Source organism: Vicugna pacos, unplaced genomic scaffold, assembly GCF_048564905.1.
Source record: "Vicugna pacos unplaced genomic scaffold, VicPac4 SAC-SAT, whole genome shotgun sequence".
NCBI lineage: Eukaryota > Metazoa > Chordata > Mammalia > Artiodactyla > Camelidae > Vicugna > Vicugna pacos.
Window position 1 is genome coordinate 18,986,094 of NW_027328721.1, and position 60,948 is coordinate 19,047,041.

Below are 60,948 nucleotides of genomic sequence, written 5' to 3' on the forward strand. Positions count from 1 at the left end.
TCCTCCCCTCTACGTCCTTCCAGGCTTCTGCTGAGTCCTGTTTGTTAGCCCAAAGTCAAACAAACAAGGGATGATCTTGTCATCACAGTCCCTTATTGCCAGAGAAACTTCTCTAGGCTAGTCCTGTCTCAAATCAGCAGAGACTGCGATGTTCAAATTGGAGTGTGTATAAAAGTCAGAGCATTGTGAAAAAGATTTGTGGGGTCTCCTCAGTAGGGTCTCATCCTGTAGATCTAAGATGGAGCCTTTAGGCTGTAATGAGGCTTTGGGAGGGGCAGCTAAAAAGCCAATACCTGATGGCAGTTAAGAAAGGATTTTATTCACCTGGTGACCACTCAGTCACCTGTAAACAACTCCACTGAAGCTCCTTGGTGCAGCCGCATCACATGCCCTTCCAACTGCTCTCTTCACTTCATATCATCTGGACCACTGTAACCTCAATGGAATTGGCAGAACTGTCAGGGGCATCACCATAACTGCAGTATGTAATTGTGTCTTGGGAAGGGAAGGAGGGAAAGGGGGCATCCAGAAGTAGCTCTTGTTTGTCTCGGAGTTTTTCAGCTCTCTCATCAAGTTTGTAGATGTTGCTATTAATTGGTTCAGCTGGCCTGGCTCTGCTGGCTTCTGATTCCTTTTGCTGGCTTGATCTGCACTTAGCACGGTTCCCAGCTCATGTATGTAGTCAATACATGTTTATTGAAGGTTCATATGTGCCTGCAGCAGATGTCTTTGGAGACTCTGACTCTGGGTGGGCATTTGGGTCCTAGAGGTATGAAGGCAACCAAGGTGGACGTGGTCCTTGCCCCAGGAGGGTTCACATTCTAATTGTCAAGTCCACTGCAAACTGTAGTTCTATCAAGTGCTACAAAGAAGAACATACAAGCTATTGTGGGAATGAGTAATCTAACTGGGGGATCAAGCTCAGAAAAGTGTTCCTTTGGAGCATTCAAGACCAAAAAGAAATAAAGTGAATCTTTAAGTCAATATTATCATCTGTTTTGGAGTACTTTAAGTCATTCTAATGGAGAGCTTTCCAGGACTGATGGGTTTGTCTTCTAGAGTAGATGTATAATGTATAGGGCTTCTTAGTCTGGCTCCCTGGTTCATTCTTAAAGTAGGCATCTTTTGCCTCTTTTTGCCCAATATCCAGGCATGTGCTAAGTTCCCTGTGATCTTTCAAATATCAGAGCTAATTTTAGGCCCCAGATGTGGCTTCCAGCCAGAGCAGTCATGTGACCAGCTCCTGATGTGCTCCTGGAAGCACAATGACTACTCTCTGGAATGCTGATCAGACTTCTCTGAGCAGTGTGTTTTGTAGACAGATGACCCCATGGATGGATGAATGGTGAACAGCTTGAACATCCTTATGCACTTGTTTTTCAGATATCTCTTCATCACTGTATATAGGGACATCTGCCATTGGGATTCTGTGAAATAAATTAACTTATTATGATTTGACCAGTCTGCACAGATGACCTGGATACTCTGGTTTTCTTTGCTCCTACTATGCAAATAAGTAGTTACTAATACCTATTAAAGTAATCCAAAAAAAGTATGTGCTGTGGACACAGTGACATAATTAAGAATGCTCTCTGATCCACAGGGAGAAAGCTTTTAATGTGCTTATCACTGATACCATTGTAAGCACGTGAATCCAGAAGTGGATGTGGAGTTGCAGAGTGAAACCTCTCTGAGCTAATTTCATATAGAATCTGAAACTCCAGCAGTACTCAAATTTGAGAATGCATAAACATTAGAGTGTCTGTAAGGGATTGATGCCCTCTGGCATCATAAGATGAAATATTAAGAAGCAATGGTTTGTGCTTATCAAAATCTGATGATACCCGTTTACCCTTCTGGAGAGTGGCCTTGGACTGACTTAGAATTCCTGAAGTGACTCAGCGATTGTCCAGGTCAACTCGACATAACTGATTAAAGACCTAAACTGTTCCAGGGACACTGTGCTGGATGCTGGGAGGTGATAAGAATGAACAAAGTAAGGTTTCCACCCTCAATATTCAATTAACCCCAGGGAATTTGTGGTATAGAAATCACAGTGCAGTTGACCAATATCAAGACAGTTTACTGTAATACCCCTTGTAACATAGGACAAGGTGCAGTAGGTGTGGTTAGTGACCAGGGGGTGAATAACACAGTAACGCCAGCCTTGATGGAGTGACCAGAGAGCATCTCATTTTTACATCTTTCCTAAAATTTTCACATCTAATATAACAGAGCAGTTCCAAACTAAATGAAATCTCTCTGGAAATTATTTTATTGGTCTACTGTTCACTTTTTAACATTTAGTGCAGTTGTTGCCTCTCTTGTGTGGCCACCCTGCCTGCCCTCTCACTTTGATTCACACTATGCCCTCTATCTTCCCACGGCTGAGGCGGCTCAAGCCGCAATGAACACTGCCTTCTGAGAATCAGAACTTTGGAGTATTAGAGAACAACTAAAAAAATCAATCAACTAAAAAAAAAATTCTCTGCATAGCCCATTTGGATCCAGTCAGCTATTGCACTCATTCCGTTAAAAACAGGAATGTACTTTTTGCACCAGGGAAAGGTGGGTGGGGGAGGGGAGTAGGAAGCAGGCATCTCAGTCTTAAATAAGCTGTCCTGGCAGGAGTTCTACCAGTGGAGGTTGCTGACACCGTGTCGGTCTGCACTGAAGGCCCATGCTGAAGTGGAATGAGGGTGACTTCTTGCAGGGAAGGAGACAGAGCAGCCTGAACCTGTACTCCTACAAGTGTCAAAACCATTGCTCTGGCTGAACTGTAGCTCTTGACCAACTTATCCCAGAAGGCTGTCAATGGTACTCCTGCAGATGCCCAAACACAGCCATGTCCGGAAGGGAGGAAGGCAGGAGGGGTGATTGAGCTCCTCCGCTGAGAAGTTGATGGAGTTAGAATGTTGGGATGGACAAAGATGGAAGGTTGTTCCAAGTGCTTTTTTGGTGCACTTGGAGAGTTAATAAACGGTTCTGTGATTTGAGCTGGGCCTGCCTGGGACTTCAAATTCCTACTCCCTACATTACATAGCCGGCTAGCATTTGGGGGCTTCTCTGCCTAGAAACCATCATGATCATTCAGTGTCAGGTAGTGTGAATGCTTACATTTTCTGGTTTTAATGAATGAGTATCATAGTTTCTCAAGATGACTTTTCCTGTTTTAGAGTCTGTATTTCATAAAGGGAGTTTGATGTAATGTAAAGGGTGTGGGCTTTGGGGTCAAGTGGACTCCAAAGTGGGATTTGTCTTCAAATCCTGGCTAGGGCCTCTGGTAGTGCTATGACTCTGGGGCAAGTTACTGAAACTCCCTGAGCTTTAGTTTCCTCATCTATCGGGTTGTGAGGAAAATGCTCACCTTGTAGGATATAGTGAGTAGCAGTGATGTATATAAGGCATTTAACATAATATCTGGCCAAGAGTAGGTGCTGAATAAATTACTGAATCATTTATTTCCTTGAATCTGCCAGCAGGGCTTTGGTATAATCTTCTATAGTCATGGTCAGGGCTCAGCTGTCTAAAATGAGTTATGTATGTGGCAAAGAGTACCTTTCTCTTCTTTCCATGATCCTCTGGGTGAGCCTGGGCAGAATGGATTTCAGAAGTTGCTCTCTTTAGAATCTCCCAAATGGGGGGGGCGGGGTAGAGAGTGGGAAGGGATAGACTGGGATTTCAAAATTGTAGAACAGATAAACAAGATTACACTGTATAGCACAGGGAAATATACACAAAATGTTATGATAAATCACAGAGAAAAAAATGTGACAATGAGTGTGTATATGTCCATGAATGATTGAAAAATTGTGCTGAACACTGGAATTTGACACAACACTGTAAAATGATTATGAATCAATAAAAATGTAAAAAAAAAAAAAAAAGAATCTCCCAAACAGGGCTGCATCTGGTTGCCTTAGAGGCAGAAAATCACTCTAAGGTTGTGGTCCTATCTGTGAAATGTCAGTCTCCAAACTGTGCCTGAGGATGGTGAAAAGACTTCCTTCCATAACTGTGCAAGCTGGTCAGATATCTTGGCACCACATGAAGCATGGTTTTATGGGAGCTCACTACTGTACATGTTTTGGCTGTAGAGATGGGAACTCTAGATCTTTTTGTTCAGGATTTTCTATTTTGTTTTTGGAAAAACAGGCAGAAAAGTTATTGGAGTTTGACTGGCAGCAAGTATTAGCACACTGCTTGTCTACCCCTGAGATGCTATTTCCTGTGCGAGATGGCCCCAATTCCGGAGTAAAGGGCACACCCAGTTGCCTGCAAATTATATTGATGCTGAACTCATGCTGGCTGCTTGATTCCTTTCTTCATCTTGTCACCTCGGTATGGATTGGTTACAAAGGGGCCAGATGCTGCAGGGGAGGCAGAGGTGACCACAGGCTCCTCACCTGTGTACGCAGCTTCTGTGGGAGGGCACAAGGGGCATACACCCCAAGTGTGGAAAGAACTACTGTACAAAGTACTGGATGAGAAATGTCTTAGGAGGTGTAACAGCCAAGTGCCATGGAGATTCCAAGGAAGGCAATGCTAAATCCAGGGGTGGAGAGTTGGGACATTTTTGGAGAGGAAAACTCCTTCCTTGTGGTTAGAATATCACGTGTTGGGTAGCAGTAAACCAGGTAAGAGGCAAGTAGGTCTTAAATAAAACCATACTCTGTTATTGAAAAAGCAGCATTGGACTAATATGACTCTTAGTCACTTTAACATATAAGAACAGAAAAGGGAACCACTAGTGAACTAGGACTCCCCAAGACACACACTGCAGACTCTTCCAGGAGACAAAAATGGGATTTCTTTTTAGTGCAAGAGATTATAGCTTATTAATTGAAGCTTAAATACATAAATCTAAATAGACTGAGTGCACAGATTTCTGAAGGCCAGTATCTCTCTGGAGGGTAAGTGAATGTTTTTTTAGAAATGTTACCAGTGTTAACAGTGTCAAGGATCCATAAATCCACCATTCTGTGTTTAGTTCATAACACCTTCAATCCTAAAATAAAGCAAGCCTGGGTGTATGACATATTGATAGGGTCTTAACTGGCTTAAAATAAACAAAATATTTTTTCTTTAAGAAAAGGACTACTTTTTCTTTCTCAAAACATTGATGGCAGAAACATGGAGAGATGTACCAAATTAAAGGGGGACCCACGTCCCCATTTTATCTGAGTTTTATTGTGGGCCTGGAGTGGCCTTTGTATTTCTCCTCAGGGCTTTGAGTTCTTCTGGCAGGGATGGGATTTTATAATTGAAGATTTTTCCATCTGACTTTGGCCCTTCAAGTAAATACTGTATAAGCTTTTCATTTTAAATCATGCTGAGTTTGAAGGGAGTCAAAGCAGATGTGCAGTTCCTGTCTCCACCAGGAGACTCCCCTGCAAGCGATCTCAGCTGCTCCTGGTCTTTATCTGCAGGGGATGAAGATAGACAAAAAAGGGATTTTGTGTCTGTGCCATTCAGTGCCTTTTCATGCTGCCCCAGTTACTCACCGTCCACCAGGAACATCCCCCAAAGGATCAGTGCTTAACGCACCTTTCAGCATAAACCCCGAATGGCCCCAGCTCCACGCCTCCCTGCTTTCTCCTCTCTCCTGTGCTGTCTTTGTGCTCTGTCTCCTCCCCACTCCTCCCCACCATCCTCTCTGAAACCTGAGTTGTTGCTCACTTGCTGCCTGGGACGCCCTTTACCCCACTCTCCATGGTAACTTTCCAATTGTTTTCCACTCCACAGCCCCATAAAACACCCCTTTTCTCTCTTGTAGCCACAATCTTTCCCTCCCCACTGGCTTATCTTTTCCTTCTGCTCATAAACATCTTGTTTTTTTCATGTCTTAACAAAGATTAAAAACAAAGAAACAGCGACAATGAAAAACCTTCCTAGACATGTAATGGTCATTTCTGATTTCTTTGATATCCAGACTTCTGATGAGATGAGGCTGTATTTCTAAGCTGTTACTTATTCCACTAAATGTTGCTTTCCTCTCCAAGCTCTTCAGACAAACTGCTCTTCCGAAGGTTACCCGAGGCTCCCTGAGATCAGATGCATTGCAGTCTCTCCATGCCCATGTGAGCTGACTTTGTACAAACTATGACATTGTCAACCCTTCCTCCAGCCCCCTCATCCTCCATCCTTTAGATCTTCTCCACTGCTGGCTCCTTGTCTCCCATCTGTTCCTCAGAGGCATGTGTTTCCCAGGGTTCTGTGCTGACCTCCTGTTTGCCAGGCTACGTTTTCCCCCAACTTGTCTCATTTAGGCCCAAAGCTTTGGCTGTCATGTCGAAACAGATGACTCCTTAATCTGGCTTTCTAACCCCAATTCCTCTCCTAATTACAAAGTCTTTCCTGAGACTGCTGAAAAAAAATCTGTGGATATGCATCCAGGCTTTTTAAACTCAAAGCACATACGTCCAGTTCATCTCCAGTTTATTTTCCCATCTAACCCTGCCTCTCCCCTGGCAGCCCTCATCTTTGGTAGTAGTGTCCATCTCAAAGACAGGCAGGCTGGGCCCCTTTGACCTGGTTGACATGTTCTCCACCTTCACTCTTGTTGTCTGGTCAATCCAAAGTACCCCCAGTCCAGTAGTGGTGGGGTCAGAGAGTTCTGTGTCACTAAAGAGGGCTGGTGTCTGAGGAATATATTTTGGACATCAGACTGTATGTTTTCCCAGAGAAATGTGCAATGAGCAGAGATTGCGGGCACCACGATCCACAGAGGGGCTGTGGGAAAGGGACTCAGATCAGGTTTGGGAGGTGCCTGGAAGACAGTGATTCTCTGATGCCCTCACATGGACTTCTAGAACAGTCTCAGAAAGGCTCTATCCCCTTTCTTATCGTGGTCATTCATTCACCTGCTTGTGCTTTACTTAGGATGACCTGTAATTCTATTAGAAATCTATTTGGCCCTGAGAAGTGACTTTGCATTTTCATTGGTAAGTAATTTTTTTTAATTAAAATTATCTAGTACAGGCTACTTTCAAGCTGTGTTCAGTGCAGTGTTCTTTCAGTGAATGGAGGTGATTCCCATTCTGTAATTTGTGCCCTTCAGTGTTTAATAAAGCTTGTAATAAAAGATGTTTCTAACATCAGCAACAAAAAGTCCTCAAGTTCTAGGGAAGCTATAATTTTTCTGCCTTGTGATATAGTGAAAAGCATCCAACATCTGCAGGTTAGTGGTCTTCAGGGTATGTTAGAAGAAATGTAAAAGATTGTGGTGATTTTGAGTTCATTTGGGAAGTCTTTAACTGTTGGTGAGTTAAAAAATAGACCAAAGAAACAAATGAAATGCTCAAAAGACTATTTTATCCTCAAACTCTTTGGACATCCTAGGTACTAGATTTCTCACGAGATTTTAAAAGTCTGGTAAGATTTGAAATTTTACAAGGGTACAAATTTGAATTAGATATATGATTGAAAAGTTTTAACTTAAAAACACTAAAAATCTTTGTTTCTATGATTTATAAATTCAAATCGATTTATAAAATAATTCATTTTCAATTTTGTCTTAGTAGAACAACAATGTTTTCCAAACTAAAGAAATTAAATATAGGATGTTGGGAGGTCATAGGATGAATTAAGAATGGGTTAAAATTGAAAATTCTATGACTAACTGAATCAAATCAATGACTACTCTAAATATGGATCATAATTTTATATCTCTATATAAATATGGATGAGAATTTTAAAATAATTTTAACATGTACCATATATAAAATCTGAATGGCAAGTTCTTTCTTTATAAGAACAAATTCAAGTTTTTGTGTTCATGATAGCATGTGGCTAGAAGCTTGGGCTCTGGGAACATACTGCTAGAATTCAAATCCTAGATCTGCTGCTCACTAGCTGTGTGGCCTTTGCAAGTTTCTGATCTTCTCAGCCTCAGTTTACCTATCTTTAAAACAGGGATAATCATAATAGTTACCATCTTTTGAGCATTTAATGTCTATCAGCACTATTTCAAACGTTTTACATATATTATAGCAATTAATTTTCATTAATATTCCTATTTTGTTGATGAAAGACACAAAAACACAGAGAGGTTAAGTAATTTGCTTAAGGTCATGCAGCTAGTTAAGGGTGTAACCAGCACCAGCCCTATCTCACTCCAGTATCCATGCTATGCTCTTAAATGCTTAACTACTAGGCTAAACTCTCTGGAAATACATCTTAGGGAATCTGATTGTTGGATTTATTATTATAATTAAATACAAAGTCCATATAAATGGAATTGTCTCGTTAAGTTAGATGAGCACTTTTGTGTTCAGTTAATGTTAGCAGATGAATTATTATTATCCTCACCATTATCATTAATTGGCTTTTCACTTGGTTGCTGAGATACATTTACCATAAATGGACTCCCAGTGGTCTTTCACATTAACTATCATCATAAGATCTATTCAAAAGTATGCAGCTGTTTCTAAAATAAAAATTTCTGGCATTTCCAACCACAGTGTTTGACAGTAACAGGTATTTTGAGGTATATAGTTTCTAAGCTGTGTCAGCAGAAAGCTGTTCTGGTCAATTTTTTAACATTTGATATCTAGCACGATTTGTTTTTCCATCTTGCAAGGTCCAAAAATGTATTAGGAATGACCAGATCTTGAGAAGCTATGAATTCAGTTTTTAAAATTAATTTGAAGTAGTGTTGATAATAAAAATGTACATAAATGTAATAGTGTATAAAAGTCTTGTGTCCACCGTAAAGACTGACACATTGAAATTTTTATGTCAATGCTGAATCCTTATTCGGCAACAGCAGTGTGTCATTTAATACATCAGGAACATGAAACTCCACAGGGGGGTGAATGTTCCGATACTTTATGTTGCCTCCTCTGCATATCTTTTTCATGTTAGCCCCATGCTGCATAGCAGCCTCCTGTTCAACTTGTCTTAAGAGCCTCAGTTGCTTAAATCAAGATCTCCATTCTCATAAACTTGATTTTGCCTTATCACATGCTTTACTAAGACCTTTGCTTGTGAGATTTTGGTAGACTGAGCTTCCCTGTAATACGAAAAACAGCTTTCAAGTTTGGCTGTTTTCCTCTTTCCAAATCCACAGCTCCATTCTGAAATATGAGTTTCTTCCTTAGAAAAGCTTTCATTTTTCTTCTTTACAGCTGACTTTCTCTTTTCCACTATCACCACACCTGTGTCATATTATCCTGTAAATGCATATTGAGTGCAAATGTATTTTTCTCTTTGAGGGATATAAAGTAACATGTATTCAGAAATATGAATCCATTTCTACAAAGTATATGCAATCAATCATTGCATGAATGAATGAAACTTTGGTACTAATCTGGTACTTTCAAATAGCTTCTTAATAATTTTAGATATTGATAAATTAGTATGCCATTAACTTGTATGTATATGGCTCCCTTTTGTAACAAGGATGTGTTTTAGAATAGTTTTTACCCAAAAGATTTTAAATGCAATTAGAGAATGAAGTAGGTATGAGTGGATAAATAAATAGCTTAGAATAGTTGGCTACTATGAATAAAAATCAGAAGTGAATTCTACAACTGATAAATATGTTTCCTAAAAGCTGTTCATTCTAGGGACTTAAGAATTTGCCTTCCAAAGATGAACCAGCTGTTTCTCACCTCAGTGAGCAACTAGAAGCATATGGTGAAACTTAATAACTTTAGTATATAGCACCTTTCACTCAGGCATCTCCAAAGACTTAATAGATACTAAGCTTCTGCTAGACACCAACTCAATGGCACTTTTCAGAAAACAAGCCATTCTCTCAACCAACTAAAACTGAAGTAAGATTTTGGTGGTGATAGGTCTGCCAAGGTAGTCTTGGCAATTCCTCATTAGCTATTGTCTAGGGAGGAAAGAGGGTGGGAATGAGCTAAATGCTGCACAAACAGGATCTGGAGGACTGCCACAACATCCCTCAATGTTAGGGGCATGTATATCCCATAGTCAGTTCACTATTGGAAAACCAAAATCCTCTGTCTACATCTGGGCTTAAAAAATTGAGTCATAACCCCACACTCCAAATTCCACCTTAGTTTCCCATTTAAACATAATTAGAGCTTTTTCTGTTTTGTTTTGTTTTGTTTCCTCAACTGGCTAAACAGTGCTGCTCCCTGCTATTGAAACCCTTTCTCCCTATTCCTGTTTGCAAGCTATTGTTTAACCACAATTGCTCATTCTCCTCTTGGGAAGTCTACACTGTGCAATTTTTCCACACTTTTTCCATCCTTCTCAGCTACCAAAGACTCAATAGTGCCCATTTCTCAAGGACTTCAGCACCTTCCTTCATTTAATAAATATTTATTGTCTGCCTACCATAACAGGGCCAGAGAAAAGCTGGTAATTTTGTTCCCTGCTCTATTGAAGTGTAGATTGGCAGGCTTGATTGTTCACTCATCCATATCTGTGTTTCTCACGGATTCAGCTGGATATAATTTTCACATGCTCACCCAGCCTATGTACAGGCAAGTGTTCCATGTATCATTAAAAAATGAATTTAATTTATAAATGTTGACAGGTCTTGAGTGTTAATAAGAATTGATTTGGATTTTTGAGTCTGTAACAGGGGCACACATTCGAGAATCTGCTTTTACCTTCTGAAAAGCTATATTAGGTGTCGGCAGCCTTGAGTGAGTAGGCCGTGGGGCCCAGGCCAAAGTTCACAATAGCTTGCACCTGGTAACAGGTAAATGTATGCATGTGCTAGTAGCATGAGTCAGCATTATGAATAATATGCATGTGCAAGTGCATGAGTCAGCGTTATGAACACTACCCATGTGCCACTAGCATTATAAAAGTATAAGTGCGTGCACCTGAGGCATGCATGCCACCTGCTTGTACTGCAATAAAGTGCTGTTTTGCTCCATGTCGGCTCCTTGCGCCTTCTTCCAGCTGGGCAGCTCACCTCCTCAAATCCCTCTCAGCCACCCTCGGCTGACATTAGGTTAATCATTTGTTGCTCTTTCAGTCTTTGGACTTTGAAGGATAGTGTTTCAAAAGAGATTGTTAATCATGTATTCAATAACGTATAGAAATAAACTAGATGTGTGACTACTTTATTAACTACAAAGATCTTCCAGGGTTGTGTGTGCATTTGTGTGTTTGTCACTGAAAGCATGTCAATAAGTGTTTTCCTGCAAACATCAAGGGCTGTCAAGGAAAACCTCAGGGATCAAGAACATGTGCAGGACACCTGACCTAGCCTGAGGATCAGCCCTGGTCCCTGTGGGAGGGAGACTCTAATGGAGATTGGATGGATCTTGATTAGCAGGTCAGATGCAAGCAAGAGTGATTCCGCTGGAAGGAGCAGCACGTCAAAGGGACAGAGGTTGTACTGCAAGAAGGTCAGTGAGAGGTGGCTTCAGAGACCAAGATGGATGGTTTGAGATGAGTCTGAAGAGGTGGGCAGGAGTAGGGTCATCAGGCCTTTAGAGCCACCTTAAGGATTTTGGCCTTTATCATATTGGGTCACCATTTTCCAGTCTCTACCATCTCCCACCATTACTCATCAGAACCTCAACCTCTCTTTTGTTGATTGTTCTCAATCACTGGCCTCATGATTCCTCAGCGTCTCTCACTATTCCTTCACAGCTGGTGTAGATATAGTAGATAGCACAAAAATTGTTAACCTCAGTGCTGGGTGGAGAGTACTAAGGAAGGGACCAACAAGGAAAGGCTCACAGAAAATATAATGTTTGATCATCAGCATTTCTACAGGTAGACATGGGCATTAAAAATCACACCCGGATGCTGCTGTCATTCTGTGCAGACTTAGCATTCAGAGGCTTTAACGCAGGGTGAGGGTGTGATCAGTTTGATCTCTCAGGAAGATACCTCTTAGGGGTAATTTGGAGAAAGGACAGAGCAGGTAGGGACCAGAGACAGCTTCCAGATAGGAATAGGTCTTGATAGTTTAAATCAGACATAAGGAGGACGCAAAACTCAGGAACTAGTTTGGCGAAAAGAGTGCTAGAGGAAAGAGATTTTTAAAGAGAAAGATCTATAGGATTTGAGGACCAAGGAAAGCCAAGATTGACTTACAAGAGTTCTTTCTTTTGGCTAAGAATATGAATAATGAAGGCAATATAAGAAGTGATGATGACAGAGGGTAGGATATATTTGGTGGTGAAAAAGGATAACTGAATGGGGATGAGGAGGAAGAAAGAATGGGGGTGATATTTGAGATAGGTTGGGTTCAGCATCTGTGATTAATAGGAATTTCAGACTATCTTTACTTTCCCAACTTCCATCTCCCCCTCTAATATCTCACCAGTGACTCATGTCAGTTAATTCAAGGACTTCAGTTGGCAAGGCTTCCAGATTCACATTTCTCATTTCAGCCTCTTCTGAGCTCCAGGTATGCATGTCTAGGTTCCTGGCACAAATCTATGCCAGATCTGGTGCTCTTGGGGACCTCAGATTCAACATATTTAATTGGCCCTCCACGGCCCTTTCAAAGACCCCTGTCTCAGTTAAAGTGAGATGATGCTTTGAGGCATTATTTTCAATACCTCCTCTATCATGCCTACATCCAAAATCATTGCCAAGTTCAGGTGATTACATGTCTCAGACTTGCTAAATCTTGTTTCCCTTCTTCCCTATTTACACTACCCTTGTCTTAGTTTGTGCCTTCAATATGACTCAGCTGTCCTCTCCACCACATGTCTCTCCTACTTCCGTTCCATCCTGCACGTGGACGCCCAACTCATTCTCTCAAAGCTCAGATCATCTAATCATGTTTTTTCTAGGCAAGCAATAACAACACCAACCAACTGACCAAAGACAACAACAAAACCACACACACACAACTTTGATAATTCTCCTTTGCCTAACAAAATGTCCATTTTATTTTCAAAGAAGATGTGTTCTTCATGCTTTGTTTCCAGCCTACTTTTTTCCATTTCCTTCCAGCAGGCAGTTTCCTGCACCCAATGCTCCATTCAACGTAATCCACTTGCTGTTTTTCTCCCTAATTAAACTGCTCACCTCTGTAACATATGCAGTGCCTGAAACACTGCTCGGAGCATGGCAGGTACTCAACAGATGCATTTGTATTTGGAAATGAGGTAATGATAACTGTGTCTGAGTGAAGGGAGGATTCCTGTATTTTAGGGGATGGAGCAAAACAGTAACAAAAAAGTTATAAGATTTACTTCCTTTTAAAGATTCATTAACATTTAAAAATAAGTTAAAAAGATACTATTATACATGTGTCCCTCATCAGAGTGAAGGAATGTTTTTACCCTGAAGCTTGGGTTGAAGTAAAGTAGAGCCCTCAGGTTCTAGACTTCTTCTTGGTTTATAAATAGTTTTATAGATTTGTGCACTTTGTTTGTAGGGGTAATATGGGCAGCTGATGGAATGTATCACTCTGGAATTTACTGTTTGTTAGTCTATTCTTTTTTTTTTAATTGAAGTACAGTCAATTATAATGTGTCAAATTCTTGTGTACAGCACAATGTCCCAGTAATTTTTTTCTTCTTCTCCCCTCTTCCTTCTTCTTTCTTCTCCCTCTCCCTGCCTCCTCTCCCCCTCCTCTCACCCCTTCTTTTTCTTCTTCTTCCTATATTATGTAGCAATTCATTCCTTTTCTTTCCTGAGGAAGTTAAAATTGTTTATTAGATTATGCCCAATATGTGCTTTGATCACTTCAGAAATGCCGTAAGTACAATTAAATTTTAAATGTCCCCAAATACACAAGTTAATGATACAGATAAGTGGAGTACTAAATCCCCAAGCCCCATTTTAGGACATTTAGCTTCAACATTTCCCCATACTAAACCTTTTAGGAGTTCTGTTATAAACAGTGGAATGATATGCTTTATGTCTTAAACCCTTCTTTCCTTAGTGTCAGGAAAATATGTAACTATAAAAGAAACTAGAAACAATACCCGCAAGAAAAGCCATCAGTGTTCAAAAACTGGAGATTCAGATACTGATTAAGTTGACTATAAGTACTAGATTATGTAGAAAAGATGTTCGGACTAATTTTCCTAATTTCCATTGAGCAACACCTGTTTAGAATCCAGGAATATTTAGGGGTCTTCATTTCATGGCTGCAAGAGTGACCCAAAAAATAGGGTGATTTGTCTAAAACTCCATGGTTACCCGGTGGCTTTGGTGGGGTATCATGTGGGCGAGCAGTAATTTCTAGCTTACAGTTGGGGTGACCATTTCTACGACATTTCCCGGAATGTGGAGGAAGCTCATCAAAGGTCACGATGTGTATAATAATGCTGCATAATTGAGATTGCCCTGAAGGCCACGTTTGTACTTTCTTCTCTGGGCCGAAGAGCTGGTGATGGGGGCAAGGATGGTAACAATGGCCATTAGAACTCACTCTATCCCTGAACTTTCAGAGAACCACCTTTCATACGTTATATGTTTCAGATTATATTTGAAAACTGAAGCTTGGCTGAATATATAAATAGAAGTCTAGGGAGCTATTGTCTTTCTCTGTCTTCTGAGTGTGGTCAGGTCTTCTCAGTAATCTTACAAACAATAAATAGTTTAATTTTTTTCTTTTTCTAAGAGTCAGTCTGAGGTGTAGATGAACTTCTCATGTGGCTAAAGCTTGTATATCATTGTAATAAGAGACTGTCATTAAAAACTTTCTAGAAACAATTTCTTAATGTATACATGCTGAGGAAAGTAAATTAATCATACATGCCAGCTATTTAATATTGTAATTGGGTGTATTTATAGATGCATCATCGATGTGACACCAACACTTATTGGCAATGGATACATCATTAATGATCATTGATACTCTGAGGATCTTGCTTCAGTCTTATTAATGCTTTATTGTGGAAAGGTGGAAAGTTCATTAGACCGTATGTATATGCATATGGGTATATATAATATATGTATTTTTAGGCTAAGATAAATATTTCTACATTTTCTTTCTTAGCTGTTTTCACAACATAAAATGATGCTCTTTTAGAGCTTTAGAGAGAATAAAGAATGCCATTGGGGAAGAAGTGCATTGTAAGGAGGGAGATGGGGGTCATGTGAGGGAAAGGGGCAGAGGGAGAGTGAGAAGGAGAGGTCAGCGGAGCTGTGTGTGAGAGACCTGAGCATGACCTGAGGGGCACTTGAGGCCCTTGCCTCACCAGTTACCTCTCATCGCTCCTTCAGTATCACTACACAAAGTTCAAAATTAAGTAGAAGCCAAGGTCAGACAGGACTAGCAGGAGGCTGTTTTCTTTCCATTACAGTAAGATCTTCTTTCTTCATTCAGCTCTTTATTGCTTTGTTTTGTCTTTCCACTGCTTGAAGCTGTTGCTGTGTTATCTGTGGAGTAGAAACAGTATCTCTGATTTTAGAACTAGAACCCTGGTCATATACGAATGAGCACAAAGGTGGTGCTATCCATGCTTTCAAGGGCAATTCATCTATTAGGCTAACACCCATGGACTCATCTTTCCAAAGAAGAAAAAGAAAAAAAAAAACACATTGTCTATGATTCTGTAACTTCAGGGTTATTTTACTAACTAGATAAAACCCTTTAAAATTAGACTTTAAATAAATCTTATTTCATTCTGATTAATTTGAAGAAAAAGCACTGGTTTCTACAGAACTTCTTTCTCCAATAGATTATTTGTGTGCAAAATTTAGAAGAACATATTAAGTTATTTAGGAATGTGAGTACTTGGTGGGGGATGGGCAGTGTAGCTTCTATTTTGTTATGCTGTTTAGTTTTAATGCCAAATTGTTTTATGAAAATCACATTGTCATGAATCACTCATGCAGAATCTATTTGGTTGTAGGCCATGTTGGTTTACATTAATATTATTTTCATTATTGAATAAATCAGGATCTTTTCAGAGGTTTAATAATCTGGTTTTTTTTTAATTTTTATTGATTTATAATCATTTTACAATGTTGTGTCAAATTCCAGTGTTCAGCACAATTTTTCAGTCATTCATGGACATATACACATTCATTGTCACATTTTTTTCTCTGTGATTTATCATAACATTTTGTGTATATTTCCCTGTGCTATACAGTGTAATCTTGTTTATCTATTCTACAATTTTGAAATCCCAGTCTATCCCTTCCCATCCTCTACCCCCCTGGTAACCACAAGTCTGTATTCTCTGTCCATGAGTCTATTTCTGTCCTGTATTTATGCTTTGTTTTTGTTTGTTTGTTTGCTTTTGTTTTTAATAGTCTGTTTTAAGGAAGCTTTTTCCCAAACATGCCTCAAAGGCTCATAGGACTGTTTTTTTTCATGTGTGATAAATTTATTTGTGTTGGTTTGCATGGATATAGCAATGATGTGCATGGGGAAATGAGGAGATGTGTTAAAGCAGCCAACTCTGTTAAGCATGGTAATAAATGTTTTCTTAGATATTTTTCCCCCTTAGTTAACATGGATTCTTATGAAAAACTCAGTGTACAGTCATTACCTTAAATTCTGGGTATGCTAATTTCCTGCCATTTTTTCCTCCAAAATCTGTCTGACTGTTAAATTCTCTTCTTCCCAAATTATTCTTATAAAGAGAAGCTTCTTGAATATACAAAGGCAAATATAAGATGTCTTTTCTTTAAAGCATAAGGGTAAAGCAGCCCAAATAAAGAATCTGTAAGAATAGAAAATGAATCTTTTAAAATTAATCTAGGAATAGGAGACAGATCAAATGTTTCCAATTTATCCTGGAACTTGCCATATGGCCTATTTACAATAGAAGATAATTGGGGTCAAACCCAGTGGCCTTGGGGATTCTTTTTACCACCCACCTCACCGAGTGCTGACTTCCCAGTGTCAGGTAGCAGGTGCTATGGGTGGACTCATGGCTTTTAATCATTTTCTATAAGACTCATCAATGTTTTTTTGTTTGTTTTATTTCTTTTCTGTTTTAACTTGCTGTATTTCTTAGCCTAAATGCTATGTTAGTTTTACACAACTGTGACTGGAATAACTATTTCCTAATTTCTTTGACATGCTATTTGAATTTAAATACACCTCACTGGAGAGAAGCTAATGGGGGACTTGACTTTCCCTGAAACTTCTACAAATATTAGAGATATGCATATTCATATAGGTGTGGCTTAGAGGTATATAGTCAGGGTAGATGAATGTATGCTGTGTTTGTGTGAGGGGATAGATGTAATTATATCTCTTCTGATCTTACTGGAAATACTACCAGCTATGAAGACAAGAAGAACTCCCATAGTGATTTGAGGCTGATCAACTAGCCCATTTGCTCGCATGTTTTGCCCTTGAACCAGCCTCAGTGTGTACACTTCTGTTCATATGAATTTAGCTCTGAGAATCCTTGGCTTTGTCATTTTCTAGATAGAGGGCTTTTTTTGTTTGTTTTTCTGAGCTTTGGGGGAATTTATTGAGAGAAGCTTTCATGTACGAAGACAATGCTGAGCTTTTCCCCATCACTGGCAGGTGTCAAAGCAGGTGGCCCCTTGATGCCACTAGTGTGAGGTGTGAAGATTTCAAGTGAATTAGTTTTGAATAAAGAATCTGAAAGAATAGATCTGATATGATCACAAAGTATCTCATGATTTTGTAAGCTAGTTGTTTTTCCTTTACATTTCAAAGCTTATTTATTCCATGCCTAATAATGAACTTACATGCAGTGTGATTTTTATCGAATGTGGATAAAGATGAAACTCAATGGGAAAATTTACCTGATGTCATCCTTTTCTCCTGTGTACATTTTTATTCACTTAACAAGTATGAAATGAATGTCTGCAAGTGAGATTGGAAAACAGGTGGCATGCATGCTGTACTTTCTCCTCTTGAGCTCACAGCAGACATCACTAATCAATCATCTGCTGTCTTGCTTGGTGTAGTCTAGTCATGAATTCACAATCTTTCTCTGTGTACTTCTCCCTAGACAGACACTGCCACTAAAGTGTAAATGGGAAATAAGACATTTGTTATTCCTACTTTATTTACTCAGCTCCGTTCTAGGCATTGCAGGGAAGCATGAGTGTGAGACCTAATTCTTTAAAGAGCTTATAGTCTATTTAAAGAAAAACAAAAACAAATAAAACAATTAGCAGTGTAAGGCTTTAAAATTCAATTTACAATGAATGGTAATTAGAAGAGGGAAATATTTTAATCATCTGTCATATATTTAATCAACACAGCAATAATGTTTTATTTATTCTGATCCAATAGTTTGAAATTTTATCTGTTCATTTCTTCAATTTATCAATAATTCACAGCCTGTGAATAGCTCTTGAAGAACATCTCTGTGTCCTTGAACACAATTTCTTAGATGTTTTGAAGATGATTTTGTTTCCTTTGTTCCTCTGTGTTAGCTTCATTTCAGGATTAACTTGGCTAAAGATCAGAAGATAGCCTAGTCAAAAGTTACAATGTATTAATAAATTACAAGGGCTTCCAATGTTTATGTCCAGAGATGTCTGTGAAGAGCTAATGAAAAGCTGAACTTAAAATAAAATCTCCTTAAATTGGATTAATTTGGAACTTATGATAATCTAGTCAGGGCCTGGGTAGATGGTGACCAGTCTTTTAAGTATTTGAAAGGACTTAGAAAATATTAATGCTGCAAATAAAGTTATAAGACAGTCCTTAATGATGTTAGAGTATTGTTTTTAACAACTTTAGAAGCATCTGCTTTAGTTTTTACAGTATAAGTGCATGTAATCAGAGGTTTGCCTTTTGAATTCTCTTTTGATACAGTAATTATAAAGCCTACTCATTAGTAAACTATGACCTTTTCTAGACATTGTTTCTTGACCTTGTTCAAATTCCATTGTGTACTTAGAAGTAATCATAACACTTCATTAAAGAATTTATAATTCAGAAATTAGGCAAATGTATTGACTTCTCCTTATGTAGTATGAGACACTATCTTGGTGCTGGTGGTCTTCTTTACCTTATTTCCTTTAAAAAAATTATTTCCCCAATCATACTTTACCTAAACTCCAAAAAGAGGCATTGGATCTTAAAGGTCCTGGAAACCAGATGGCTTAAAATTAGATGTCTAGATGGCATTAGGGTCCTAGCTCCACCTCCTTCAGGAGTGAGGGAAGCAGTAGAAAAACTAAGAACTTTGAAGTCCATCAGACCCAAGACCAGGTCTCAGGTTGGCCTTGCTCTCTAGTTGTGCAAATGCAGGAACTAAACTCATTTCTTCATTTATGAAATGAGGATAATTCCTGTCATCAAGGGGCTAGTCAGTCATGATTTAGTATAATAATTTTTGTAGAGAATTTGGCATAGGACCTGTATGTTAGATAATATACTTTTGGTTATAAGAAAAGTAAACCGATTGCAGCTAACTTCACATAAAATCAACTTATTACAGTTTCTCTCTCTCTGTCTCTCTGTCTCTCTCAAATCTAAAGTTATTGCTATGTCTTGGGCAGAGAAATATCAGGGCAGTGTTGGTGTTCTCAGCAGTAGGATTGCATGATTATTTTCTACAAGGGTTTACATTAATAAAGCTCAGGTTTAGCCAGTCTCTGTTTACATTTCTGAGGGAGAGAATCCCATGAGCTCATCTAGGTCAGCTATAGATCAATCAGTTTTGGCTGGGAAGTGTGGAAACACTGATGACATAGCTCCTGGGGCCCCACTCTGTGTAAAGTGTGCCTCCCTCAGAGGGGGAGTCAGGCAGCAAACCATTTACTGTGTTCCACCACATAGCTCCTGATGCTCCTGCTCTTGCTCGTGCATTTGTATTCACACAAGCCCACCCTACTTTCTCCTATTTTCAGATATAAACTGCTATTTGGTTAAAATTAAACTGATTAATCTAACTTCCCTCTGAAATCTTCCATGGAGTCCAAGCGGAACCTAACTGCTCAAAGGAAAGGAAAACAGGGAGGCCAGCCAGAATCATAGATTAAATTTGAGTCTTAGAACTGATTTTCTGGACATTTCCATTCAGTTAGTAATCTAGAGTCTGGCCTCTGTAGTGGTACAGTGGAGATTTCTGAATTCCTTTATCCACCTTTAGCCTATCAACAGTGTGGCCACCTCTGAGTCATAGACTTTCTTCTGTAATGTAGAGGAAAAGCCCAAGAGAGATGGAGGATTTAACTGCAAGTCCACCCTTTCTGGCCACAGGTATTGTGAGGAGACAGACACGTTTAAGGGAAGCTTGGAATGGAACTCAAGTTGCCCAATTTCTCTCTCAGACCAAAGTTCAGAAGAAAGGAGACCATCATATCAGTTGATAGGAATTTGAGGGTAGAGTGGATTTTATCATGTTCATATCTGGGAGTCTAGGAAGAGGTGGCCCTAAGCAGTGGTTCTCAAAGTGTGGTCCCAGTATTACCAGTAATCAGTATCACCTGGGAACTTGGTGGAAATGCAGATTATCATGCCACACTCTAGACCTACTGAATCTGAAACTCTGTGATGAGGCTCGACAGTCTGTGTTTTAACAACCCCTACAGATGTTCTGATGATTGCCTAAGTCTGAGAACTACAACCCCTCTCATCCTTCCCTGCCCCATCTCTGTTGCTTCTATTTAGGGAAGAGGAGACTAGAACCAGAGACAAGTTTGTTCCCCAAAGGCCCTTGAGATTCTGCACGTATAAGATAATTGTGGTCTTCTGACTCTACCGCTGGCATCACAGTACACAGAGGTGCCCTATGGAGGCTCCTTAGGTTTCAACTGTATTCCTCTTACATCTTGTGGGGAAGTAGCAACCATATTTTCCCCATTCTATGAGAAATACTCTAGCAAAACAAAGATCTGTGTCCCCTCACCCCCCAACTCCTGAAACAGCATATGGAAGACTTGCCTACTAATGCAGTGGAATCATTATTTGTCTCTAGGAAGAAAAATTCCTCTTTTGGGCACTAAAGTCTTCAATCGATAAAGTTTAAAATCTTGGCCATGAAGCAGTTACTTTGCAAATGAATCATTAAGTATGTTCATGAGAAGAACCAGCTCCACCTACCCAGACAGCTTCCCAGATTTCTTTTATTCTGACCATTAAAGAAATGACAATATATTTGGGCTATAGGCCTAGAATATATATTGCATCCCTCAAGACAGTATCCCAGAATCATAACTATAGCTGAGTCATAAGATCAGTGTCATCCTTCTAAAAAGTCATCTACCTCTGGATGACACTGAAAATGAGAGGACTACAAATGTCATAGGGTTGAGCCCATTACCACACTATGTAAGAAGTCAAAGCAGTGTGTAAGGGATTCAATAAATCCATGTGCAGAAATGATGGTGGTTTATCAGCCACGCAGCCTACAGCATTGTTATAGCAGCCTAAGACAGTAAATAACAAGTAGTGAACCGAGGGGTACAAGTTGGGGACACCAGGGATGACTGTGGAGGAATTCCTCAACCACAAGGCTTCTTATAAGTAAATGGGGGGTCAAGAGGGTCTGTATTATCAGGTGGGGCATTCTCTGGCTTGGGGACCTAGTACCAGACATCAGCAAGAATGTAGAACTGAATTCTTCTTTGAATAGCAAGAGCCTAGAAAACCGAAATTATTTGTCCAAGGTTACACAAGTGACTACTGTCAGATTGAGAGCTAGTATTCCTCTCAAACTAGCCATTCATTAGTACAGATCCAGCACAGGGAAATATAGCCATTATTTTTTAATGGTTTTAAGGGGATATAATCTATAAAAATATTGAATCACTATGCTGTACACCTGAAATACACATAATATTATAAATCAACTATGTTTCAATTTTAAAAAAATAGGCAGCTGGTTTTCACTGATGACCAACATGTTCACAAAAGTCATTCCAGGGAGCAACACAAAAGCAGTGACATCAGCATATAACAAAATGAAATTCTTTGTGGTATAATTAATTACAGAAATTGTAGTCACACAATGGCTCAAACTTCAGTGATCCCAAAATCTAGTTTTCATAATCCCATCAGCAGTATCACTTTACATTTCCAGTGACCAGCTTAATAGTAAGGAATGATAGTCAGCTATAAAATTACCAAGATTTAGTTGCTTTACAAAAAGCACTAGAAAGCAGTTCCTGGCATGTTACAAAATATCATAATTAAAATATATCTACTTATTACAATAGCAGGATAGTGATGCCATAGCCTAGTTGTTTATTTCCTTTAGTAACAGTCATTTGTAAAATTCAGTAACTTCCAGAAGTTACCTGTCATTAGTACATAATGGAATACCATATATGATTAATGACAAAAGAGAAAATGGGGCATTGACTATATATTTTACTGAAAGACAAGAATTAAAGTCTTCATTTGGGAAAAAAACAATTCAGAAGTGAATCAACATTTTGCTAGCACTCAGTTTAAGTGTTGTTTTGGAGACAATTACTGAAGTTCTACTTATGAGTAAATTACAGTTATAGTCAACATCGAAATGTTGGTTGAATCTGTCTCTATTATTGAAAATATCAACATGAAATTCAAACATCAAAATTCAAAAACCTTTTCACTTGTTTTAATATTAGTAGCTTCATTTGAACAGAGAACGTGTAATCCAACCTCGACAAACTGTCTACCAAGAAACTATGATGAATTTGCAAATTATTTTTCTGAACTATGGACAATATCCAGCATTTGATTTTTTTTTTTAAAGATCACTTGATTTTGGAATTGAATTTGGATTCAGCTTTCCTGGGTTCTTCATGGTGGTGAAAGAATTAATGGGGCACCATATTGTTTTTCATCGTCTCCTGATGGGAGTGTCTTCCAACAACCTTATTGCTCCTATTTTGCCTTCTCCAAGCCACCTAATTTTTATCCATGTCCTTAATTGCTCCCACCATTGCCACCATATGTGTCAGCCCACAAGAAACAATGTATCATTTGCTGCAAGATGATACTCGCTCCAGGTGGTTTCATGGCAAGATGAACAAAGGTGAATGAGAAAGTAACTTATTTTTTAAAAACCAGAATGCCAGTTTACTAATGGACAGTTAGAATTGTAACTGTCACACAGACTAAAATATGCATCAGTAAGAGTTGGGCTGATAGGAATATTCTGGTATGTGTGACAGTTATGATTGTTATTGTAGCTTATGAGTTTGTAAGCATGTAGGCTGGTGTATAAGGAAAGCCAACTTTCATCCAAAGAGTGAGTAAAGGAAAATTTTTAATTTGAACATTAGTAATATCAGGCTGATAAAACCTGGGGCCATATCCACTTCCAAATAGGGTGAGCCTATTATAATTTTAGAATAGAGTCCTACTGTGTACCTGAAAGTTAAGAGATTGTTATTTAATCACATTATGCCAAAAATAATCCAAATTTTACATGTAGGGAACTATAGTAATAATATTTTGGCATATCTAATTATTTGTTCAAGGTTGTAGTTCCTGAAACATAGGGACATTAAAGATTCTAGTTGGGAGAGATATCCAAGCAAGAGAATATGCAAAATGTACAATCTGTTACACAGGGGTAAGTGCTAATGGGAAAAAGACAGCAGGTGAGGGGAATATGCAGGCTGTGAAGGTGTCTGGGAAAGAGATCTGCAGGCCAAGTGAAGAGCAAGTTCAAAGGCCCTTAGGCAGGAGGGGAGGAATCATGTGGGCCAGCAGGTGACAGCGCGGAGCTGGCCTTACCTTGAAAGTAGCATCAAGTGATGGGTCCCTGCCCTCAAGGCACTTACAGCTTCGCAGGAAAGACAGAAGCTAATTAACTAACCACATGTGTGAGAAATTAACTGCAGTTGTGGGAAATGCCACAGTCCCTTCCTGGAGCCCAAAGGAATATCCTCTTGCTAAGTAGTGGAAATCTGTTTAGTCCAAGAGGGTTGCAGAGGTCCGAAAAACTGAAATGATATTTTGCTAGATCAGGAGGGACAGTCCAGCCCACTGTTCATCTTGCTGCCTTTGTGATGAAAGGACTCTAATAGAGATACGCAGTGGGGGACAAGAGCTGGTGCACATTCACCGAAGCTGTGGTAACGGAAGCAAAGCATGGCTATTAGATCCTAGACTCTAAATGCTGGTCCTCTACTTCTGAATGGCTGTGGGTGGGAATGGGGGAAGGTGGTACTTTCGGGGCAAGCCAAACTTCTCTCTAGGAAATACCCCAGCCTTAGAGATGCAAAGGGACTCTGCTCCATGGCACCACTGGCCACGTCAGCCGGACGCGCACATGAGAGCCGGCGCCCAGGCGGGCGGCTCAAGTGTCAGAAGCAGAGTCAGCTATCAGGCCAGGGCTCACGCAGAGGAAAGCCCAGAGCCCCACACGCGTCCAGAGACCGGAAACCCTCGGCCAGCACCTATCTGCTGGGAGGTGCGTCTCAGGGGTCAAAACCGCTTCTCGCTGCACCTGCCCAGCCTCTCTGGCAGCAGGTACTGACCAGGGAACTTCTTACCACCCACGTCTGACCTAAGGCCTCCCCTAATTCCCTCCGGTCACTCTCTGGCTGCAGACTCGCCCCCCCCAGGGCCCTTCTCCCTCCACACCTGGGCTTCCGTCCTGAGGGTCCTCTGGCTCCGCGTGGGGCGAGCTCACTTCCCCCTCCTTCCCCTGCAGGCTGTCCAGGGAGCCCACCCTCCGCCCGCTCCGCGGGGTTGGCAAGGGCCCCGCAGGGGTCTCGGGCTCCCAGCCCACTGCCCGCCCTCCCTGCCACCCGCTAGGCATTGGCCGGGGACGCCCATATCCAAGAAGGGCTTCTGCCGAGAGAGGAGGCCCCTTGCCGAGAGAGACCCTCAATCCGAAGTCACCCGGCCCTCCCCACCCTTCTCGCCGTGCCATGCAACCCCGCCCCCGAGCAGCCCTCCCGATCTCCGTGCGGTAGCCCTCGCCCCTCTCCGGGAAGAACGCAGTGATTCAAACAGCTGTGGCGGCTCTTTGAGCCCAAGGAGCGAGCACGGCAGCCATTGGCGGAGGCCGCTGCCTCCGGCTGTCAATCCTGCGGTCCGGCCCCGCCCCACCGGCGGAGCGTGGCAGGACGCAGGGCCGCGGGGGCTGTCGGGACGGCTCCAAGATGGCCGGGTTCTTGGGGTCCGCACCTGCTGGCGGCCCCGAGCCTCGTTCACTGCCACTGCTGCTGACCGGAGCCGCCAGTCAGCCCGGGGACTCCAGGGGTTGTCCCCGCGGGGCGGAAGGCCGCCATGGCGACCCTTGAAAAGCCGGTGAAAGCCTTGGAGTCCCTCAAGTCCTTCCGGCAACAGCAGCGGCCGCCTCAGCCGCCTCAGGCCTCTCATCCGGAACCGCCGCAGCCGCTGCCTCAGCCGGTACCGCCGCCGCCGCCTCAGCCCCCTCAGCCGGCACCGCCGCCCGCCCGGCCGTGGCCCAGGAGCTGCTGCACAGACGGTGAGTCCCTGCGTACCCCGACCCCACGGCCGCAGGCCCACCCGCGGTCCCCATGCCCCTCCCCCATCCTGCGCGGGTCTGTGTCCCTTCTTCGGCCTCCCCCAAAGGCCCCGAGGCGGTCCGGGCCCCAGGCCACTGCTTTCCCAGCTACGAAACTCGGGAAGGAACAGGGCTGTGTTGTGAGCCTAGGCCACGCTTCACGTTCGGCTTCCTCCGGGCCACTCCCCACCCCTCTCTTCCTGGGTCGAGGTGTGAGATTTTATCTTCCCTTTTCAACTGAAGTTTTGAAAGTGTTTCAGATAATTGTCAAAACGCTATGCATGCAAAACACTAGGTTAACTTAAGGGAGGGAGTAGGAGAGAAGAGGAAAGGAGCGAAGTTCACGGGTCACTTCCTGTGGGGGTGGGTTAGATGGTCACAGTGGTGAGCGGGTAACTGTCACATGGCTCAATATACTTATTATAGTCATTACTCTTACTAACCCCCGACAGCACTGGTATAGAGGAGGTATGACCACGGAACATGTGCTCATTGAGCTTAATTTTACACAAACAGTAAGATTTCCATGGAATCAAAACAGGCAATAAATGCCAGCTGCAGAGGACAGCTTGTGCAGGGTTGGGAAACAGCATGGCATGATCAGAACTTTAGTTTGACTGGCTTGAAATGTAGAGGGAATGGGAAACTTCACACTGATGAATCAGAGAGGATACAGCTGTTTTTATTAAACTAAAATGGTTAAATCAGTCTTGTTGGTCAATGATTAGCCTTAGCTATGTGAATTTGGAGTCTGCAAGTATTTTATAAGTTCTATAAGAGGCTTTTTTTTTTTTGATTTCAGAACTCTTAAGATATTAGAAATTCAACTTTATTTTTATAAGAATTTTAAAAAAGATTTATGTAAGTGCTTATTTAACTCAATTAGAACAGAGTTCCTTTAACTTAGGAGACTTTATTATCTCATGTATTAACACCCTCTAGAGGTACACAATGAAAAGTGTAGGCCTTTCTGATTTATAAACAGACACACAGACACAGGGAAAACAAAGAGCATGTAGCTTCAGTAACAGTTCAAGGGAAAACTCAGAAACAGAAATTTTCCCTGGTCAAAATATCAAAAAAAAGCACCTGGGGCTCATATCCCTTAATTGATTTGAGCTCTAAATGGACAAATACACAATTTTAAAAAAAAAAAATTGCTAAAAACAAGATTCTCTGTCACGTTGAATAATAGAGTATTTTGAAGTTTAAATAAATACCAACAATAGAGCTATGAGGGAGGAAAAATATAAAATACTGACACTTTTTTTAATTTGACTTTAAGGTGCATTCTTAAGTACATAGGAGAGAAATGTCATGATGTGTGCAGCTCACTTGCAAATGGTTCAACAGCATTAACAATGATTGAATTTAGGTGGTGGGCATATGGGAATTTATCATCCTATTAAAAAGTTTTCTGTACTTCTGAGATTTATCATAATAAAACATTGGTAGGAATCTGTTAGACATAATGCTCTATGTGAAGTAATTTGTTTCCTTTGTGAAATTCTAGGAAGATTAAAATGCATGTTCATAACATCAAGAAAATCACAAGCATTTATGATGTAATCAGAACTATCTGAGGAGCTGTGAAACCTGGTGAGTTGGTGAATTTTTTAAAATGTCTTAAAACATTTTGTTTTTACAAAGATTACAGGAGTAAGAGAAGGTGAATTTTAATCAACTCTTGATATTTTTTTCCTGGTTGATGTGATATAATTAAATGTGAAAAAAAAAAGGTAAATTCTAAAAGGAGACTCTGCCTTGGTGGTTTTCTATGGAGGAAACTCAAGCAGGAGAAATTTTAATTTAAAAACATAAATTACTGTTCTTTATGGTACATTCTAAGTTGTCATTGTTTTGAATGCCTTCCTTTCCAGACAGGTGTGTTATTCTGGGAGATCATCAGGACTCCTGGCTATTTGGAGGTATTGACCCAACCAGTGGAGCTGCCGGTTTGAAAGAAGTTGTCTAGAATTTTGGAAAACTGATTAGTAGAGGTAAATAATGTTTCCTTGGCAAGTGATGACAGAAAGTGACTCAGTGAATCTTCCTTTGTTTTTAGGCCGGTGTACCTAACCATGTATGTTAACAATGATTACAGGCTGGAGACTGAGAAGAACTACCATGTTTGCCAGCTGGGATGCAGAAGAATTTGGACTTCTGGGTTCCATAAATGGGCTGAGGTAACTAAGATAGAAAACTTCTTATTTTCTTGGTCAACATGTATCTCAGGGTAATCACAGATGTGTTCCATTACCTGATGTGGTTTTAATTTGTATAAATACTCAAGAAAATTTAAGAAATAGAGTTTGTTTTTGCTTTTACATCAGTTTGGCAAAACAGAACAACCTCTTAATTACTGGGCACAAACCAATTTTTTCATTATTACTAAAATATTTTAGTTTCTATTTGTATTTGTTTTGTGATAAATAAGTAAAATCTGTAAGCTCAGAAAATAGTCAAACCTAGGAAGCTGCTTCTGACAAGTGAATTAGCTTATCAAAAAGTTGATATAAATCCTTGGCATTAATTTTCAAGTTTTTAACAGTTTCCTTGGATTTCTTCTATTTAGGAAAACAACATACTCTTTTAAGATGACTATACTCTGATTATAGTCTCTCCTTTATGGATTCCATACTAAATTGTAACCATAAGTATATTTTACCATTTACAAAAGTGATTGGGGAGTATAATACAATGATTTTGTAAATTGAATTACTCTAATATTTCAAGGATTTATTTTTAATTCAATTATGATTAATTTGCATTTGTCACTGGCTCTTAATGCTTTATTTTAAAGTGTCTCTCATAGGCCCCCTTCTTTCATCTTCTTCCCTTAGGCTCTCTGTCCAGTAACTCTGAGTTCTTATATGTTCAAGGTAGGCTTGTGCATTTTTTTAAAGGCAGGTGCACCAAAAAGCACTTTCCTTTGACCATCCTCTGTTTTGTTCATCATTTATGAAGTCCAAATTTTATAGAATTGATTTAAAGAATGTCATATCTTTCTTGCCATTGTGTCTGGTTTTTAAAATGCTTTCCTTCTGAATCATTTCCTCATACTTTAAAATAATAATATGAATCAAATAAGTATGGGAATAAAATCACAGTTACTTGTATCACATTTGATTCTATTTATATGGCAAAGTCTTATTATTATGTTGGTGTTACGAACATGCATTTCATAATACACTTATTTAGATGAATCAGATCTTACTCATTAAGGTCATTTACTTTTAGAAATATGTAATTTCTTGTGAATACATGTATATAGAAATACATGTGTCTTTCTATAATCTAAGCAGCTTAAAATATAGGTAAAAAAATCCAAGATATAAGATAATACGTCTTGCATTAATTTAAATTCATGTGAGTTAAAAGACGATTTGAATATTGTTTCCCATTTTCTACTAGCTTCTTGATCATATTCAGCAATGCACTTACTTTCTTTACATATAGTTAAGGAATCTTCTTTATTTCTACTGTAACTCTGTCATAATGGAAACTCTCAGCAGAATCAGCTGTCATCTATCCCATGTGCAGAGGCAAGAATCCTCATTTGTGGGATGACCACTCACAGCTTTAAATGTTTTTACTGTAACTGCTCTTATAAGGTAGCAAGCTAGAGAGAGAGAAAGAGAAGGAAAGAGTTCTCTCCACATATTCCCGTCTGTGTGTGATGACGTTAGTCTTCCTCTGCTGTATTTTTCTAGAATGTGTGTGCACGTGTGTGTGAGAGAGAAATGTCTTGTCTTTGCCCTAATAGCCACTCTTCTCTCCCTCTAGTTTTTTCTCTATCCTCTTCTTTTTTTTTCTTTTCTTTCTTCATCAGTATCTTCTTTTTCAAAAAATTCTGGATAAATCAAATTTCCAGCTTTCTCACTTTTAATATGGTAAAGTTACTTGGATCCCCAACATCAAGGGATCTCATACTTTAATGTATGTAAGGATTGCCAAGGACACCTTTTAAAAATACAGATTTCCAGGTCTTACTTTGAGCAGTTCTTATCCAGTAGATACAGGGTGAGGCTGAGCATCTCCAAGCCTTCCCCCTTCATATTATGATGCAGGGGATCAGGGACAGTTTTCCTCTGGGTCTCCCTGCTGTTGCTATGAACAGTGGCTACAGCATCACTAATATTTTCTTTCTTATTTTAATTGCATTAATATTGATAAGCAGTTAATAGCATTTTCTTAAAATTATGGTCAGAGGCATAGGCATTTGATTTATAATGGTATCTGCAGACCACTCTTTTATTGAATTAATTTGTTTTGTTTGTATTTCCACAATTGTAAATGCTGTGAGTTAAGTGACCACTTTGCTTCAACTACAGGAGAATGTGAAAACACTCCAGGAGAGAGGGGTTACATATGTCAATGCAAACTCATCCACAGAAGGTAAATTTTATTTCAGATTGTCATTAAATAGTATACCAGCATTTAAGTCTATCAACTCCAACTCATAAACTAAGATTACCCTCTTTCTATGAGATGCCTCAATAATACCTCCATTTTTCCATTTTACCAGAGAGAAAATTATTATGATTCATAACTAAGCTATTGATCCTGACTTCTTTAGTCTGTGTACCATTTGCCTATCTTGGATTACTACTTAAAACTTTAGTAATTTTCACATTCTTCCTGCCGAGCTATTTTTAAGTTGGGCTAAAATATTTCATACAGAAATACTTCCTGTATGTATTGGAGTGACTCTGACATAAGCACCCACTACAGACTTCCTTTTAACCCTGACATGTGGCATGTGTATCTGTAGGCTTTCATCGTATTACAGTTGTTTCTAGGTAACTGTCACAGGACACATGTTAGTTACTGACATGCTCTAGTCTAATGTCTTGATATTGAATTGAATGAATGAATAAAAAATGAACATTATGGCCTTACTGCTTCCTTTGCCAAAGACCCCTAAGTGCTGCTGCTGTAATGAGCAATGACCCTTACTGTTACTGTGGGAGCTGCAGCCTTAGCAGCAGAGTCCGCCTCTACAGTCTCCTATCCCGAGTGTGTGCTGCAGCCTCTCTGGCTCCTGAAGAGTTATTTCCACCTTTGTGTTTTAGTTTTAGCCAGACTGTCTGTGTGTCTGTCTGTCTGTCTGTCTGTCTATGTATCTATTTACCTATCTAGCTATCTATTCTAAAATTTTATTTATTTGTTTTTACTGAAGTGTATTTGACTTGTAAAATTAGTTTCAGGTGTACAGCAAAGTTATTAGTTATATATATACATATACATTGTTTTTAGATTCTTTTTCATTATAGGTTATCATAAGATACTGAATGTAATTCCCTGTGCTATACAGTAGGTCCTTGTTGTTTATCTGTTTTATATATAATAGTGTATATATGTTAATCCCAAACTCCTAATATATCATATATCTCTCCCCTTCCCCCTTGGGTAACCGTAGTTTCTTTTCTATGTCTGTGAGTCTATTTCTGGTTTGTAAATAAGCTCATTTGTATCATTTTTTTTTTACATTCCACATATAAGTGATATAATTTGATATTTGCCTTTCTTTGTCTGACATACTTCATTTAATATGATTACTCTCTAGGGTCCACCCTGTTATTCTCCAGGAATGATGCCTTCAATTTGAAGTCTGTTATATCTTGTTTATAATTAGAAAATAAAGTTAGAATTAAATAGAGGTTTGAAGTCCATTTGGAGGTATTAAAATACTCTCTTATTTAATTTGCAGGCAATTATACTCTCAGAGTGGACTGTACACCCCTTCTTTTCCAGTTGGTATATAAACTGACAAAAGAGGTATGTAAATTGATCTGTCATAATGTTTTCTGATGAGTAGATAAATCAAAAACTTTTGTTTTCTAAATCACTTATATTTAAACTGGTGACAGACATAGCTGATTTGTATAAATAACAAATCAGAATGAGCTTAATACACTACTTATGTGACATAACTATGAGAACAGTAGTGCTATTCTCTTTGAATAATAGTTCCTAATAATTGTATAGATTTGTTATAACGTACAGGGTCTATTGTTTCATGGGGCAGAGTCTTTTTGATATAACAGAATACTGAGCTGGAATGGGGAAGCCTTGGCTGTGAAGATTGCCTTGGCTATTCATTCATTCATTCATTCATTCATTCATTCAGCAAGTATTTATTGTGTGGTTACTATGTATCAGGTCCTATGAAAGGAACTCTAGCAGCAACAGTGATAAAAGTACAAGGTTACTGAATCCAAATACAGAGAGGCCACAGACCTGTAAATGAGGACTCATGCTTCACTTGAATAGTGGATACTACATACAGTGGAGGACAATTATGGAAGAGAGAAGCTAAGACCCTGGGGTAGCTGGTGAGGGTGGGAAGCATTAGAAGGTGTTTACAGAAGATTTAGTGGTTGGGCTGTAAAATGGAAGGATGTGAAAGTGGAGAGAAGGTTTCTCCTCTGAGGACACAGGACCTAATAAATGTGGATGTGTGAAAGAACATATTTCCTGACCTCTGGGTAATGCAATATAACCTAAATGTAAGGTGTTGGTGAAAAGCTGGTAAGAAATGGGGCCTGACACATAGACCTAAATGTTCATAAATCTGGTGGTGGAGAAATTAAAGAATCCTTAACAAGGTTGTACATTATCATATTTATTCATTAGAAAGATTACTCTGTATCAGTGCAGTGAATAGGTTAAGCTGTAGTAAGTCTAAAAGCAAAATGGAAGTAATTCCACATGCTTATTTAGCAAACAGGAATTTATAACTACTAGTTATGTAAAAAGTACTCTGAAAACTCTATTGCACTCTGAACCTGTAAAAATTATGTAATCCCTCATTGAGTATATGTGTGCTTCATTTAAATAATCCCCCATTATAGAATTTAACTGTAGAAATGTTTCTTTCAAGTAGGTATCACTTAGATGACAGTGGGAAGTAGATGTCACATCTCTAGGTCCTGTTTCCCAGTCTCCCTTCATCTTGCCCTGTCCTTTTCACTGTTCGTGTCTTTAACATCTCATCCTCCCAAGTGAGCATCCTCCCATGCCCATCACAACCCCCACCATACTGGGAAGCTTAGGTCCTTGATCCTTTTATTGAAATGTCCCATAAAAACATCTTATCTAAAAGCACGCTGTAAAGACAGTCCCTGTTGGAGAATCCTTTTCAGGAGATACATTTACACTCTGTCCTACAGAGGAGGCTTCTGCCTTTATAGGAGGGGTAGTAAGAATTTTAGGGCCAAGAAGAAGCTTAGGTCTATCCCCTTTGTACATTTATTCAATAAGTATTAAATGTGTAAGTGGTTACTATAGTGACAGGATGAATCAAACATAGATTCTGCTATTAGGGTGTTAACTGTGTAGCCAGGAGAGACTATGATAAAGAATTTTCAAATCTAAGATAGAGATTAAAATCACCAAAGTGAATACAGATAAAAGTGGTGTGGGAAGCCAGAAAGAAATGTCTCAGTTTATCATTTTACACGTTGGAATTAAACAGCCTGCTTAATGGGAAATTGCAAAAATTTTTCCCATTTCCCATTCTTTTATGTTAATTTGAATTTAATTTTCATGCCACTTTAGATATAATGTATTTGTCTTTCAGAGTTTTTGTTTTAGGTAGTTTTTTTTAACAGTTTAACTGGGAAACTTAAATGTATCTTTAGAAGTTACATTATCAGGATGAAGTAACTGTCCAGAAGAGAAGAGTGAGATTTTATAATCTTGTTTGATTTGATTGTTAGTGGAGGAATCAGACATCATTCATCTGGAGAAATGCTGTTGGTTGCTGAAGGCTCAATCACGAACTGGATGATTTGATTTAGAGACATTTGGCCCATTGGTTTCACCACCAATTCATCCATCTCTGAGTGAAGGTGGGAATCCTTCTATTTTTTACAAATGTTCTTTGCTAAATACGTGAGCCCTGTTCTACCTTTGGAGCCTTGTGTAAGTGGGTTTACCTTTCTGCACCTGAATATTCTCATATATAAACTCAGTTTGACCAAGACAGTCGTTATGAAACTGTGCTCCAGTGTGGTGCCTCAGCGTCTGGTGCAGGGGTCAGGGTGATGGACATTGAATAGGCAAAGCTCTAGCTTGCACACATGACCCCAGCTCTTCCTCAGCTGTGGAGTCTCTACTGTATTTCTTTTATATAGAAGAAGTTTCCACTGCTGTATCCTTCCCCCACCCTTAAAAAATTAGGAAAGTACTGGACTAGACCATCTCTAAGATCCCCACTTAGCTCTGATCTTTTCACTGCTATATATATATTTTTCAAATGAGGTTTACAAAGAGTAGTTGTGGGTGGTAATCACAAAAGCTGTATTTGAAATCTGAAAGCTTGAGTTCTGTTTCTGATTCAGACCTTTTTAAAAAAACCTATTACTTTTAGCAAGTCATTTAACTACTTCTTAACTTCAATTTTCTGCTCTTTGAGGGCACAGAATTAGATTCTTGAAATAGTCTGTATTCTTCAGATTTCTAGTGTGTTTTAGAAATACTTGTTAGGGTAGCTAGAACAGATAGGGCTTCCACTTCCGCAGTGCAGTTGTGTTTTTACCTTTTTAGAATTGGAGATTGAGAAATCACTTCATTTGGAAACAAAATGATTCTATTTATTTTTTATGAAAAGTTTAAAAACCACAGGATTAGATTATAAATTGCCCTTTATTTCTGAAATTTAATATATTTATACAGATTAAGTGGTACAATGAAGACTGCAGTACAGAATTTCTTTCTCTTATAGTGTGTTTTCTTTGCTTCATGAAGAAGCTGTATGAAGCTTGTTAATAACAACACAGTATATCTTTGATAGAGTTCAACTTTTCTTCTATTTTCCTTTTTCTTCTTAGTCTTTCCAAATTAGGATAATTGTGGTCTCTGACTTTTTTCCAGTTAAAATTTTAAAACATTTTTTGTTTTTTAAATACTACAATCATTTTTGTCTTTTGGAACTAATATAAGATAGAGACAGGTAGGCAGACAAAACCAAACACTGAATGGTAGTATTTTCTTCTAGGAAGTTAAATTTTGGTTATAATTATGCCAGGAAAAACAAAAAAAAACTTCCTAAGATAGTGGAAACTACTAATAACTTTTAAAAATTAAGTCAGTTTATGGGAGTCATGCCTCCTTTCATAAGCATGCCATTATTAACGGGAGCTTTGTTGGCTGTGATTTATTGTGTGTTTTCCTATTTTACAGGTTTATTAAATGCCTTTGGTGAAAATCATGACAGCCACATAGATTTTAAGGAGATATTCTGTGGGTTATCAGCCTGTTGCAGAGGACCTCTGGCTGAAAGACAGAAATGTGAGTGTGTTAAACATCACAAAATTTGGAAACTATACAGAGAAAAAATTAGCATTCATTCATGTAAAAAATCATTTGATTAAGGCATGAATTTTCATCACTTTGACAAATAACAATCTCTTCCTGAGGTTTTACTGAGGTCAGTGTGAAGATTCAATCATCTATTCTTTTTTACTATGGAGTAATTTAGGATCTTTGTTATTAATAATGGTTGATTTTCCAGATGAATGTATAATTCATGATAAATGAACTACGTCAGTCATGATGTGTTTGAAAATGTTAAAGCATATAGAAAATACTTTCTGGTAGTCTATATAGAAAATTTGTCTTGCTTAACTTGAATTCCAGCTTATTTTCTATCACTTGTGTGTACTGATATTTTATTAGCAAAATTAAATTTATGATAAAACATTTTTATTAAATACTAAAATTGTCTTTTAAACCTAGCTAAAATGTTATAGTGTAATTTATAAGCATATTACAGTAATAAATCTTAACTGTATTTGGGAAAATGCAGCAGTTTACATTTAATTGGAACCTAATTCATATATATTCACTAGGGTCATTATTTCTACATCTTTCTAAAATAGAATTTCACAAATATTGCATATTTTGGGTATGATACTTAATATTTTGATATTCTTTAGTAATGTTGTACAGTGATGCACTCAGTTAATTTAATAGCATAATTATTACAGGAGTGTATGAAGTAGATAATTATTTAATCTTAAAAATTTAGATTTTTTTTCTTCCCTGATAGTATACAATTACTCTAACCTGGCTTTGTGATAGATTATTTGTTCACATTAAAGTTCTGATATTAAAGAGGCTGAAGTCTTTGTTTCTCAATTGAGGTTAATTATTGCCTTAATTTTTCTTTAATTTATTTATTCCAGTGGACTAGTAGAAGTTAACCAACTAGACTAACTAGTAATTTTGCCGATATTGATGTTAACTAACAAAATGCTGATATTTTGGATTCTTAGCTTGTTGTATATAAACTTCGTTGAAGATTTGAAATTGTTCTTTGGCAAAAATATTGGGTGCACGTTAACTACATTGGAGACCCTCTTTATACAGTCATCCCACATTATCTGCTGAGGATTGGTTCTGAGACCCCCTCAGATACCAAATCCATGGATGCTCAAGTCCTTATGTAAAATGGCACAGTATTTGCATATAACCTATGCACATCCTCCTGTATACTTTAAATCATCTGTAGGTTACTTATAATACTCAATACAATGTAAATGATATGTAAATAGTTGTCAGTACATAGCAAATTCAAGTTTTGCTTTTGAGAAGTTTCTGGGAAAATTTTTTTTTTGGTCTGTGGTTGTAACAGGTACAGAGGGCTAACTGTACCAACTTTTTGTTGATTCTTAAAGTAGATGGACTATTTTCAGCATTATAAGAATCAACTCTGATCAGTTTTAAATATTAGAAATTAAAGGCTTGAATTACCTTCTTAAAATCTGTGAGATATTGTATAATAACTTGGCCTTTTTCAGTTTGCAAGAAATTTAACTTTAGATTTAGGTGAAGGATAGTGTTCTCTAACCTGGCTAATGATATAAGGAGAGAGACTTGTGAAGTGTACAGGACTTCCTACAAGTTCAAAGGACTTTAATGACACAGTCTCCTCCAAATAAGAACTTAATCCAGAATGTTTGAGGAACCAAATAATTTTACTAGGGCAGCTTCTAACAAAATGCATTATACATCAGAATATAAAAGTAATTTTCCTCTGTAAGAGTCTTTTCTTTAGTTTGCTTCAAGGTATTTGATGTTGACGGTGATGGAGTTCTAAGGTTGAACTGAGAGACACGTGGTTGCACATTTAGAGGTCTGGATGGACAACAGCACTGATGATATCCTGGTAAAGTCTGATTGTATACATTTTCTTGCATGTAAACTTTCAACAGGAACATAGAGTGAAGAATTTTTCAAAAGAGGTTGAGAAAAAATTTCTTACTACTTCTAGTTGCTATATTATGCTACTCAAAATATTCATGGCCAAAGATGCAAAATTGGGAAGAGAACTTGCCTTAGAAAATTTAATAGACTAAATGTATTACGTTAAAAAAAAATGAAACCACAGGAAAATTCTCATAAATTTTTAAGGCAAACAAGCAATCTATTTCTGGTAATTAAAAAAATATATATACATACTTGACCAAAAATATTTTATACTTTGGCTACTGGCTAATAAAAATGATACCTGCTCTTTCCTAACTACTGATTTGGGTTTCTGTTTTTAAAGGAATTACATGTGGATCTATCCAACATTGTAGAAGACACATTGAATGCACATGACACCACAAAGGTGAGTCTAGCAGAGACTAATTTATTCTTTTCTAGATATACGTTATATTCTGAATTGGTATATATACCTTACATATACATACTTGAATCTCTTCTACATCATCCCTGCTAAATGCTTATTTGGACCTGTGGTTACAATGCCTCCAAGTTGTCTCAAAGGAAAGCCTATTCCATCTTTAAACAACTCCATTAAGTGTTATTTACATAAAAACATTTATTATATTTTATAAGCTAGCCATTTAATAAAAATTAAGTATACACAACCCTTGCTATCTGTAGTTTATAATCTTTACTTCTCCCATTTTAATACATTATGGTAAGAATAATTAAACTATAAATTAGTATGTATTTATGTATGATTGTGCATGTGTGTAGAAGAATTTGTTAATCTATAATTTGCTCACAAAGTCACTCAACTTGGAAAGCAAGCTTCATATTATAAAAATTACCTCACTCAGTTCAGATTTTGCCAAAGGTATGTTTTTAGGTAACCCGACAACTACAGATGCAGAATTATTAATCTTTCCCCAAAATCACATTTAAACTGAAATCATAAGAAATTTTTACTGTTGGCTTTGCAGCTATTAGTGACTGTCTAGAAGTGGTCAGACTTTGTTTTCATCCAGTGGTCTTAGTGTCAGGAAGAGCTCCTTTTATTGTTTACCATTTAAATAAGAGTTGGAAAAACTCCCAAGTGGAGCTTTTCTAGTGCCATATGACAGCAATCAGAACATGCAGGAATAATCTTGAAGGTTTGATTTGTAGCATTGTTTTTACCTGGCTCTTTACTGCCCCCTCTTGATGTTAGAAAATGCTCTATTGCAGAATACCTTGGTTAGTAGGGCAAAAGGAAATGAAATAAAGCCCAATCACTTGAGGCTATGAAAGATTCTGTAAGATTTTATGTTTTAAAGAGTTTGAGTGTTAACTCTGCTATCCTTTAGGAATATTAAATTGATAATGTGCTACTCATAAAGCACTATTTTGATGATAAAATGTTTTCCTCTGTCTTTGGGCCAGCAAGCAAGTTATTGGAGGAGTTATTAAAAAAAAAACCCGGTTTCAACCATGTGAATTCCAGTCTTGTACATCTAATTTGTTTTAATCATAGACAAAAAATATATAAATACTTCAGTTATACAGAACACAAATAAACTTTATATGGAAACATTTTTGTTCTACTAATACAAAAAATACAATTTAATCAAATTTACAGTATTCTTTATGTGTATTAAAGAAATGGGGTGTTTTAAAGTGATGTCCAATGATAAAGTTTTATGAAAGTAATACACATATATTTCTGGAAATATTGCAACTTGCTACATTTTGGGTGGCAGTATGACTTTAAAATAGTTAATGACATGAATACTTCTGTACTTTTTTACTTGTAATGTCAGTCGTAAGAACTTGTCCTTTCAAAGACCATCATTTTTTATGTATGAAATATGTCAAAGTGAAGAGTTATTGTGTGAGGGTACTAAATTGCAGATAATATTTAAGATTTTTTTCCCCTTAGTTTTGATGTTACTTGCTTTTAAATGACAGGGGATAAAATACCCACAGGAGTCTGAATCTTGGAAGCAAAGCTTGAGAGTCTTCAAAGCCATGTAATTTAAACCTGTGAATTTCTGTAATCTAACTCAGTATAGGCAGTGAACCTATTGAACAGTTGTTTAAAAATAAATCTCAGAAATTGTTTAAAAATGGCAAGTTTTATTTCTTTTATAATGATCACTTTATCTTTTAAAACAACAGGTGGTCAAGAATAACAAGACAGAAACCCCAGAGTTGGAATTATTTCCTCAATATTTTCTCTTCCTATGACAGCAGCCTGCCGCTTGGACACAGCAGTCTAACATCTGGATGAATATGTGTATGATGTTCCTGAGAATGTTTCCTCAACATTTACCAAGAGGTAACTTAAGAATGCAGCAAGAATACCATGTGTTTCCTTTAAAAAATATAAAACAAAATCCTCAAAGTCTGGTGCTCAAAGTCTGCTGCCACTGTACTAATAACACATTTCTATCTATTTTCATACAGAATCAATAAATCACTGTGGGGCTTAGATCTGTGGGCATGCACAAGACTAGATGGGATAGAGGCAAAATCTCAGCAGCACACTGAGAATGGTCCCATTTTGGTTTGTGAACATACAATGATATTGAGTAGAAGTAAATTATACATACTTTGTTTCCTTGAGAACAAGCCATTATAAGTTATGTGCTTGACCTAACTTACAGTCTGCCAGTCAATGACTACTCATGCCCACTCAGATTTCTAAGAAGTAGTTTCCTGGGCAGTATCATCTTTTTTTTTTTTTTTTAAGCAAAACATGATATATTCCTCGTGCTAGGTCCAAGGTGCCTTTAAAAAGAGATAATACAAAACAAAGGATATATTTTTGAAAATGACACATTTCCTCTGAAAAATATCAAACCTATCAAAATGACATATAAATAATTTCTCATTTTAATGTATTACACGCAAAAATCTCCCTTTTGTTTCTCTGAAGTTAAATTTTATTTATGGCAGGACTTGCTCAATGCTTTTGCCTTGCAAATATTTGAAGTAGTTCTGAGTTCATCCATTTACACAAAAACTTCATGTTACTAGTGCCAGAATGTCATTATAATAGTATGCAAGAACTACCTATGGACCCAAACCAACCCTGTAAGTGGAATCCTTCCTTTGAAATTTAATAGGGTTTGTTTTATGTCTTAAAGGTTATGTTCAGATATTATATGGAGACTCTTTACACTGTTTGGTAAGAATTATAGGAGAGCAGTAGACTCTGCCTAGCTAAACTTCATTTTCAGCGAACACATCAAAATCATGGAACAGAGAAGTAAGAATCTCTATGAAACACTCTTGGTTTAATTTTCTATTGAATAATAGCTTTACATTGCTTTCATGTACCCATAGCACATATCTTTTAAAATTCTCTTTGAAAGGTAACAGGAGAGGCAAGATGTGTTGTTGCACTTTAAGTCAAGTATACTTTGTAACTCTTGCTGAGCCTAAATTTTTGCTGCTTCTGTAAATTCCACTAGATTTGTTGGTGCTGTTAAGATGCACAAAATTATGTATAATAAGTGGCTGCCTGCTTAATGAGTGATGCTACAAAAAGTGTCTAGAATTCAAATACATTTCTTATGTGGCTTAGGACAATAGAAATTGGACACTACACTTGCAAATGCTTCTGAATCCTAGAACTGGGTTGTTACTGTGTTACTGAGTTCAAAGATCATCCTGCTCACTGCACAGCAGGCCAGTAAATCAGGAGATGAGGTGTTGGAGCAAGAAATAGCGATTTTATTTGGAAAGCCAGCAGACAGAGGATGGCAGACCAACGTTTTGCAGAATCATGCTGCTCCAGTCAGAATATAGGCTCCTTTTATACAAAAAAAAAAAGGAGGGGGTGTGGTTGGTTGTTGCAAACTTCTTGCTGTCGGAATTCTTTGTTCTTGCAGCTATCCATGTGGGTCAGGTCTGGTGTCCCTGTAAACCTCCAACAAAACAAATATTATTTTCTATTCTGCAACTTATCTTTATGTGCGGAAGTGTTAATATCCTTAAAGGTCAGAGCCTTGAGAAAAGGCTCTCCTATTTACCAGACAGGCTAAAGGCAACATTGTTTTACAAAAGGTGCAGAGATAGGAAGAATAAGCCTAGAAAACAGAGAGCAGTGTTTAAAACTAAAGGAACAGATCCAATATAGAGTCAGATTTGTTCTCCATTACAATTATGCTAAAAATTTGTTCTTAATTTGAAATTTTATTTCTTACTAATTCATTGTGAAATCAATCATTAATCATTTTGAAGTTTATAAAAAATATGCTTTCTTGTTGTAATCTTATAACTAATCCTCTGATGTATAATTGGAGAAATTTGCTCTTTTCTTCAGGGATTATCTTCTGGTTGCCAATAGTAAATGACTTGTTTTGTTAGATGTTTAAAAATTGATCATAGTTGTGTTTTGTTCTCCATAACGTAGTTTTCATCTTTCTCATTACTCTTATTTATCAACTGTTTACTAGGCTGTTTTATTCCTTTTGAAGTGACAGGTATACAAACCTTGCCACAGTTACATTGACTTAAACATAGCCTTTTCAACAGACAAGGCTGCAAAAGTCATTGTTAGATGATTTTTCAGCCAGTTTTCAGTGAGTTAATTCTTTTTGGAAGCTCTGGAAAAGCAGATGATGCCAATACTTCATTTTTATTTTTTAGTAGGTGAAGACTCAAAGCACATTTAATGGAAGGAAAAAAGCTAAGTCACCATTAAATAGGTGGGAAATTACCTAGAGTGTATAATTGTACCCTAGATAGATGCATTATATTGATATGTTACATGTGCTTTTGTTTTGGGTTGTTCAGTAAACTATAACCTTCCGAAGGTAGAGATGACCATTTTAAACTACAGCTTTTGTCTCTAGATGTTGGCTGAAACCAGGGTTTAGCAGATTTTCTTAGCAACCTACTTTTGCTTTCCATAATCTGTTGTCATTTCTTCTGCCTTCTCTTTTGAAGGATGTGGTTAGACTTTATATATTCTTCCTTTAGTCTTTACTCATTCCCCATGTTGCCACTCTTTGTTTCCACCTTGGGCCCTTTGAGAGCTCAAGGTCATCTGCTGTCCTTTTATTGCAGGCCATGATTCCCCCAACACACACTACCTTTTAATAGGGCTTTTTTTTTTTTCTGTCATGGGAAGCCTTTTGGCTTCACTTTAAAGGTCTATTTGGCCATTTAGAGTCTATGCCAACTTCAAGTTTTAGTAAAAACTTCCTGTGTTAATTGTACCAGTGTGCCAGGTAATTGGGTCACTTAACGAGAGTGATGGGATTAATAATTCAAAGACAGTTTAAGAAAGCAGATCAGGTAAATCCAGTTAACTATCTGAAATTCAAATCCAGTCCCATTTTAGCTCCCCCATTCTTACACTGAGTTGTGGCTTTGCTGTTGAGTGTGACCCAGCTGAAGGCAGCCAAGACACCAATGCCCACTGACATTTGCCACTTTTCAGGGGATCCAAATACTGCCTTTTGTTTTTGGGCCACTGTGATTTCATTGTTCTCCCTTTCAAAGTTAAGTCTCACTCTTAAGACAACTGAGCCACCTACCTTCATTCTAAAGCTTTTAAAGTCTCTTTATAAAACTATTAAACCTATAATTCTCATTTCCTATCATTATTTACTAAAGTGGCCTGGCCTCCATTACTGAGAGGGGTGCTGTCATACTCATATCTGCCCTTTTCCTTATGTGGTCACTGTGACCATAGGAAATGTCCCCTCTCCAAGTGCGCTGTCAAAGCATGTCTTAGCCTGTACAGGCTGCGTTAGTCAAATGCAGACCATCAAAGAAAGTCATGAATATCTGTCTCAGAGGCTGTGCATCACAGAAGGGCATGCACCTGTGGCTTATAGCAGTGAGGTGAGAGGATCTCAGGGTCCTGAAAAGACCTGAGTGTCAAAGCCATGTTTCATGTGTCTGGGGTTTTTGTCTTCAGTAATTATGCTGAAAGCCATATCTAGGATCTCAGTGGAAACTACAACTTTTAAAGTACTGTATGCACAGTTAGATATTTGTCACCTGAAATTTATTATAAAGTAACAGCAAATATCTTTTTTTAATAGAGTTTATTTTGGATTTATTTTAAAATAACATACACATGTTAAAAGAAACCTCAAGCAACACAAAGGTATATAGTGAAAATTCTGCCTTCCCATCTTTTGACCCCTGTCTTCCATTCTCTTCAGAGGTAGTGCTGTCAGTTGCTTATATTCTTTCTGACACATGCAGTAGGTTTTCATTGCACTGTGAATTTGGATTATACATAGTTTTAACCAATTCTGTAGTCCCTAGTTCTTTCTCTACTGTACCCTCCTTTGGTCACCGTAGAAAGGCAGTGTAGTGTCACGAGTTAAGAGCGCAGCTCCTGGAGCCATGCTGCCAAGAATCAAATCCTGGCTCTGACATCTGTTAGTTGAATAACCAAAGGCAAGTCACTTAACTCTCTTGTCACAGTTTTCTTATGAGTAAATGAGAAAAATAATAGTTTCTCCCTTAGGGTCATTTTAAGATTTAAATGAATTAACTTTGTGAGTGCCTTAGACAGGGTGAGCATCAACAAAAATGTATAGTTCTATTTGACATTTGGTTTTACATTTTCAGTTCCTAGTAAGCAGTCAAGTTCCATCTTGATCACAAGCCCACTTACTGAATTTCATACTACATACTAAAAAAATTTTTCTGTAAGCTCTTCAGAAAAATCTAAATCTCAATGAATTTTGGTTTGATATGTGTTAAGTCTTTTCTGATCTCCCCATAATCCTACATAACTCTTTTAGAGACACAGAGCTTATGTTTACAAAGTACACATTTTCCTTCCATCATTTTATGACCAGAATTACAAGTATTTCTGAATAACTGTAATATGCTAAATATGTCACATGAGTTATATAACTACAAGGACATTTTTAGTTGTCATTCATTTTTATATCTGCATTTGTTTCAAGATTAGTAGTTAAATTAACAAACCATTTCCTCCTCCATATACAGAATTGCCTCACTCTTCTGGATGATGTGGATCATAGATTGGAATATCTGAAAATCCAGGATGAGCAGCACCTGGTAATTGAAGGTACAAATGAAGGGGAAGAATTTAAAGGTTTAGTTACTCACTGATAATCCATTTTATAATTTTTCCAATTATTATTAGATCATTATATTTTTCATGGTAGTGAAAACCATGAAACCTTTATGTGATCCTATTGTAATACTATTTAAATTGCTTGAAAAGATAAATATGTCTACATTGATTGGCTGGCAATTGTGAGAACAGGAGTTAAAAACAGGTGAATTCAGTTATAAATTTACAAAGTTTTTTAAAAATTTCAAGCTGCCTCTTTAAGTTAAAGAGACTAGCAAGGAGGGTATAGCTCAGTGATAGAGCACATGCACACACACATATACACACACACCCCTACCCCCTAGCCCTCCCCCCCAAAAAATAAGGAGACTAAATTTGTTGCATAGTTAATGGTGCAGGCTTTCATTAATCAACACTGATCACTCACCAACAAAACTTAACTTGTATAAGCACAGATTTACACACTGGCATGCACATGTCACTGAAAACCTGGTGTGTCTTTTCTTATCACGATTCATGAAATATTGCTAACAGCTTTTGTATTAAAATGAATAATTACTCTGGCATGTGTCACAAGGTAAGAAAAAATTGTAATAGTTCTAATGTACTAAATTTAAGAGCTTTAATTAGTCTTATAGATGGTTGAGTATAAATTTTTAAAATATTTTCAAAAAAATTTAATGGAGGTACTAGGGGTTGAACCCAGGACCTGCATGCTAAGCATGCGCTCTACCACTGAGCTGTACCCTCCATCATTTAAGTATTTTACTTAAGGTACGTAACTGATGTATTAGCTTACTAATTAATTCTTATCAATGACTATAAAGTCTCCAGTATAAACAACTGAAATGGTTTCAGAGTCAGTTACTAAAATTAACTTGATTTTTCTTCTCTAGTTTCTGGTTTAGAAATAAGAACTTTGTTTTTAAAAGTAATTGGGTGTGATTTGAATGGATAAGAAATTAACATTTTGCTATCTCTGTCTTTCCAGTTTGAAATAAAGATATGAGTTGGCCTGAGGAAATGTCCTTTATAGCAAACAGTAGTAAAATAGATAGACACAAGGGTAAGTCTCCAGTGTATTCTTTTTAAAGAAATTATCTTAAAATCATTCTTTTATTTTTTTTTCCTTCTCTCACTATTGAGGTGTTAACAACTTGTGGCTTTCTGGATCAAAAGTGATTAGGCCTCCTCTTTTCTTTTTCCTGAGGCATCAAATTTCTTTTTAACCTTGCAACTAAATAAGTATACATTTTTTTTAAAGATACAATACTGGAAGAGAATTGTTTGAATGTTAGAAAACTGTTATAACAGCTAGAATCATTGCTGCTTCTAGATTACAAATAAGTATAGATATTATGATTGCCAATGATGCTCCATGAAAAACATCTACTTTAGCCTTGCAAGACCAGATAGAGAAATGCTAGCTCCATTTAGCTGATTGGAAGAGTCATAAAAATCATTGCACTGAATACAGCTAACTGGTTTATAACATTTAGCTACAACTAGGCATCAGTTCTCATATTGTTTGTTCCAGTTCTGAAAGAAAAGGGAGCCAATGGTCTGAGTAACCTGGGAAACACATGCTTCATGGATTCAAGCATCCAGTGTATTAGTTCATACAGCCACTGACACAGTATTTTCTCTCAGGGAGACGTCTTTATGAACTCAACAGGTAATTTTCTTGAGTCATTGACCTCTCAACTGTTGTGACTTTGTTATAAATCCAATATTACCTAAATCTCCTCTTTCTTCACCCTGGGAGAGAAAAGTCTTAATCTTATTGGCTCTATTTAGTATGAAATAAGGACCAAGAGTTACTACTCTCATTTTGAAAAGATATTTTGATGTGAGAAAACAGATGCTAGGTAATTTTCTGCCATGTGATTGTAATTTAAAAATCTTTGGCAACAAATTTTCTTCTCAAACTTCTAGGACAAATCCCATTGGTATGAAGAGGCATATGGCTAAATGCTATGGGGATTTAGTACAGGAGCTTTGGAGTGGAACTCAAAAGAATGTCACCCCACGAAAGCTTCAGATGAGCATGTTAAAGTAATATAAAGGTATTTAAGTCCTAGATGGTTAAGTAATTATTTTTCTCTACATGTTTTTTTATAGTTAGCTTTTTAGTTTTAATTTAATGTTTTTGGGTCCTTCACAAGGCATAAACTGGATGTCAGATAGTTTTACTTGTTCACATATATGCAAAATACTGCTACAGATGTAGTGGGTAGAAAAAGATCAAAAGTACAGTCTAAATTTAGAATGCCATTCACTTTACTAATTTATCAAGTGTCTTGTATGTACAGGAAACCTTCCTTTCTTAGTCCTTGACTATTACAGTGTTCTAACTGTAAGGTAGACCTCTGAGTCTAATGATTCTCAATCCATTTTTAACATTACTAAGATAAATTAATTTTATCTATAGGGTAAAATGTAGCAGAAAGAATGTAATTAATGGATAGAAATTTGACATCAGTATCATATATGGTGACTTTTAGTGAAATTAGCATTATTTTTTATCTTTAAAAGCAAGACAAAAGCTTTTTAGGTCAAAAATTAATAATCATAGTAGGTTAAAATTGGCTACTTACAACTTACCAGCCACTTTTCTAATTACTTTATGTATATTAACTAATTTAATCTTCTAAATGACCCTATAATATAAAGTAGTGTTATTATCTTCACCATGTGGCTCAGGAAACAGGCTTTTAGCAGTTTAAATAGCTTGTCCAAAGCTGCAAGCTAGTATAAGTCCCCACAGGTAAACACAAGGCTATCTTGCCTCTAATAATAAAAGTTAGGATGCAACAAGACCAGCAAAGCTAACTGTAAAAGAAATAGTATAAGGGATCTTTTGGTGTGAGAAAATGCTATTTTAATATTTCTGTCTTAAGTAGCATCTGTGTACCTAAAGAAATGTTTGCTCACATGATACTAAACTGGAACCCAGTATTGGCCATAATACTTTTTAGAGGGAGAAGAGGGGTCATCTGAGATTAAGATTAGAAAGATTTCATGATTATCTAAAATATGTTTGCTGAAATAGACACAGACTAAATACTATACTATTTACCTTCTTCTAGTGCTCGGATTGAATTATGGGCATGTTCATTCTAAATTTTATAGATACATAGATATATACATATATAGAGAGAGATATAGAGATAGCAAGTAATGAGTTTGATTCCTCTTATATTTATAGTGGACCATAGCAACATATGCTCCCCAATTTAATGGGTTCCAGCAACAGGACTCCCAGGAACTTCTGGCTTTTCTCTTGGATGGTCTTCATGAAGATCTCATCCGAGTGCATGAGAAGCCATACGTGGAGCTGAAGGGCAGTGATGGCCAACCAGACTGGGGTGTAGCTGCAGAGGTTGGTCAGTATGGAAGAAAAGTTAATTGTTTTCTGGGAAAAAGGCCATTTATGGTCAGTAGTAATCAGGTTTCTGGATGGTAAGCAACAGGGAAAGATAACTGATGACCTGCAGCTCGCTGAGGTGTAGTGTTGGCCGTTCACATGGAGCAGGTATCTGCATGCACATTCAGTACATTCCAAGTTCTAGGTAAGTGACCTTATCATTGGTTGTGAGATGCTTAGAGAGCTGTAACTTGGTTTGTAAAACTCCCTGTAATGCATCCATTTTACAAAGAACATACTTTATTCACATGATGTAAAAATATAGTATGACCAATTTTATTAGAAACAATATGAAATTATATACACAGTTTATATGCAACATTGGCAAAGTAAGCTGACAACCCATATCATTAGATTTCACCCTTTTCAAGGAAGGGATGAAAATTCTCACAAAGAACCACTTCAAAAATGTAATTTTTCTTTCATTGTATTTTAACTTTGTAGTTTTTAATAAAAAATCTTTATGTTATGAAAATACAAACTCCTCAAGAGTTACTGTTAATTTTCTTGTACATCTTCTGAGGAGGTGAGTAGGCTACTTTGTTCCTGACCGTGAAATGTTAATTAAATGCCAGTTTCAAATGTTCCATGGAAAATCATGGCCAAAACTTAGCAATATGTCTCTTCTTTATATATTTTTTTAAAAATCATGATTTTTTTTCCATTTTGTCTGGTTAAAATCTTATGAAGACAGACCAGTAACCTAGATCTCTCTTGCTGTCCTGCCTCCTATTTCTAGTAATAAACTAGGAAACCCAGGCACTATGTAAAGATCAGGCCCATCAGAAATGTATGACACATTAATACACTTTCCCCCTTCTTCCTGCAGTGTGTATTGCCTTGGATGATGAAGCAGTCACCTGTCAGGTCCCTCTGTGTGAAGATCTGAGATGTCTGCTGTCTGGTCCTGATCATCCTGATGCTGCCAACAATCCAAGATCTAAGTATTTTCTTGCCTGGGGAGCTGAGGCATTCACTTCCGGTCAGCATTACTGGGAGGTGGCAGACTGTGATAACTTGACAATTGGGGTTTGTAATGATTCTCGGACAAGGAAGTATGACATGGTGGTTGACTTAGGGAATTTTTCTCCTTTTTTGTATCAAAGAGAACAATCAGTGCTGTCTCTTTACCTCCTCACCTCCTCCCCACCATTACCTCAGTATTTACCTCAATATGTCAAAAGGCCTCTCGGCCACATAGGGGTGCTCCTAGATTATGAAGGTGGTGTGGTGAGCTTTGTCAATGTGGCCAGCAGTTCCCTCATTTGTAGTTTTCTCATACTCCTTCTCATCTCCTCTGAAGCCTTTTCTTTGCTCTGGACACCCATGATCAGGGACAAGTGAGAAATCTGACCATAGGCATCAGGAATGTCAATGACTGAGATCACTAAGTTAGTGCCTGCCTGATTTTCTTTAACTTCACCTTCCTTTGTGAAATGTATTGATTGATTTTAAAGGGTTGATATGTTAATTGTTTAAATTCCATTTTCTTTAAATAAAAATAATATCTCTTGAAACACTGTGTGATCTTTATTCTATGTCTTGGTATTTCACTTGATTTTGAGGGAGGCTGGAGGTAACAGAAGACCTTGGGTGTGTTTCCCCAGCTTAATAGATTAAGGCAAGAGCACAGGTTTCTTCTCAAGAGCAGACTTGGAATTCTCTTCTCCTTGTTGTGCATCTTATAAATTATGCTCCTTCATCAAATCTCAGTTTTAAAATCTCCTTCATGGTATTATTGTTAACCTCTGGACTAAATGAGTCCATCTTGTTGTAGGGTCTCAGCACACCTTATACTTCTCTTTTTTAAAACTCAGAACCTACTATTGGCCTTTCCATGTAGTTGATATATTAGAAGAAGGTTTATATCAACATTATGGACAGATATATTCCAAAGAAATAGCAAAGACCTGCCTGCTGGAAATATATCTGAGTAAATTAATACATGTACAAGGTCATGAATAAAAACATGCTGTATCACTGTTAAAAAGCTCATTAAATGTAAGTGTAATCAGATGGGAAAATGGGGGGATACTATGTAACAGAAATGTGAATTAGGCCACTGCCATGTGATTCCCATCTACCTATGATCCAACAACATCTCTTCTGGGTATTTGAGAAACTACCACCAACTAGGAAAGGTACATACACCCTAATGTTTATTGCAGTGTGATTTCCTGTGCCCCTTTATCCGAAGTTAAGTAGGTATTTTTCCCTGTCCTGTGTTGCAGAGATATGTATTGAAGAACTCAGTGCAGAAATTGCTGGACGAAGCTACCTATGTTCATAAGATTCAAATTCACATACTTCTTCAGGTGTGTGGGCTAATCCTCCCCAGGCAGTAGGCAAGAGAGGCCAGGACCTCTGAAAGATGGACATAGAGCAGACTTGAGAAGAAAAGCAGTACTAGCCATGGGGATTCAGAGACGCAGGTCTGAATCAGGCTTCCACACATCACCACGCCACCTGCGACAGAATCATCAGTTTACGTGGGTTTTTTTGCAAAAGTACAATTATAAGTATATTATTTTTTAAATTGTAGTTCCATTACATAAATACAACATGTAACCTTGTTCCATATTAGTATATAAAGAGAATGTCTTTTCAGCCTCTACTAAATATTGCAATGTATACATGTTAACAGTTTCCTTGACCATTCAATTATTGACAGACTATTTTTAGTAAGATTTTAATCTTATTTAAGAATATTTTTAGATTTATAGAACGGTTGCAAATATAGTACCAAAAGGATATATCATTCACCAAGTTTTAATTTTCTTTAATGTTATTTTCTTGGATTTTCATGGTTTATCAAAACTAAGAACCCAGATTGTACATTCTACTCTCGACCTCCAGATATTATTCAGATTTCACTTGTTTTTCTATTAATGTCCTATTTCTACTCCAGAACCCAATCCATATGCCACACTGCACAATTGTCATGTCTCCTTACTATCCTTTTGATCTTTCCATGTTTTTCATGAACTTCACAGTTTTGAGAAGTACTGGTCAGGTATTCTGTAACTGTCCTTCAATTTTGAACTTTTTTATATTTTTATGACTGATTTGGGCTTATAAACTTTTGGGAGGAAGAGCAGTGTTGAAGCACCCTACTCTTCATATCAAGTCAGAGTCCCCACATGACACCACTGGTGACATTAAACTTGATCACTTGGTCATGGACCTCTGTACCAGATTTCTTCATTGAAAGTTCCATTTCACTTTCCCTACTTTATTCTGTGCACTCAAGTCACTAACTGCAGGCCACCCTCAAAGGAAAATAGGTGAATATTTATGGTTTGGAATTTCTTCAATAATAAATTCAACAGAATTTTACAGGTTTACCAATAGTTAGCAGTTATCAAAGTGATAAGTAAATATCTTTTACATCCTTCTTTTTATTATATATTGGGTGGGTGAGGGGCAGGATAAATCTCCATGCTGGCCACAGGTGTTCTTACACTGAAATCTTGCTTTAAAATTCAAAAGTTTATCAATTAATAAAATAAAGCACTTTCTTCATTACAGAATATATTTAAACATACCTCAGGAAACAGATTTCCATGTTTTCAAATACACTTGTTAAACAACTTAACTGATAAAATAACCTTTGTAACCTCTTTGGTAAGTTAAAAATAAAAGTCCTTCATTTTTCACTGAACTAGAATAACTCATAAAATTTATATGGAATCACAAAAGACCTAGAATTGGCAAAGCATTACTGAAGAAAGAGAAAGAGGCTGGAGGAATAACTCTCCCAGACTTCAGACAATACTACAGAGCTGCAGTAATCAAAACAGCATGGTACTGCTACAAAAACAGACATGTAGATCAATGGAACAAAACAGAGAGCCAAGAAATGAATCCACAGACTTGGTCAATTAATCTCTGACAAAGGAGACAAGAACATACAATGGAATTAAGACAGTCTCTTCAGCAAATGGTGTTGGGAAAACTGGACAGCAACATATGAATCAATGAAGTTATAATAATCTCTCACACCTTACACAAAAATGAACTCAAAATGGATCAAAGACTTAAACATAAGACAAGATGCAATAAACCTCCTAGAAGAAAATATAGGCAAAATATTATCTCACATACATTTCAGCAATGTTCTTCTAGGACAGTCTACCCAAGCAATAGAAATAAAAGCAAGAATAAACATGTGGGACCTAATTAAACTTACAAGCTTTTGAACAGCAAAGGAAACCATAAAGAAAACAAAGTGACAACCTAGGGAATGGGAAAAAATATTTTCAGAAGATGAAACCAACAAGGGCTTGATCTTGAAAATATATAAACAGTTTCTATGACTTAGTAAGAAAAAAAAAAAACCCAATCCATAAATGAGCAGAAGACCTAAACAAGCATTTCTCCAATGAAGACGTACAAATGACCAATAGGCACATGAAAAAGTGCTCAATAACACTAATTGTAACAGAAGTGCAAATCAAAACTAAAATGAGGTATCACCTCACACCAGTCAGGATGGCCATCATTCAAAAGTCCATGAATGATAAATGTTGGGGAGGCTGTGGGGAAAAGGGAACCCTCCTACACTGCTGGTGGGAATGCAGTTTGGTGCAGCCATTGTGGAAAACAGTATGGAGATTACTCATAAGACTAAAAATAGACTTAACATATGACCCAGCAATCCCACTCCTGGGCATATATCCAGAAGGAACCCTAATTGAAAAAGACACTTGCACCCCAATGTTCACATGAGTACTATTTACAATAGCCAAGACATGGAAACAGCCTAAATGTCCATCAACAGATGACCAGGTAAAGAAGTTGTGGTACAGATATGCAATGAAATATTATTCAGCCATAAAAATGACAACATAATGTCAGTTGCAGCAACATGGATGTTCCTGGAGAATGTCACTTTAAGTGAAGTTAAGCCAGAAAAAGAAAGAAAACTACCATATATCACTCATATGTGGAATCTAAAAAAAAAAATAGAAGACAAATAAATATAAAACAGAAACAGACACACAGACATAGAATACAAATTTGTCATTGCCAGTGGGAAGGGGAGGGGGAAGGGACAGACTAGGAGTTTGAGATTTGCAGATAATGACAAGTAAATATAGAATATATAAACAAGTTTACACTGTATAGCACAGGGAAATTTATTCAAGATCTTCTGGTAGCTCATGGTGAAAAATAATATAAAAATGAATATATGTATATTCATGTATGACTGAAAACTTGTGCTGTAGACCAGAAATTGACACAACATTGTAAACTGACTATAACTCAATAAAAAAAAAACTTAAAAAGCAATCATATTTTAAATGGCATTAGAAATAAATAAAACATTTAGGAATAAATTAAATTAAGTAGATAAAATATCCATACACCTAAAATGACAAAACGGTAATGAGCAAACTGAGAAAAACAGAAACAATGTTAACAGTTTCCATGGTTATGAATTTGAAGAATAATACTGAAAAATGCCTATACCACTCAAAGCTGTCTATAGATTCAATGCAATCTTTATCAAAACTCATATGACTTTTACACAGAAATATAGAAAGCAATCCTAAAACTTGTATGGAACCACAAAACACCCCTAATGTCAAGTCAACCTGGTTAAGAACAAATCTAGACATATCACACTCCCTAATTTCAAATTTTATTACAAAGCTATAGTAATCAAAATGGTAGGTAATGGCGAAAAACAGAGACCAAGTCCAATGAAACAATCAGAGTTCAGAAATAAACCCATCCAAATGCAGTCAACAAATATTTCACAAGGGAGACAAGAAGAAGTAATGGGGAAAATACAGTCTTTTCAATAAACTGCACGGGAAAAACTGGATAATGACCTACAGATGAACACAACTGGACCCTGTTCTTGCAGCACTCACAAAAGTTAACTCAAAGTGGACTGAAGGCTTAAATGTAAGACTTAAAACTGTAAAACTACTTGAAGAAAACATAAAGATAAAGCTCCCTAGTGTGGTTTTGGCAAATATCTTTTGGATATGACACCAAAGTTACAAGAAACAAAAGCAAAAATAAGCAACTGAAGCTACAGCAAACTTAAAAAAAAAATTCATAGCAAAATAATCAGCAAATGTAGAAGCAGCTGCAGAACAGAGAACATATACACAAACCATTTTTTCATTTTTTAACCAAAAAAACATTTTTGATAAACTATGTAAGTAACTCATAAAATACTAGCAATCAAATAAAAAATTCAAATTAAAAATGGGTTAAAGGACTTGAGTAGACTTTCTTTTCCCAAAAAAAAAGACATACGAATCACCAACAGATATTGAAAATATACTAATCATCAGGGAAATGCAAACCCAAACCACAATGAAACAGCACATCACACCTATTAGAATGACCATTATAAAAAATAAAAAACAAATATTTGCAAGAATATGAAAAAAAGGTAACTCATGCACTTTTTGGGTGGAAATGTAAATTGGTACAGTCGAATGAAAGTAAGAGACTTAAACTTGACTCCATCTTACACTATTCACAAAAATTAACTCACAATAGATTAAAGAGTCAACTGTATGACTTGAAACCATAAAACTCCTAAAAAATCATAGAGGAAATTCTCCTTGACCTTGGTCTTGGGAATAATGATTTTTTGGATATGACTCCACAGGACAGGCAACAAAAGCAAAAGCAAAAAGAAACAAGTGGGACTAAGTCAATGTAAAAATCTTTAGCATAGGAAAAAAATTGAAAAAATTAAAAGGCATCCCATGGAATGGGAGCAACTATTAGCGAACCATCTTTTGATGAATGGTAGTTACTCAAGTATATAAATAAATCATACAACTTAACAACCAAAAAAAAATCTAAGTTAAAAATACTGGCTCTGAATAGACAAATTTTCCAAAGAAGACATACAAATGTACAACATGAAAAGCTGTTCAATGTCATTAATCATCAGGGGAATGCAAATCAAAACCACGAGACAATCTCTCACCTGTTACAATGGATATAGTCAAAAAAGACAAGTGATTACAAGTATTGGCAAGGATGTGGAGAAAAGAAAATCCTCGTGGATTGTTGGTAAAAATGTAAATTACCACACCCACTATGAAAAGCAGTTTGGAGGTTCTGCCAAAAATTAAAAGTAGTATTCAGCTGTCCCAGCACCATCTGTCAAAGAGACTGTCCTTTGGCCGCTGAATGCACTTTAGTCCCATCTCAAATATCCATTGACATTTTATACCTGTGTTTACTACTGGGTAGTCTGTTCTATTCCTTTGTTAGACTACGTGTGTATTTTAATACCAGCATCATGGTGTCTCATGACTATAGCACTATGATATAGTTTTAAAGCAGAAAGTGTGATGGCTCCCAGTTTATTCCTTCTCAGGCTTGCTTTGGTATTTGGGTCTTTTGTGGTCACATCAAAAAATTTTAAGATGGACTTCTATCTTTGAAAAATATTATTGGAATATTGATAGAAATTGCTCTGAACCTATAAATGCCTTTGGGTAGTATGGACATTTTAGCATTAATTCTTCTGGTCCATTAACCATACATCTGGTCCAGTATATCTTTCTACTTGTTTTGACTTCTTCAATTTTTTCCATAAGAGTCTAATTATAGGTTTTAAAGTACAAATTTTTCACTTCCTCAGTTAAGTTTATTTTTAAGTATTTTATTGGTTTTAAGGCTATTTTGAAAGGGGAAAGTCTAGTGTCTTCAACAAATGATGTTGGTTACACTGGAAAACCACATGCAGAAAAATGAAATTGGACAGCTATCTTCTACCACTCAGAAATATAACTTAAAATGGATTAAAGACTGAGAGGTAAGATCTGACACTACAAAACTCCTAGAGGAAAACATAGAGGAGAAGCTACTTAACACGGGCTTGGGCAATAATTTTGGGATATGACCCCAAAAACACAAGTCAGAAAAGCAAATATCAACAGGTGGGACTACATAAAACTAAAAAGCTCCTGCACAGCAAAAGTAACAATCAGCAAAATATAAAGCCTAATACAGAGTAGGACAGAATCTCTGCAAATCATATATGGGATGAGGAGTTAATATCAAAGCATATGTGGACCTCATACAACACAATAGCAAAAAAAAAAAAAAAAAAGCCAAACATCCAATATAAAAAATGGGCAGTAAAATTAAATCTATATTTTTCCAAAGACACCCAAATACACAAAAGGTACATGAAAAGGTGTGCAACATCACTAACAATTAGGTAAATGCAAATCGAAACTGGAATGAGATATCCCCTCCCTCCTGTCAGAATGATCATCAACAAGAAGACAAGAGACAAGTGCTGGCCAGGACGAGGACAAAAGGAAACCCCTGTGCACTGTCGGTGGGGATGTAACCTGGCTCAGCCATTATGGAAAAGCTACAGAGGTTACCCAAAACTTAAAGACAGAGCTACCATATGCTCCAGCAGTCCTCCTTCCTGGTGAGCATCTGAAGGGAGTGAAAACAGGGTATTGAAAAGATAGCTGCACTTGCATGTTTATTATAATGTTATTCACAACAGCCAAGATATGGAAATGACCTGAGTGTACAACAATGGATGAACAGATAAAGAAGAAGTAGCATTTATACAGAATGGAATATTATTCTGCATTGAGAAAAGGAAATTCTGCCATTTGTAATATTACAGATGGACATTGAGGGCTTTATGCTTGATGAACTAGACAAAGATAAATGTAAGATACCAGGTATACATGTAAAAAAACAAACAAACTCTTAGAAACAAAGTAGAATGGTGTTGGGGTGGAGGAACTGTGGAGACATTAAAGGGTACAAACTTGCAACCTGAAGATAAATAAGTCATGCAGATCAAATGCACAGCACAGTGATTACAGAAAACAGTGATGTATCAGTCTTCAAAGTTGCTAAGATACTATCTTGTGAATGTTCTTGTCATAAAAAATAAAGAAAATTATACTTGAGAGTCATGTGAGAGGTGTTAGTTAAAGCTGTTTGTGGTCACATTGCTGTATGTAAGTGGATCAAATCAACACACTGCAGACTGTGAAAGAAGAAAAAGTAGAACTGCATGATTTCACTTACACATGTAATCTAAAAAAGCCAAATTCACATAAACAGAGAACAGAGTGGTGGTTGTCAGGGCCTGGGAGTCAGGAAGTGAGAAGATGCTCAAAGAGCACAAATGTCCAGGTTTAAGATGAGTGAGTTCTGGGAAATCTCACGAACAGTACTGTGACTACAGCTAACAATGCTGTATTATTTATCTGAAAGTTGCTGAGAGCAGATCTCAAAAATTCTCACCACAAAAGGGAATTAGGTGAGTTTATGGAAGCAGCCTTACTATGAAAATCACTCACAACATATATGTGTATCAAGTCGCCACATTACTTACTGCTAGGGCTGTGTCCTGGGTCACTGTCTAAGAAGCATTTCACCGGAGATGTCTCTCAGGACTCAGACTTCAGGTAGTCTGTTTCACTTCATGGGTGAACATATTCAAATGGCCTGTGTATAAAATAAAAATATAATGACTAATAGTTCATTGTGAATGGCTCCCAGAATGTGTTTTAAAATTTTTGTTCCCATGCTTACATTTCACACTACTGTAACAAAATCAAATATGAGCCATCACAAATGGCACATTAGAACAATGATAACAGAGTCCTGAACACAAAGATTCAATGTTTCTTTCTGGTGTTTTCTAATCAGAAGTGTTTTTAAAAATATTTGAACTCACCAGTTCCTAGGTGACAGCTGAAAGTGACAAAATCAGAGAACCCAAAATGGCAGATGATCCTGTATGTGATTATAGATGTTGCTACATTTTATGCCAGAAATTAATTATCTATTAGAAAGTTTCATTAAAAACTTGAAGCTCAAACCCTGGAATGCTTCCCAACTTTGTTAAACTCATGTTATTATAATGTCCGTGTCCATTTAGCTGATGAGGTAGGTGAAGATAAAAAGTTATCTGTTCCTCTGTGTTTAGTACAATTAAAATAACTAACAACAATTATACAATGCTTTGAAGAATTCAGGTTAGATCTGGAATACAGATGGAGATATGAAAATGCTTTTCCTTGCTCTATGCATGAGTAGTAGCCCATCATGTACAAATATGTCAGATGACAAGGTATCTTCATGTTAAAAAAAATACCATCACCACAAAGGAAAGCTTTACTGATTGTACTGAAAATAAAAGGAAAAAAATAGAATTGGAAAAAGATCATGTTGACATAAAAATGCTTATGGTCACAGATACTATAGAGGAGCAACTGTGGCAGATGTATGAAGATGTAGAAGCTATCACTCCTCCACTGAATATCATTACACCAAATTGTGACTTAATCATTTCATAAACTTGACAGACATTTCTGCTTCTATAATTTAAAATATAACCTTTAAAATACTGTATAATGAGAAGTGTGATATTCTAATATCTGTTCTAAGAAGTGAGTTAGACACACATAAGAATAGCCAATGCTCAGAAAGATCACATGCAATCAGTTACCACCCCATGCAAATTAATGGCATTTAGCAGATATTCATATATGTGTGCATACATAAAATGTGTATTGGTATATATATAAATCAAGTAGAACATTATATTATAATCTAATGTAAAATTGTATCAGCAAAAGCACTGTGCTGATATGTGTCTTGGTGTAAACAGATTACAATTTTTTATTGAGTTATCATAATGGGATAACATTGTGAACCAAGTAGAAATTGTAAAAAAAGTTATCCAAAAAAAAAAAAAACCTGACTACATGAAAAGATGCACAGTTACTATAAGGCCTCTTTCCTTATTTACTATCAGTGTCAGAAAGTCACTTGGAATAGGTTAGGAAAATTAAAAACTCTGACAAGACACAAGAATTCACTCTCTGTTAAAGAAAATAAACCAAAGGAAAAACCGAATGGACAGTTAAGATCCTACAGATAAAAATATCAATTTTATGGGAAATAGGCTTAAAATAAAAAATAAGGAGATTATAGTCTGTCACCTTTTGAATAAAGATATACATTAAGCTGAATACCTTCGTATTTTGCGCTTATGGAGAGAAAATGTATTTGCAATGAAAAAGCAGCTATTGTCCTGCCTTTTCAGTATTCTGAAGGTTTAGGTTTGAATATATTTCATCTTAAATGGTCTTAAGCACTATGCAGTGGTTGGTGTTTTTAAAAATACTACTGTGTTTGGAACTTCTAAAAGTGATTCAAAAAAATTTTAATTATTTTTTTTAATAATTTGGTAGTGGCCTGGATATTATTTTAACAAGACTACTCACCCTGGAATGCTGCAAGTTTTTTTCAATGAGTTTATATTTACACATATTTAAGATTGTCACTATATTTTGAGAAAATGTCAACCGTGGCAGTATTTTGACTTGAAAACGAGATAAGCTGAGAAGTATATTTTACGTATAAAATAAATGATTACATTCCTTTAAAGACAGGAAAGTAAAAGCATAATAAACTCTGACTTCGACACACTTAAAATATACAAGTTAACATAATGTGTTTTTACACACTTCTCTTTAACTCTTTCATTACTTTCTCAGCCCCTTTCTCATTACACCCGCGTCCCCGCTCCTGACCCGCGCTGTACACACCTCCGATCACACGGGGGAGGGGGGACCCGGGCGGCGAGGACCAGGGGCGTGAACACCCCCGCGGCCCGGATGGACACGGACACTCACCCGCTCCCGGAGGGCGATGAGAATAGTCGAAGCGGGCCCGACAGCACACCCGTCACCTCCTGCCCGGCCGGGGTCCCAGCTCGGTCAGGTCCACACAAACCCCGGCAGGAAGCGGGCTCAGGCCGCGGGAAACCGGCATAACCTCAGATAGTGGGCGGGGAGCGTCCTTCTCCCGCAGACACGCGGGCCGCGCGGTCCCGGAACCGCCATGGCTGCCCCCGCTCCGTCCTGAGGAAAACAAGCTCCGCCCCCAGGGAAGACGCTGGCTGCTGACGCTGACTGCGCATGCGCACCACCACTTAAGACCTGCTGACTTCGCGCGCCCCCTGTAGGCCCTCGAGGGCGGTGCAGGATACTCAGCACTCACTGTAGAACACGTGACCCCTCCCAGCTAAGATGCTAAATCACTGGAAATCTCAGTGCCCTGGCCTCTTTGTTGATGGCACTGGTGATGCTATCATCCAGCCATGCCTGCTCTCTTGCCTGGCACATGCCTCAGTCCTTGGAATCCCGCCTGAATCATATTCTGTTCTGGAGTAAGAACAGGTGCCCAAGAATCTCAAAATACCTGACTTAGAAGATGATCAGGAACCCAAACTCAAATCTGGCAACTGCCTGGGGTCTTCTGAGGAGTGTGGTTTTCTCAGAATCATCTGCCCTGTGTCAGGAGCAGACCAAGCCTCAGGTAGCTTAAAGGGGCTATCATGCAGACAATGTTTTGGACAGTCCTCAGTTCTGACCTGCATGATCTTGAGACGCTTTTGTAACTCCTAACACTCTGTCTTCTCATACCTATAGTGATGGTTATTGACGACTAACTGAGTTATGCTCTTACAATGCGCAGGTGCTATTGTTCCTCAGATAACATAATGTTTTGAACGGATCAACTCTTTATCACTCCCCTCTAATCAAATATATTTTTAAAGCACCAGTTCCTAAGGTGCTGGCAGTTTCTGCTCTGAGCTCCAGATCCTGATCCTGCCAGTGGTCTATGGTGATGCCAGTGTGTACATACCCTTCCTTGTGCACCGGTGTGGAAAGGAGACAGCCCATTCCCCTGCATGAGGCTGCAACATGCTGACACTCAAAGCAGGCACAATGAAGAATCAGCTAGAGTCCCCGGTACCAGCTGTCCCAGGTAGAAACATCACCTCCACCACAGTGTTTCTGTGCTCCTACCAGGCCTTCACTACTCCCAGCAGGCCATGCATGAGCAGTGTGACAGGTGACTGCCTGTCCCAGCACAGCATGGTGGTGATGATCCCACCTTATCTGTTTGTTTTTGGAATGTCCCCACACCTCTCTGAGCTTCACTTTGCTCTTCTCACAGGCAGGGTTGTACAGGCATGAACCTCACAGTGTTATGGTAGGTAGTCACAGTAGCTGCTCACCCAGTGGCAGGCTCTGCCGAGAGGGCTGCTGGGAGTGCTGTGTGTCTTCACACTTGTCCTTCACTCTCCCCAATGAAAACACTCTTGGCCTTTTCCTTCCCTGGCCTGTGGCCTTTCTGTGTTTGCAAAAGAACATGGAAACAATCTGTTTGCAAAGAAGTTTTGAGGTTCTGTCCACCTGGTCCAGGAAATGCTGACTCTGCTACATTTGCGGGTGGGTGGGCTGTCATGGGAGGGGCTGGGGCAGGGCTTCCCTTTGCAATAAGCTGCCCACCCAGGCCTTTCCATGATCCAGACTCCTGGGATCAGGGTGCAAATCCCCAGCTCCCTACTTGTCAACCATGTGACCTGGGCAACTTTCTCAAACCCAAGCCTTCTCTGTCCACCCGATGTCAGCAGAGATGGAGGATAACAGGATGTCCTGCACAGAGTGTCTGTGAAGATTAAGTGAGATAGAACAGATAGAACAGTGGCTTGGGCCTGGCCCATTTGTTGGCAGAAGGGAGCTCAACATGTGCAGCAAGTTCCGCGGGTCACCCAGCGATCTGCCCAGAGGCTTAGCCACTCCATCGCTATCACGCATCTGAAGTCCACTTAACCACATGGGAGAGAAACAAACACATCTTCTGAGTGTAGCTGCCACAGGGAAAATTACATCTGAGTAGGGAGTCAGACCAGAGGGTGATTAGGATGGTGGAAGATGCCCCCTGGGGTTGAGTAGAGTGGAGCTGCCCTCCGGAGCCTGGGGTTAGTGAGGATGGGCTTGTAGAAATGCCCCTCTCCTTTACCCACCAGTGCTGGGTCCTGCGGGTACTGAGTCCCACAATTGGTGTTCTGCTAGTGCCTTCAGCACAGAGGAAAACCCCAGGGATTCCCACAAGGCTCTGTCCACGTCCTGGGCTTGCTGAAC

At 37.9% G+C, this 60,948-nt stretch overlaps 1 protein-coding gene and 1 long non-coding RNA gene across 18 annotated transcripts; one reads left to right on the forward strand and one right to left on the reverse strand.

Moving 5' to 3' along the window:
• Positions 1–24,870: 24,870 nt before the first annotated feature.
• Positions 24,871–48,495, forward strand: LOC107035121 (putative N-acetylated-alpha-linked acidic dipeptidase). 14 transcript variants are annotated; one of them, XR_012067719.1, is made up of 17 exons: positions 24,871–25,235; positions 26,788–26,873; positions 27,155–27,274; positions 27,379–27,460; positions 28,118–28,156; positions 29,609–29,672; positions 30,988–31,055; positions 32,999–33,130; positions 34,464–34,571; positions 36,340–36,450; positions 36,835–36,897; positions 38,652–38,811; positions 43,461–43,542; positions 44,543–44,617; positions 45,089–45,226; positions 45,487–45,617; positions 46,760–48,495. XR_012067719.1 is itself a non-coding variant. In XM_072956922.1 (17 exons), the coding sequence occupies exons 3-7, from the start codon at positions 27,356–27,358 to the stop codon at positions 31,446–31,448; spliced, it is 285 nt and encodes a 94-aa protein (XP_072813023.1). In that variant the 5' UTR covers positions 24,871–25,235; positions 26,788–26,873; positions 27,340–27,355; the 3' UTR covers positions 31,449–31,612; positions 32,999–33,130; positions 34,464–34,571; positions 36,340–36,450; positions 36,835–36,897; positions 38,652–38,811; positions 43,461–43,542; positions 44,543–44,617; positions 45,089–45,226; positions 45,487–45,617; positions 46,760–48,495. The 14 variants fall into 13 exon arrangements, 9 of the variants coding, with proteins under 9 accessions (XP_072813023.1, XP_072813020.1, XP_072813021.1 ...); XM_072956922.1 differs by lacking the exon at positions 27,155–27,274 and adding an exon at positions 31,440–31,612 and having other exon boundaries at positions 27,340–27,460; XM_072956919.1 differs by lacking the exon at positions 27,155–27,274 and having other exon boundaries at positions 27,340–27,460; positions 46,760–46,937; positions 47,808–48,495.
• On the reverse strand, positions 38,590–59,992 carry LOC107035122 (uncharacterized). 4 transcript variants are annotated; one of them, XR_012067727.1, is made up of 5 exons: positions 58,648–59,992; positions 56,337–56,449; positions 49,286–49,444; positions 43,440–43,529; positions 38,590–40,397 (listed from the first exon to the last, which is right to left on the reverse strand). It is a non-coding gene; the product is annotated as an uncharacterized lncRNA (long non-coding RNA). The 4 variants fall into 4 exon arrangements; XR_012067726.1 differs by having other exon boundaries at positions 38,590–40,405; XR_012067725.1 differs by lacking the exon at positions 38,590–40,397 and adding an exon at positions 42,522–42,716.
• Positions 59,993–60,948: the final 956 nt, after the last annotated feature.

Coding starts and splice junctions, on each gene's coding strand:
- LOC107035121 (XM_072956917.1), top strand. CDS start 27,356: ATGTATGTTAACAATGATTACAGGCTGGAGACTGAGAAGAACTACCAT. Junction 27,461..28,117: donor GGTTCCATAAATGGGCTGAG/GTAACTAAGATA, acceptor TTCTTCCCTTAG/GCTCTCTGTCCAGTAACTCT. Junction 29,673..30,987: donor TGCAAACTCATCCACAGAAG/GTAAATTTTATT, acceptor TTTAATTTGCAG/GCAATTATACTCTCAGAGTG.